This window comes from Phacochoerus africanus, chromosome 4, assembly GCF_016906955.1.
Source record: "Phacochoerus africanus isolate WHEZ1 chromosome 4, ROS_Pafr_v1, whole genome shotgun sequence".
In the NCBI taxonomy this organism is placed as follows: domain Eukaryota; kingdom Metazoa; phylum Chordata; class Mammalia; order Artiodactyla; family Suidae; genus Phacochoerus; species Phacochoerus africanus.
Genome location: NC_062547.1, coordinates 52,147,697 through 52,219,785, shown reverse-complemented (window position 1 = coordinate 52,219,785; position 72,089 = coordinate 52,147,697). Strand labels below are relative to the sequence as shown.

At 38.3% G+C, this 72,089-nt stretch overlaps 1 protein-coding gene across 1 annotated transcript; it reads right to left on the bottom strand.

The window, feature by feature from the left end:
- Positions 1-30,971: 30,971 nt before the first annotated feature.
- On the bottom strand, positions 30,972-71,713 carry PRSS38 (serine protease 38). Its single transcript, XM_047774614.1, has 5 exons — positions 71,551-71,713; positions 71,207-71,369; positions 70,344-70,615; positions 31,655-31,797; positions 30,972-31,226 (listed from the first exon to the last, which is right to left on the bottom strand). The coding sequence occupies exons 1-5, from the start codon at positions 71,711-71,713 to the stop codon at positions 30,972-30,974; spliced, it is 996 nt and encodes a 331-aa protein (XP_047630570.1).
- Between the last annotated feature and the right edge of the window lie 376 nt (positions 71,714-72,089).

The following is a 72,089-nucleotide window of genomic DNA, read 5'->3' as shown; positions in this document are numbered from 1 at the left end:
GCTGCCTGGAGAATTCATGGCCAGGAGCCAGTGGCAGGTGTAGCCCTATGGTGTCACTGTGCTCACATGAGGCACGATCAGGAGAAAACTGAGTTCCATGTGCCTGCCCTCCTCACAGTCTCATTTGTAAGAAAATGACATTGTCAGAACCTCAAATGGCCTCTACAACAACTGAAAATGGTCTGGCCTGGAACAAGCTCACAGGCAAGCTGACATGAGACCAGATGCTGGGATAGCCACCCACAGGAACCACAGAAGTTCAGGGCAGATGCAGGGAGGAAGATGCTGGTCTATGCCCCCTACCATGCTAGCCTCTGTCTGTTGATGGTTAGAGGTCAGCAGAGCTCCGGATGGACATGTTGGGCTTGAGTAACACTGAGACCTGAGAAGTCTCCACACAGAGCTGGTTCTCCTTGTCAGGACTCTCAGGACTGCAGCTGTGCAGGCGGCAGAGTTAGAGGACAGGCAGAGATGCTCTGCAGATAGAATAAATGTTTTCCACAGTCCTGTGGTGAGGGGGAAACAAAGTCCAGGCAGTGAAAGGGGCACTGGAGAGAGCCTTAGTGGGGTGAATTGAGGACTAGGAAGGCCTTTCCAAGGGCATTTGCCAGTTCTGGGCATCCTATCAGTCAGGTTGTGGATTAGCCTGGCTGTGAATGGCTGGAAAAGAGGGACCAGCAGAGTGCTAGCAGCTTGTTGGGCTGGGTGACAAGCTGGAGTTTCTGCAAAGACAAAGACTGTTTCCCTAAAAGGAGAAATTCTGAAACTTTAGACAGCAGATTAAGGTCCAAGACAAAAATCTCAAGAGGCAAACATTTTCCAGCTATCTTTGAAGTGGGGCCAACAAGTATGGTCTGTGGAGGCACTTGGGAAACATACAGAATTTTTCTGAAGTTCCTGGAGCTGTGATGAGATTGCACAGTCTTGGTCCTGAGTAGTCCCCTTATGACTAAGGTCATCCATCAGATCAGACCTGCTGCCTGTCTACAAAAAGACCTCCTACAGCTTCCACCATTTTTATGCAAAGCAACCAGGCATTCAAGCAAAACTTACTAGGCCTGTAAGACAAAGGATCAAGGACACCCACATCAGAGGAAAAAGAGACAGTGGATAGACTTGCCTTTGTAAAACACCCCAAGGGGTAAGGAGGAAGCATGCTAGCAGCCCCCATTCCTATTGTCCCCCAGACATGGGTATCTCTGGTCAGTGCCAGTAAATGTGCCCATTCATGGGGGGCTGTGCTTATAAGTCCAGTTGCCAAAGACTGATTTGGGGGCCTCACCAGCCATCTCCCTGACCATCAGAATGATGTCCCTTGCTTCATTCCTTTCCTCTTTGGGACCTCTGTCCTGCTTGGTGGCTACCTCTTCCCAGTTACTTGTCTATGCATTACTTTATGCTCATTTATTACCATACCAGTTCCCTTCCCCCCTTCACCTGATGCATTTTTATTGCAATGTGTTCTTGCAATGTATGTATTATTTTTCTGTGTGCCTGCCTTTTTTAAAGTTGGGTGAGATGCATATATGAATTTAACCATTATCCATTTAAAAGTGAAAAAAAGTGAACAGGGACATTAAGTATACTGGGACTATTGTGCAACCTTCATGTAATTCTAAACATTGTCATCATCCCAAAAGGAAAACCCATATGCATTAGTAGTCACACCCGACTCACTCCTCAACCTAATTCCTGGCAACCACTAATTTGCTTTTAGTCTCTTTGGATTTACCTCTTGTGGACATTTCATATAAATGAAGTCATACAATATGTATCCTTTTGTGACTGGCTTCTCTGACATTGCATGTTTTCAAGGTTCATCCTCATTGCAGTATGTATCAGAATTTTGTTCCTTTTCATGGCTGAATTCCACTGTGTGAAAGAACCGCATTTTGTTTATCCATCCATGAGTTAATGGACATTTGCACTGTTTCCACCTTTTGGTTATTACTCAATGCTGTTGTGAATATTTTTGTACAAACATTTGTTTGAATAGGTGTCTTAATTTCTCTTGAGTACATACCTAGGTGTGGAATTGTTGGGTCGCATGTTAAAACACATGCTTAACTTTTGGAGGAATGACCAGACTGTTCTCCCCAGCCACTGAGCCTATGCAATTGCATTTTTAGTTTACATGAACAGTATGTGTTTAGTTTTTATTCTGTTTTATTTTATTCTCCATATGTGAGATGTATAAGGTTACCTGTGTTGTTATGTGTGCCCTTAGATCCTGCCTTCACCTGCCTCTCAGCTCTTTACAGGGTGAACTCATCACACTAATGGTGGGCAGCCACCTAAATTGCCACCCTTACTTCCCTATCCCAGCTCTCAAGTCACAGTGTTGTGAATCCTGCCCTGTTTCTTTCATGATCTGTGGGGGAAAGAGATACAGGTCAGGCAGGAACTTGTTAGGTCCTAGTATGTGTGTATATATCCACCTCAAGTAGCAGCCCCTGCACGTCCTGGAAGGCCAGAGCCAGTAGACATTCCTAGCAGCAGTGGTTGGTTATAAGGCTGAGTATCCTTGTGGGTATAAGGCAACTTGTCAGATTTCTTCATACATAAATTGAGTTTTCATGCTTTAGTCCATTTTCTATTGGAGTTGTTGCCTTTTCTGATTGATTTGTAAGATCTCATTATGTATTAGACATTATTCACTTATTGGTTTTAGACATTTCGGACTTTTTGTATTCTTTCAGTTGTCCATTAACTTTGTCCATGTGGACATCTTCATTGAAAAGATGTTCTTTAACTTGTTGGAATTAAATGACTATTTTTTCCCTAGATGGTTAGTTCTTTGAAACACACAGGAGCTTTGTACAAGAAGCTCTCCACATTTGGTTGCAAAAATATTCTGCATTTTTGATTAAGGTTTATTTTTTAGATTTTTTGTTTAGGTCTTTAATTGACCTAGAGTCCACTGCCATAGGTGGAGCTGGTAAAACCCAGTTTTATTTCCCATCCTGTGGTAAGCCCCTCTTCCTGATGCAATCTACACTAAACAGCCTGGCCTCTCCTCATCCGGGTCTCTTTCAGCTCTCTGTTCTCTACCATTAGCCTATTTGTCTTTCACCAAAATCAAAATTTTATTATGAATAACACCACGGCTTCAAAGGAGGTATTCATTTATATTCTCACACTTCTATTTCAAGTTGACTTAGCTTTTTAAAAACCTTTATTCTACCATACACATTTTTAAAATTAAATTTATGGAGTTTCTTTTACAAACAGACATTTTGGGGTTTTGAATTTATAGATTTATTTGGGATAAAATGAACATTTATTAGTGTTACATTGTCTCAATCATGAGCATGTGATGTCTTTTTATCCTTCATTTCACCTTCTATGCATTTATTAGAGTTGGGAAGTTTATAGAAGCATTCTATGTTCTTAGTTTCATTTATGTTTTCTGGTTAGTTAACACTGTTGCAAGAAATGCTATTGATTTTTGCAGGTTGCTTGTCTGGCAAACTTGGTGAATTTTTAAACATTGTTTTCATAGTTTGTTGATTCTGTTAATTTTTCTTGAAGGAGAGGCTATCCTATCATCTGAAATAATATCAGTTTTACTTCACTTTCAGTCCTTCCTCTACTACAGCCTTGGCTAAGATGACAACATACTTTATGGCACTAAATGGAGTGCTGAACACTCTTTCAGGATTACCATTCTGGACAAGGCTGCACAGAGATGTTTTCCAACAGTGAATGTTCTCAGGTTTGCATGGAGCCTATGCCAAAGCAGGTTGTTTCCCTAGTGTATACCCAGTTTCCCCAGGTATATTTTAATAAAAAGTAGAGTTGAGTTGAAGCTTATGAAATATCTTCTGCATTGATTGGGATAAATATATGATTTTTCTGTTAATCAATTAATAGGTTTCCTGCTTTTGTAAATGGCTAAGTATCAGACCAAAATTCCTGCAAATAACAATGTGAATAAAATGTAAAAAACACAACCACTTGAAGAACTGACTTTTTTTTTTGGCTGTGCCCAGAGCATGTGGAAATTCCCAGGCTAGGGATCAAACCCGTGACACAGCAGTGACAATGCCAGATGTACTTAAAAGTTTGATGACCAGGGAAGTCCTCAGAGTACCACCTTTTGACATTATAGATCCTATTTTACCATATGTTTAGTTCCTATTGAATTAACAGAATACAATTTTTTTTTTTTACCAGCCTAACCACTCATGATTTTCACTGGAGTGTCTGGTACACTTACATTTAGTGTAATTGCTGGTTTGTTTGGTTTAAATCTACTACTTTGTTCCATGCTTCCTACCCTTTCCCTTTCTCTGGTTCATTTTCTCTTCTTTCTTGCCTCCTTTGGATTGACTGATAAAGTTCTGCACTTCCACATAAAAAATATTTAGAATTATAACTTTTAGTCTTGATTTAATCAAGGTCTAAAATTAACCAGTCTTTTACTCATCCTGGATAATACAAGGCCTTAGAATACCTTAACTCACCTCTTCCACCCCAATTATATATTGTTATGTAGTCCTTTAATCCTATCTTTTATAAAACACCATGAAATAGTACTACCTTTTTTTTTTTTTTTTTTTTTTTACCATCAGTGTTCTTCTGTATTTGCAAAGTTAACATTCTTAAGGGTACAACCGATTGGATCTTACATATGGATGTCTACTTGTAACAATCATTCAGAGTTACATACAGAACATTTTCAGTATTGAGAAGTCCCAGTTCACACCCCTCAGGTTAGCCACTCTTCTACTTTTACCACATGGATAGAAATCACAAAAAATGCAGTGATCCTAGGTTTTAGCACTGGACTGAAAGAAGGAATGGAGACCATTAAGGGAAGTATGTGGGGGAATAAGAAAGAATATCATGGATAAAAAATAAGAGAGGCATTCCCATCCTGGTTCAGTGGTAACAAAACTGACTAATATCCATGAGGACTCAGGTTCAATCCCTCGCCTTGATCAGTGGGTTAAGGATCCAGCATTGCTGTGAGCTGTGGTTTGGTTGCAGATGCAGCTCAGATCCCACATCGCTGTGGCTGTGGTATAGGCCAGTAGCTACAGCTCTGATTTGACCCCTATCCATTTAATCATTGCAATTTGCAACATTGAAAATCCTCTATACTTCAATGAAAAATAAAAAAATCATTTGACCCCTAGCCATATGCAGCAGATGCGGCCCTAAAAAGATAAAAAAAAGAAAGAAAGAAAAAAGAAGTGATAAATACGTACAATGGAATATTATTAATCCCTGAGAAAGAAGGATATCCTGGTATTTGTGACAACATGGATAGAACTTGAAGGCCTTATTCTAAGTCAGAAGGCAAACAAAGACAAATACGTGGAATATAAAAAGCCAAACTCATAGTAGCAGAAATTAGAGTAGTAGTAGCCAAGGGCTGAGGGGAGGGGAAAATGGGAGATGTGTGTCAAAGGGTATAAACTTGCAGTTAGAACATGAATAAATTCTGGAGGTGGAACAAGATGGCAGAGGAGTAAGATGTCTTGCTCACCTTCTCCCACGAATACATCAAAAAACCACAATTACATGTAAAATGACTCACACAGAACATCTACTGAATACTGGCAGAAGAACTTAAACTTCCAAAGAGGGCAAGAAACTCTTGACATAACTGGGTAGAGAGAGAGAGAGAGAGAGAAGGAATCAGGATGGGACTAGAATTCCTGAGAGGGAGCTGTGAAGGAGAAAAGGAGCCCACATCCTGGGAAGCCACTTAACCGAGGGAAGCATCAGCTGAGTCTGAGGGATCTCAAAGTCTCCAAGAAAAGTGCAGCAGCTGGACTGAGAACAGCAAAGCAGAGTGAGAGCCACACAGATTATTTGAATCTCCAGCCTGGACACCACAGCCTAAGAAGTTCTGGTAGGGGCTTGGTGCTGAGACTCAGGTTCCAGAGGTCAGTCTCAGGGAGAGGACTAGGGTTGTGTGGGGACAGCCTGAGATGCTAAGGAGCAGCATTCCACAGGTGAGGGAGTGGTATGCTATGGGTTGGGGACTGGAACTCTATGGCAGAAGGAATCTGGGAGAAGTTCTGGGCCCACAGGAGAAGCAAGTCACCATTGTTGAGAGGGCAAGGGGTGGATCACCACAGGAATCTTCCTGTTCATGGGTGCATAAGATCTCAGAGGGCGGGGTGGCTTTGGTGCAGGCTACCGGTGGTGAGAAGCCACTCGCTTGGGCTATGGGAGACTGGATGTTTCTTGTGCAGGCTGTGGGTGGCCAGGTACTTCTTGTGTGGGCTGGGAGCAATGGGAGGCTAAGTGTGATGTGGTGCCTCTTGTGTGATCTACAGGCAGAAGGCACAGACTGCAGCAGTCTTCTTGGGGGCTGGAGGGAGGCTCTGCCTGCCACTGGGGCCCTTTGAGTGGGCTCTGCCTGCAGCCCCAGTCATCTCAGGGGTTGGCAAAAAAAAAAAGAGGGCACTGCAACCAAGCACCACATGAGGTTTCTTTCTTGCCCCTGGGAACACACCTGCCCTGCAGCTGCCACTGCCAAACGCTCTGGGTGGTGCCCAGACTCTTGACCACTGTCCCTTCCCAAGACCCTAAAACTAGGAGTAGGTGGTGCAGCACCTCCTGCATGGGCTAAGTGGGATGGGGTGCTTCCTTCATGGTCTGCAGTTGGTGGAGGAGAACCACTGCAGTTATCACTGACTCCAGAGGTGGGCATGGCCTACTGTCACTGGGAATCCCTGGACAAGAACCACTTACAGCCCAAACCACCTCAGAGGGCACCACAGAGGAGGACACTGCAATGGAACACCATCTGTTGTTGCTCTCATTCCCTGGGAGCACACCTGCCCAGCTGTTGCCACTGCCAAATGCTCTGGGCAGTGCCCAGACGCTTAATCACTGTCCCTTCCCAGGAACCTACAGCTAGGAGCAGCTGGTGAAGTACCTCCTGTGGGGGCTAAGTGGGATGAGGTGTTTCTTGCATGGTCTGCAGTTGGTGGGAGAAAATCATCACAGTTATTACTAACTCCAGAGGTGGGCATGGCCCGCCACCACAAGGGGTCCAGAAACAGGCACCACCTGTGGCTGCCATTACTTCAGGGGCACCACAGAAGAGGGTATTATGACCAAACACGACCTGTTGTTGCTCTTGAACTCCTAGAAGTACACCAACCCAGTTGCTGCCACTGCTGAATGCTCCAAGCAATGTCCACATGCTTGATTTCTGTCACTTCCCAGGATCCTGTGACCAGGAGCAAACTGTGTAGCACCTCCTGTGTGGGCTAAGAGAGATGGGGTGCTTCTTGCACATGTGGTGGGGGCAAACCACCACAGTTATCACTGACTCCAGAGGTGGGTATGGCCTGCTACCACTGGGGTCCCTGAACAGGCACTACTTGCAGCTCCAATTACCTCAGAGGAGGGCATTGCAATCAAACACTCTCTGTGTTTGCTCTCACTCCCCTGGGAGTTCACACACCCTGCTGCCACTGCAAAATGCTCTGGGCACCTTGTCAATCTCCATAAGGCATATTACCACTTCCCAGGGCCCTTCAACTAGTAATAGACAGCAGCACCTTCCTGCAGGCCCTTGCTGCTGTTGAGAGCCCAGCAACCAGACACTGAATACTACTAGCCCTACCCATTGCCTCCTTCTCCCCAGAAACACACTCAGCACCCTGGGGATAACAGCCTGCTCCCACCAAAGAAAGAGACAGCAAATATCCAAATTTCCATGCCAAAAATAAATAGTAACCCCCCACAAAATACAAAGGGATGAACTTGCATAGAAGTAGCCCCTAAAACTACAGTTTGGCTTCCCTAAACTCACAGAAAAAAAAAAACATAAGTAAGTTGAAGATGCTCAGAAACCATTCCCAGTTAAAGGAACTGGAGAATTCACTTGAAATAGCAAACAATGAAACAGACCTCAGAAGTCTGATAGACATTGAGTTCAAAAGGGAGATAGTGAAAATACTGAAGGAATTAAGGCTGAATGAATATCAGTGAATTAAGAGCAGAGATAAAAAATAATGCACATTCCTTTGGAAAGGAACTAAAATATAAGGAGGAAAATAGAAAAATTAGAAAATTCATTTGCAGAGATGAAAACTGAACTAAAGTCAATAAAGACCAGAATGAATAATGCAGAGGAATGAATTAATGACTTGGAAGATGGAATAGTGGAAATCACCCAATCAGGACAGCAGAGAGAAAGCTAAATGAAAAAACATGAAAGCAATATAAGAGATCTATGGGATAATATATAGCAGATTAATCTATGCATCATAGGAATTCCAGAAGGTGAAGAAAAAGAAAAGGGGATTGAAAATATATTTGAAGGAATTATGGCTGAAAACTTTTCAAAACTAAAGGAAACTGATATCAAGATACAGGAAGAACAGAGGGCCCTAAACAAGTTGAATCCAAATGTGCCCACACCAAGACATATTATAATAAAAATGGCAAAAGTTAAAGAGTGGATTCTAAAGGCAGCAAGAGAAAAATTAGGCATTAATTATAAGGGAAACTCCATAAGGCTATTATCTGATTTCTCTACAGAAATACTACAGGCCATAAGGGAGTGGCAAGATATATTTAAAGTTCTGAAAGGAAAACAATCTTAAGCCTATAATACTCTATTCACAAGAATATCATTTAAAATAGAAGGGTAAATAAAGAATTTCTCCAACAAAAAAAGCTAAAAGACTATAGCAATACTAAACCCATTCTAAAAGTAGTGCTGGTAGGGGTTCTCTAAATAAAAAAGAAGTAAGAAGGAATAGGATGGAGGAAACCACAGTTGGAAAGCAATCACTTAAATAAGCCAGCATATAGATCTAAAAGAGGGGAAAAAAAGCAACTACTGTTAAGGCAATGATTAAACACATGAACAGCAAAAGGATATGCATGAAGATGTTAAAAAAGGACTACGCAATCGTAGAATGTGGGGAAGGAAAGTAAGAAAATGTAGATCCATTTTTTAAAAAAATGTGTTTGAGCCTATCTATCAGGCTAAAGCAAGCAGATACAGGAAGGGGTTCACATGCTTAAAAAACAGGGCAACCACAAATCAAAACCAAGCATTACATTCACAAAAACTAAAAAGAAAAGTACTCAAGCATAAAGTAAATGTAAATCATCCAACCAAAAAAAAAAAAAAGAAAGGAAGAAAGGAGAAGCATAGAATCAAATGGAAAACAAGGTTTAAAATGGCAATAAATGCATATCTATCAATATTCACCTTAAATGTCAATGGACCGAATGCTTGAATCAAAAGACACAGAGTGGCAGATTGGATAAAAAAGCCAAAACCTACAATCTGCTGTCTACAAGAGACTCACCTTAGGTCAAAGGACACGTATAGATTGAAAGTGGGGGGATGGGAAAAGATATTTCATGCCAATGGACAAGACAGGAAAGCAGACGTGGCAATACTCATCAGAAAAAAATAGACTTTAAAATGAAGGCCATGAAAAAAAGACAAAGAAGAACATTATTTAATAGTAAAAGGATCCATTCAAAAAGAGGATATTACAATCATCAATATATACATCCCAAATATAGGAGCACCCAGATACCTACAACAAATACTAACAGATGTAAAAGGAGAAATTGATGGGAATACAATAATAGTTTGATACTTCAACACTCCACTCACATCAATGCACAGCTCCTTTAGACAGAAAATAAATAAAGCAACAGAGATCCTAAAGGAAACAATAGGAAAGTTAGACTTAATCGATATTTTCAGGACATTACATCCAAAAAAAATCAGAATATACATTCTTCTCAAGTCCACATGGAACATTCTCAAGGATTGATCACATACTGGGGCACAAAGCTAACCTCAACAAATTTATGAGTATAGAAATTACTTCAAGTATCTTCACTGACCACAATGGCATGAAACTAGAAATCAACCACAGGAAAAGAAATGAGAAAAAACTAACTACATGGAGACTAAACAACATGCTACTAAAAATCAATGAGTCAATGAGGAAATTAATAAGGAAATTAAAAAATACATCAAGACATATGATATTTAAGATACAACCACTCAAAATCTATGGGATGCTGCAAAAGCAGTGCTCAGAGGGAAGTTCATAGCAATACAGGCCTTCCTCAGAAAAGAAGAAAAATCTCAAATTGACAACTTAACCCTCCACCTAAATGAATTAGAAAAAGAAGAACAAATGAAAGCTAAAGTCAGCAGAAGGCAGGAAATCATAAAGATTAAAGAGGAAATCAATAAAATAGAGATCCAAAAAACAATAGGCAAAATCAATCAAACCAAGAGCTGGTTCTTTGAAAAGGTAAACAAAGAACACACTTCTGGCTAGACTCACCAAGAAGAGGAGAGAAAAAACCCAAATAAACAAAATAAGAAATGACAAGGAGAAATCACTACGGTTACTGCAGAAATACAAAAAAAAAAAAAAAAAAAAGAAAGAAAAAAGAAAGAAAGAAACCATAAGAGAATACTATGAACAATTGTATACCAACAAATTTGACAATCTCGAAGAAATGGACAACTTTCTAGAGACTTGCAGCCTTCCAAAGCTGAATCAAGAAGGAATTGATCAACTGAACAGAAATTGAATATGTCATAAAAAAAACTCCCTACAAATAAAAGTCCAGGACCAGATGGCTTCACAGGAGAATTATACCAAACATTCAAAGAAGAATTTATACCCATCGTCCTTAAACTTTTCCAAAAGGCGGATGAAGATGAAACATACCCGAAGACACTCTATGATGCAACCATCACTCTAATTCTAAAACCGAAAAAAGATACCATGAAAAAAGAAAACTATAGGCTAATATCTCTGATGAATATAAATGCAAAAATTCTCAACAAAATTTTAGACAGCTGAATCCAACAACATATAAAAAGATCATACACCACAACCAAGTGGGATTCATCCCAGGTTCACAAGGATTGTTCAATATATGCAAATCAGTCAATGTCATATACCACATTAACAAAAGAAAAGTCAAAAACCACATGATCATCTCAATAGATACAGAAAAAGCATTTGACAAAGTCTGACATCCATTCATGACCAAAACTCTTACCAAAGTGGTTATAGAGGGAACACACCAAAACATAATCAAAGCCATTCATGACAAACCCACAGCAAATATAATACTCATTGGAGAAAAGCTGAAAACCTTCCCAATAAAAATTGGAACAAGACAAAGCCACTCTCACCACTTTTATCCAACATAGTATTGGAACGCCTAGCCACAGCAATTAGACAAACAAAAGAAATAAAAGGCATCCAAATAGGAAGAGAAGAGGTCAAACTGTCACTGTATGCAGATGACATGATACTATATACAGAAAACCCTAAGGATTCAACACTGAAACTACTCGAACTCATCAATAAATTCAGCAAAGTAGTAGGATATAAGATTAACATTCAGAAGTCAGTCGCATTTCTGAATGCTAACAATGAAATTTTAGAAAAGGAATACAAAAACACAATACCTTTTAAAATTGCACCCCAAAAAATCAAATACCTGACCAGGAAGGTGAAAGACTTATATGCTGAGAACTATAAAACATTAATCGAGGAAATTAAAGAGGATGAAAATAAAAGGAAGAATTAATATTGTAAAAATGACAAAATTACCCAAAGCAATCTACAGATTCAATGCAATCCCTATCAAATTACCCATGACATTTTTCACAGAACTAGAACAAACAATCAAAAATTTGCATGGAGCCATGAAAGACCCAGAATTGCCAAAGCAATCCTGAAGAACAAAACCCAAGCAGGAGGCATAATTCTCCCAGACTTCAGGCAATATTACAGAGCCACAGTCATCAAGACAGTGTGGTACTGGTACCAAAACAGACATACAGACCAATGGAACAGAACAGATAACCCAGAAGTAAACCCAGACAAGAATATAAAGTGGGAAAAAGACATTCTTATTTGTTTATTTATTTATTTTAGGTTTTTTGTATAATGATTTTTATTTTTTTCCATTATAGTTGGTTTACAGTATTCTGTGCATTTTCTACTATACATCATGGTGACCCAGTTACACATACATGCATACATTCTTTTTTCTCACATTTTCATGCTCCACCATAAGTGACTAGACATAGTCCCCAGTGCTACACAGCAGGGTCTCATTGCTAATTCATTCCAAAGGCAATAGTCTACATCCCAAGCTCCCAATCTACCCACTCCCTACCCCTCCATCTTGGCAACAAGTCTATTCTCCAGATCCATGATTTTCTTTTCTGTGGAAAGGTTCATTTGTGCCATATATTAGATTCCAGATATAAGTGATATATGGTATTTGTCTTTCTCTTTCTGACTTACTTCACTCAGTATGAGAGTCTCTAGTTCCATCCATGTTGTTGCAAATGGCATTATTTTGTTATTTTTTATGGCTGAGTAGTATTCAATGGTGCGTATATACCACATCTTCCTAATCCAATTATCTGTCGATGGACATTTTGGTTGTTTCCATGTCTTAGCTATTGTGAATAGTAACATTCTCTGGCATCAACCTTACAAATTTTTTCTCACATTAGTCTCCCAAAGCAACAGAAGTAAAAGCAAAAATAAACCAGTGGGACCTAACAAAACTGAAAAGATTTAGCACAACAAAGGAAACCATCAAAAAAGACAACTTATAGAATGGGAGAAAATAGTTTCAAACGATGAAACTGAAAAGGCCTTAATCTCTAAAATATACAAACAACTTATAGAACTCAACAGCAAAAGAGCCAATCACCCAATGGAAAAATGGGCAAAAGACCTGAATAGATATTTCTCCCGAGAAGATATACAGATGGCCAGCAAACACATGAAAAGATGCTCAACACCCCTGATTATTAGAGAAACACAAATCAAAACTACCATGAGATACCACCTCACACCAGTCAGAATGGCCATCATTAATAAGTCCACAAATAACAAATGCTGGAGGGGTTATGGAGAAAAGGGAACCCTCCTGCACTGTTGGTGGGAATGTAAGCTGGTACAACCACTTTGGAGAACAGTATGGAGATACTTTAGAAAACTATACATAGAACAATATAACCCAGAAATCCCACTCTTGGGCATATATCCAGACAAAATTTTCCTTAGAAAAAGAGCCTCTTCATCAAATGGTGGTGGTGGGAAAACTGGACAGCTGCATGTAAATCAATGAAGCTGGAATACACCCTTACACCATGCACAAAAATAAACTCAAAATGGCTTAAACACTTAAATATAAAACAAGACACCATCAATCTCCTGGAAGAGAACATAGGCAAAACATTCTCTGACATCAACCTTACAAATGTTTTCTCAGGTCAGTCTCCCAAAGCAACAGAAATAAAAGCAAAAGTAACCAATGGGACCTAATCAAACTGACAAGCTTTTGCACAGCAAAGGAAACCATAAAAAACCCCAAAAAGACAACTTACAGAATGGGAGAAAATAGTTTCAAATTATGCAACAGATAAGGGCCTAATCTCTAAGATATACTAACAACTTATAGAACTCAACAGCAAAAAAGCTAATGACCTAATTGAAAAATGGGCAAAAGACCTGAATAGACATTTCTCCAAAGAAGATATACAGATGGCCAACAACACATGAAAAAATACTCAACATCCCTGATTATTAGAGAAATGCACATCAAAACTACTATGAGGTGCCACCTCACACCAGTTAGAATGGCCATCATTAGTAAGTCCACAATAGCAAATGTTGGAGAGAGTGTGGAGAAAAGGGAACCCTCCTGCACTGTTGTTGGGAATATAAATTGGTACAACTCCTATGGAAAACAGTATGGAGGTACCTCAGAAAACTAAATATAGAACTACCATATGACCCAGAAATCCCACTCTTGGACACATATCTGCACAAAACTTTCCTCGAAAAATATACATGCACCCGCATGTTCATTGCAGCACTATTCACAATAGCCAAGACTTGGAAACAACACAAAGGTCCATTGACAGATGAATGGATTAAGAAGATGTGGTGTATATATACAAAATGGAATACTATTCGGCCATAAAAAGAAAAACTAATGCCATTTGCAGCAACATGGATGGAAGGAGAGACTCTCATACTAAGTGAAGTAAGTCAGGAAGAGAAAGACAAATACCATATGATATCACATATCAGGAATCTAATATATGGCACAAATAAACTTTTCCACAGAAATGAAATTCATGTACTTGGAGGACAGACTTGTGGTTGCCAAGGGGGAGGGGAAGGGAGTGGGATGGATTGGGAGCTTGGGGTTAATAGATTCAAACTATTGCATTTGGAATGGATTAACAATGAGATCCTGCTGTACAGCACTGGGAATTATATCTAGTCACTTATGATGGAGTATGACAATGTGAGAAAAAAGAATGTATACATGTATGTGTGTCTGGGTCACCCTGCTGTGCAGTAGAAAATTGACACAACAGTGTAAATCAGCTATAATGGAAAAAATAAAAATCATTGTAAAAAAAGAAGATAAATCCTGAAATCTAATGTGCAGCATAATGGTTGTAATTAACAATATTGTATGAATAATAGAAATTTGCTAAGAAATTAAGATTTAATTTATTCACACACACATATACACATAGTAACTAAGTGAGGTGATGGATGTGTTAATTAGCTTGATTATAGGAATCATTTCACAACCCATATATATGTATAAATTTCACAATATATCAATCAAATCATCATGTTTTACACCTTGAATATATAGGCATATCTCAAAATATTACGGTTCAGTTCCAGATAATATTGCAATAAAGCCACTCAAAGTTTTGATTTCTCAGTACATATAAAAGTTATGTTTATGCTATAACATAGTCTATTAAGTGTGAAATATTAAAAAGTGAAGAAATAAGCTTAATTACAGAACAGAAATGGATTCACAGACATTAAAAAGCAAATATATGGTTACCAAATGAAAAAGCTGGGGAGGCATAAATTAGGAGCTTGGGATTAGCAGATACATACTGTTATATGTAAAATAGATAAACATCAAAGACTTTCTGTATAGCACAACTGTATTAAATATCTTGTATTAATGTATAATGGAAAAGAATCTGAAAAATAATAATCTATATCTACATATCTGAATTAATTTACTGTACACCTGAAACTAACACAACATTGCAAATCCTCTATACTTCAATGAAAAATAAAAAAATCTGTTGTAACTAATAATAATTGTAGGACATAAGATCAGTAGGCAGTAATCAATTGAATTTCTGTATACCAGGAACAATAATCCAAAAATGAAATCAGTAAAATAAAAATTTACAGTAATATCAAAAAGAACAACATAATTAGAATAAACAGACTCATGGCTGTCAAATGAGATAGTGGGGGTGGGGATAAGTTGCAATAACCTACAATGGAAAAGAATCTGAAAAAGTATGCACATACACATAACTGAATCATTTTGCTATACACCTGAAACTAACACACCATTGTAAATAAAATACATTTCAATAAAAATTTGGGCTCTTATAAATTAATTCAAAATGATTAAAGTCCTAAAGTTAGGACCTTACACTATTAAAGTCCCAGGAGAAATCATAGGAGAAAAGCTTTGTGACATTGGATGTGGCAATGATTCTTAGGATATGACACTAAAAGCACAGGCAACAAAAGCAAAAATAGACAAATGGATCTACACCAACCTTAAAATGTGTGCACCAAGGGAAATAATCAACAGGGTTAGAAGGCATGCTATAGATTCCAGACAAGATAGTGGAGTAGAAGGACTTGAGCTCAGCTCCTCTCACAAAAACACCAAATCACAATTAATTGCTGAACAACCATTAACAAAATAGACTGTAAGCTACCAAAAAGATATCCTACACCCAAAGACAAAGAAGCTACATCATGAGGTCCTGCTGGGAACTATATCCAAACACTTGTGATAGAACATGGTAGAAGACAATATGAGAAAAAGACTATATATATATATATATATATATGTGTGTGTGTGTGTGTGTGTGTGTGTGTGTATATACGACTGTGTCACTTTGCTATACAGCAGAAATTGGCAGAATACTGTAAATCAACTACAATAAAAAATTTAAAAAAAGAAGCCACATAAAGAGGTCATGAGGGACACTTTCATGATGTAAGCAATCCCACACCCACCATGTGGGAAACCCACAAACTTGAAAATAACTATATCACAGAAGCTCTCTGACAGGAGTGAGAGTTCTGAACCCCATGTCAGGTTTCCCAGCCTGGGGGCCTGGCAGTGGTAAGAGGAACCCCCAGAGCATTTAGAATTAAAGGTGAGTAGGGCTTCAGCACAGGAGCTCCACAGGACTAGGGGGAAACAGACTCCACTCTTAGAGGATGCATTCAAGGTATCATGTGCTCTGGGTCCCAGGGAAAAGCAGGGTCAATAAGAATCTGGGCCAGACCTACCTGTTGGTCTTGGAGGGTCTCCTGGGAAAGCAAGGGGTTGGCTGTGGTTCATTGCGGGGTCAGGACACTGGAGTCATAGGTCTCAGGGAATAATCATAATCCCGTGGAAGCTGCCATTTTGGAAAACAGCCTATATACATGAGTGTTCAGAAGTCCCAGGCTAAAAAATAGGGTAGGAACATAGCCCCACTCATCATCAAACAGGCTGCCTAAAGTCCTCCCAAGCAAACAGTCACCTCTAATTATACCCAGAGACAAAGGCCCACCCACCAGAGGGACAAGACTCATTTTACCTCCATTGGGCAGTCACCAGTCCTTCCCTTTAGGAAGTCAGTCAGAAGCCTCTGTATCAACTTCACCCACCAGTGGACAGACACTAAAAGCCAGAAGGGCTATAATCTGCAGCCTGCAGAAAGGAGACCACAAACACGGAAAGCTAGACACGATGAAATGACAGAGAAATACAATCTAGAAAAAAGAATAATACAAAACCCCAGAAGAACAGCTAAGTGAAGTTGAGATAAGCAACCTACAGAAAAAAGACTTTAGAGTGATGATAGTAAGGATGATCTAAAATCTTGGAAAAACACTGGAGGCAGAGATTGAGAAATTATGGGAAGTGTTTAACAAAGAAATAGAAGATTTAAAGATTAAAACAAGCAGAACTGAACGACACAGAAACTGAAATGAAAAATTCACTAGAAGAAATCAATAGCAGAATAAAGGAAGCATAAGAACAAACAAGCAAATTGGAAGACAGATGGGTGTGAACAGAATAAAGAAAAAAGAATGAAAATAAATGAGGACAGTCTAAGATAACACTGGAATAACATCAAATGCACCAATGTTCACATTTATAGGGGTGCCAGAAGGAGAAGAGAGGAAGCCAAAGAAAATATTTGAAAAGACAATAGCCAAAAATTTCCAGGAAGCATGAGTCCCAATGAAGAACACTCCAAGACACATATTAATCAAACTGGCTAAAATTAAAGACAAAGAGAAAATGTTGAGGGCAGCTAGGGAAAATCAACTAATAACATAAAAGGTAACTACAGTAAGGTTATCAGCTGATTTATCAACAGAAACTCTGCAGGTGTGAAGGGAGTGACACAATATACTCTAAGTGATGAAAGAAAAAAACACAGCCAAAAATACTCTACCAAGCAAGGCCCTCATTCAGCCTTAAAGGAGAAATCAAAAGCTTTACAGACAAGCAAAAGCTAAAAGAGTGCAGTACCACCAAGCCAGCTTTGAATAAATGCCAAAAGAACTTCTTTGAGCAGAAAAGAAAGGGCCATAACTAGAAACAAGAAAATTACAAATGAGAAGGCTCACTGGTAAAGATAAACATATAGTAAATGTAGGAAATCACCCACACACAAATATATGACAACTAGCAACTGTGAGGAAAGTACAAAAGCAGGATATAGGAAATGCATTCGAAATTGAGACTATCAACTTAAAACAGTCTTGTGTATATATATAGACTCCTATATAAAAACTTTATGGTAACTGCAAACAAAAAATCTATGATATATATACACACAAAAAAGAAAAAGGAATCCCACACAACAGTAAAGATAGTCAATAAACCACAAAAGAGAACAAAAGAGGAAAGAAAGAAAAAAGACCAACAAAACAAATCCAAAACAATGAACAAAATGGCAGTAAGAACATATATATCAATAACTACCTTAGGAGTTCCTGTTGTGGTGCAGTGGTTAACGAATCCGACTAGGAACCATGAGGTTCTGGGTTCGATCCCTGGCCTTGCTCAGTGGGTTAAGGCCAGCGACTACAGCTCTGATTCGACCCCTAGCCTGGGAACCTCCATATGCTGCGGAAGTGGCCCTAGAAAAGGCAAAAAAAAAAAAAGATAAAAAAATAACTACCTTAAATGTAAATGCATTAAATGCTCTAACAAAAAGGTATAGACTTGCTAAATGGATACAAAACCAAAATATACATGCTGTCTACAAGAGACATACTTTGGTTCTAGGGATACCTACAGGCTGAAAGAGAGAGGATGGAAAAAGATATTCCATGCAAATTTAAGTCAAAACAAAGCTGGAGTAGCAATACTGATAACAGACAAAATAGACTTTAAAATAAAGAGACAAACAAGATACAAAGAAAGACATTACCTAATGATCAAATGATTAATCCAAGAAGAAGATGTAACAGCTGTAAATATATATGCACACAGCATAGGAGCACCTCAATATATAAGTCAAATGCTAACAGCCATAAAGGAAGATAATGACAATAAAACAATAATAGTGGAGGATTTTAACACCCAACTTTTGGCCATCATCCAGGCAAAAAAAAATCAATAAGGAAAACAGGGTATAAATGATGCATTACACAAAATGGACTTAATTGATATTTATGAACATTCCATCCAAAAACAGCAGAATATATATTCTTCTCAAGTGCACATGGACTTGGATTTTCTAGGATAGCTCATATCTTGGGCCACAAATCAATATTTGCTAAATGTAAGATAACTGAAATCATATCAAGCATCTTTTCCAACCACAAGATGATAAGACTAGGAATCAGCTGCAAGAAAAAAAGCAAAAAACACAAACATCTGGAGATTAAATTGTATGCTACTAAACAACCAGTCTATCACTGAACAAATCAAATGGGAAATAAAAATATAACCAGAGACAAATGAAAATAAAAGCACAATGATGTAATACCTATGAGGTACAGCCAAGCAGTTCTAAGAGGGAATTTTATAGCAAATAAAGTTTACCTCAGGAAACAAGAAAAATCTCAAACAACTTAACATTACTCCTAGAGCAACTGGAGAAAGAACAAATAAAACCCAAAGTTAGTAGAAGGAAAGATATCATAACGATTAGAGAAGAAATAAATGAAATAGAGACAAAGAAAACAATAAAAAAGATCAATGAAACTAAAAGATGATTCTTTGAAAATATCAACAAAATTGATAAATCTTTAGCCAGACTCATCAAGAAAAAAGGTAGATAATTCATATCAATAAAAATAGATATGAGAAGGGATGTTACAGCAGACATCACAGAAATACAAAGGATCATAAGAGACTACTACAAGCAATGATATGCCAGTAAAATGGACAAACTAGAAGAAATGGGTAAACTCTTAGAAAGGTACAATCTTCCAAGCCTAAACCAGGAAGATATAGAAAATATGAACAGACAAATTACAAGTACTGAAATTAAAACTGTGATTAGAAAATTTCCAACAAACAAAAGACCAGGACCAGGTAGCTTCATGGGTGATTTATATCAAGCGTTAACATCTATTTTGCTGAAGCTCTTCCAAAAAGTTTTAGAGAAAGGACACTCTCAAGCTCATTCTACAAGGCCACCATCGCTCTGATACCAAAACCAGACAAAGATAACAAAAAAAGAAAATTATAGGCCAATATCATTGATGAATGTAGATGCAAAAATCTTCAAAAAAATACTAGCAAACCAAGTCCAACAATACATTAGAAGGATCATACACCATGATCAAGTGGGATTTATTCCAGGGATGCAAGGATTCTTTAATATCTGTAAATCAATCAGTGTGATACACCCCATCAACAAACTGAAGAATAAAAACCATACAATCATCTCAATAGATGTTGAAAAAGCTTTTGGCAAAATCTAACACCAATTTACATAAAAAACCCTGCAGAAAGTGGGTACAGAGAGATCCTACGTCAAAAGAATAAAGGCCATATTTGACAAACCCACATCTAACATCATTCTCAACAGTGAAAAGTTGAAATAATTTCCAACAAGACAAGGATATTCAACTCATCATATTTACTCAACATGGTTTTGGAAGTCCTATCCAAGACAACCAGAAAAGAAAAAGAAATAAAAGGAATCCATATTGGAAAAGGAGAGGGTAGATGTATCTGTTTGCAGAGGCATGATACTATACATAGAAAATACTAAAGCTGCTATCAGAAAATTAATAGAGCTCATCAATGAATTTAGGATAAAATTAATACACAATATCGCTCACATTTTTCAGAAAGGGAAATTAAGGAAACAATTCCATTTACCATTGCATCAAAAAGAATAAGAATAAAGCTACCTAAGGTGGCAGAGGACTTATACTCTGAAAACTATAGGATGTTGGTGAAAGAAATCGAAGATGACAAGAACAGGTGCTAAGATATATCATGTTCTTGGATAGGAAGAATCAACATTGTTAAAATGATTATACTACCCAAGGCAATCTACAGATTCAATGCAATCCCTATGAAATTATCAATGGTATTTTTCCTATAAAAAGAACAAAGAATTTTAAAATTTGTATGGAAACACACAAAAAAATCTGAATAGCTAAAGTAATCTTAAGAAATAAAGACAGAGCTAAAGGAATCACTCTCTCTGACTTTAGACTATACTACAAACCTATATCAATCAAAACAGTATGGTACTGGCACAAACACAAATATATAGATCAATGGAATAGCATAGAAAGCCCAGAAATAAACCCACATATTTCTGGTCAATTAAGGCAAGAATATACAATGGATAAGACAGTCTCTTCAGTAGGTGGTGCTGGCAAAACTGGACAACTACTTGCATAAGAATGAAATTAGAATATTTTGTAACATCATACATATAGATAGATTCTAAATGAATTAAAGACCTAAGTATAAGATTGGATTCTATAAAACTCTTAGAGGAAAACACAGACAGAACACTCCCTGACATAAACTGCCAGAAATATCTTCCCAGATCCACCTCTAAGAGTACTGAAAATAAAACCAAAAATAAACAAATTGGACCTAATTAAAGTTAAAAGTTTTTGCACAGCAATGTAAGCCATAAACAAAACAAAGGCAGCCAGAGAAAGGGAGAAAATCCTTGCAAATGAAGCAAAAGACAACAATTAATTTCCAAAATATACAAACACCTGCTGTAGCTCAATATCAAAAAACCCCCAAACAACCCAATCAAAAATTCTGCAAAAGATAAAAATAGATATTTCCCCAAAGTAGACATACAGACGACAAAAAAAAAAAATGTGAAAAGATGTTCAACACCACTCATATTAGAGAAGTGGAAATCAAACAACAGTGAGGTACGCCCTTACACCAGTCAGAATGGCCATCATCAAAATGTCTACAAACAGGAGTTCCTGTCGTGGCTCAGTGGTTAATGAATCTGGCTAGGAACCATGAGGTTGCAGGCTTGATCACTGGCCTTGCTCAGTGGGTTAAGGATCTGGTGTTTCTGTGATCTGTGGTGTAGGCTACAGACGTGGCTCAGATCCCACATTGCTGTGGCTCTGGTGTAGGCCGGTGGCTGCATATCTGATTTGACCCCTAGCCTGGGAACCTGCCTTTGCTTCTGGAGCAGCCCAAGAAATGGCAAAAAGACAAAAAAAAAAGTCTACGAACAATAAATGCTAGAGAGGGTGCAGAGAAAAGGGAATGCTCCTACAGTGTGGGTGGGAATGTAAATTGGTACAACCACTATGGAGAACAGTATGGATGTTCTTCAAAAAACTAAAAATAGAACTGCAACATGATTGAACAATCTCACTCCAGGCATCTATCTGGAGGAAAATCATAATTTGTATAGATACATGCACCCACATGTTCTTTGCAGCACTATTTAAAATAGCCAAGACACGAAAGCAACCTAAATATCCATTGACAGAAGAATAGATAAAGAAATGTGGATTCATCTTACACACATAAACAATAGAATAAAACTCAGCCATAAAAAGAATGAAGTAATGCCATTTGCAGCAACATGGATGGACCTAGAGATTATCATATTAAGTGAAGTTAGTCGCACACTGAAAGACAGACCTCTCATGATACTGTATTTTAAAATATTTTTTATTACTCAATGAATTTAACACATCTGTAGTTGTATAATGATCATCACAATCTGATTTCACAGGATTTCCATCCCACACCCCCAGCTCATCCCTCCAAACCCTCCAAACTGTCTCCTCTGGAGACCATAAGTTTTTCAATGTCTGTGAGTCAGCATCTGTTCTGCAAAGAAGTTCAGTCTGTCCTTTTTTCAGATTCCACATGTCAGTGAGAGCATTTGATGTTGGCGACTCATTGTATGTCTGACTTCACTCAGCATGATAACTTCTAGGTCCATCCATGTTGCTAAAAATGCCGGTATTTCGTTCCTCTTAATGGCTGAGTCATATTCCATTGTGTATATGTACCACATCTTCTTGATCCACTCCTCTGTCGATGGACATTTAGGTTGTTTCCATGTCTTGGCTATTGCAAATAGTGCTGCCATGAACACTGGAGTACATGTGTCTTTGCGAGTCGTGGTTCTCCCTGGATAGATGCCCAGGAGTGGGATGGCTGGATCAAATGGTGGTTCTATGTTTGGGTTTCTGAGGACTCTCCAGACTGTGTTCCACAGTGGTTGCACCAATTTACAATCCCACCACCAGTGTACTAGGATTCCTTTTTCTCCACACCCTCTCCAGCACTTGTTGTTTGTAGACTTTTGGATGCTGGCCATTCTGGCTGGTGTAAGGTGGTACCTCACAGTGGTTTTGATTGGCATCTCGCTAATGATGAGTGATGTTGAACATCTTTTCATGTGTGTTTTGGCCATCCATATGTCTTCTTTGGAGAACTGTCAATTCTCCAGAAAAAGCCTTTGATAAAATCCAACACCCATTTCCGATAAAAACCCTTCAGAAACTGGGCATAGCAGGAATCTACCTCAACACAATAAGGGCCATATATGACAAACCCACAGCTAACATCATTCTCAATGATGAAAGCTGAAAGAATTCCCGCTGAGCTCAGGAACAAGACAAGGATGCCCACTCTCACCACTACTGTTCAACATAGTTTTGGAAGTCCTGGCCACAGCAATCAGAGAAGTTAAAGAAATAAAAGCAATCCAAATGGGAAAGGAAGAAGTAAAACTATCACTATTTGCAGGTGACATGATACTACATCTAGAAAATCCTAAAGACTCTACCAGAAAACTGTTAGAGCTCATCCATGAATTTGGCAAAGTCCCAGGACGCAAAATTAATACACAGAAATCAATGGCATTTCTATACACTAACAATGAAAGATCGGAAAGAGAAATTGGGGAAGCAATCCCGTTTACCATTGCATCCAAAAAAATAAAACACGCAGGAGTAAACCTACCTAAAGAGACAAAAGACCTGTACTCTGAAAACTATAAGACACTGAGGAAAGAAATCAAAGATGACACAAATAGATGGAAAGACACACCATGCTCTTGGATTGGAAGAGTCAATATTATCAAAATGACTGTACTACCTAAGGCAATCTACAGATTCAATGCAATCCCTATCAAATTACCAAGGACATTTTTCACAGAACTCGAACAAAATATTTTAAAGTTTGTTTGGAAGCACAAAAGACCCAGAATAGCCAGAGACATCCTGAAAAAGAAAAATGGAGCTGGAGGAATCAGGCTCCCGGACTTCAGACTATATACTACAAAGCAACAATCATCAAAACCGCATGGTACTGGCACAAATGCAGAAATATAGATCAGTGGAACAGGATAGGAAGCCCAGAATTAAACCCACACACCTACAGCCACCTCATCTATGACAAAGGGGGCAAGAATATACAATGGAGAAAAGACAGCCAGTTCAATACGTGGTGCTGGGAAAACTGGACAGCCACATGGAAAAGAATGAAATTAGAACACTGCCTAACACCATACACAAAAATAGACTCAGAATGGATTAAAGACCTAGATATGAGACCAGATGCCATAAAACTCTTAGAGCAAAACATAGGCCAAACCCGCTCTGACATAAACGACAGCAACATCTTCTCAGATCCACCTTAGAGTATTGACAATAAAAACAAAAATACACAAATGGGACCTAATCAAACTTAACAGTTTATGCACAGCAAAAGAAACCCTAAGCAAAATGAAAAGACAACCCACAGAATGGGAGAAAATCTTTGCAAATGAATCGACTGACAAGGGATTAATCTCCAAAATTTACAAACACCTTCTGCAGCTCCATAACCAAAAAAACAAACAACCCCATCAAAAAATGGGCCAAAGATCTAAACAGACAGTTCTCCAAAGAAGACATATGGATGGCCAAAACACACATGAAAAGATGTTCAACATCACTCATCATTAGCGAGATGCCAATCAAAACCACTGTGAGGTACCACCTTACACCAGCCAGAATGGCCAGCATCCAAAAGTCTACAAACAACAAGTGCTGGAGAGGGTGTGGAGAAAAAGGAATCCTAGTACACTGGTGGTGGGATTGTAAATTGGTGCAACCACTGTGGAACACAGTCTGGAGAGTCCTCAGAAACCCAAACATAGAACCACCATTTGATCCAGCCATCCCACTCCTGGGCATCTATCCAGGGAGAACCACGACTCGCAAAGACACATGTACTCCAGTGTTCATGGCAGCACTATTTGCAATAGCCAAGACATGGAAACAACCTAAATGTCCATCGACAGAGGAGTGGATCAAGAAGATGTGGTACATATACACAATGGAATATGACTCAGCCATTAAGAGGAACGAAATACCGGCATTTTTAGCAACATGGATGGACCTAGAAGTTATCATGCTGAGTGAAGTCAGACATACAATGAGTCGCCAACATCAAATGCTCTCACTGACATGTGGAATCTGAAAAAAGGACAGACTGAACTTCTTTGCAGAACAGATGCTGACTCACAGACATTGAAAAAACTTATGGTCTCCAGAGGAGACAGTTTGGAGGGTTTGGAGGGATGAGCTGGGGGTGTGGGATGGAAATCCTGTGAAATCAGATTGTGATGATTATTATACAACTACAGATGTGATAAATTCATTTCAGTAATAAAAAAATGAAAAAAAAAGGCTTTTTCTGTGTCTATCAAGGGGATCATATGATTTTTATTCTTCAGTTTGTTAATGTGGTACATCACACTGATGGATTTGCGGATATTGAAGAATCCTTGCATCCCTGGGATAAATCCCCCTTGATCATGATATGCAATCCTTTTAATGTATTGTTGGATGCGGTTTGCTAGTATTTTCTTGCGGATTTTTGCATCTATGTTCATCAGTGAAATGGGTCTGTAGTTTTCTTTTTTTGTGTGTGGTATCTTTGTCTGGTTTTGGTATCAGGGTGATGGTGGCCTCATAGAATGAGTTTGGGAGTTTCCCTTCCTCTGCAATTTTTGGAAATAGTTTCAGAAGGAGAAGTGTTAGCTCTTTTCTAAATGTTTGATAGAATTCACCTGTGAGGGGTTCCCATCGTGGCGCAGTGGTTAACCAATCCGACTAGGAACCATGAGGTTGCGGGTTCGATCCCTAGCCTTGCTCAGTGGGTTAAGGATCCGGCATTGCCATGAGCTGTGGTGTAGGTTGCAGAGGTGGCTCGGATCCCATGTTGCTATGGCTCTGGCGTAGGCCGGTGGCTACAGCTCTGATTACACCCCTAGCCTGGGACCCTCCATATGCCATGGGAGCGGCTCAAGAAGAGGCAAAAAAAAAAAAAAAAAAAAACAAGAATTCGCCTGTGAAGCCATCTGGTCCTGGACTTTTGTTTGTCGGAAGTTTTTTTTTTCCAGTGGGGTGTGCAAAGGAAATATATATTTTTTATTTTTTTATTTTTCCCACTGTACAGCAAGGGGATCAAGTTATCCTTACATGTATACATTTTTCCCCCACCCTTTGTTCTGTTGCAATATAAGTATCTCGACATAGTTCTCAATGCTACTCAGCAGAATCTCCTTTTAAATCCATTCTAAGTTGTGTCTGATAACCCCAAGCTCCCGATCCCTCCCGCTTCCTCCCTCTCCCCCCAGGTGGCTACAAGTCTATTCTCCAAGTCCATGATTTTCTTTTCTGAGGAAAGGTTCATTTGTGCTGGATATTAGATTCCAGTTATAAGTGATATCATATGGTATTTGTCTTTGTCTTTCTGGCTCATTTCACTCAGTGTGAGATTCTCTAGTTCCATCCATGTTGCTGCAAATGGCATGATGTCATTCTTTTTTATGGCTGAGTAGTATTCCATTGTGTATATATACCACTTCTTCCGAATCCAATCATCTGTCCATGGGCATTTGGGTTGTTTCCATGTCCTGGCCATTGTGAATAGTGCTGCAGTGAACATGCGGGTGCATGTGTCCCTTTTAAGTAGAGTTTTGTCCGGATAGATGCCCAAGAGTGGGATTGCGGGGTCATATGGAAGTTCTATGTATAGATTTCTAAGATATCTCCAAACCGTTCTCCATAGTGGCTGTACCAGTTTACATTCCCACCAGCAGTGCAGGAGGGTTCCCTTTTCTCCACACCCCCTCCAGCACTTGCTGTTTGTGGACTTATTAATGATGGCCATTCTGACTGGTGTGAGGTGGTATCTCATGGTAGTTTTGATTTGCATTTCTCATATAATCAGCGATGTTGAGCATCTTTTCATGTGTTTGCTGGCCATCTGTACATCTTCCTTGGAGAACAGTCTATTCAGGTCTTTTGCCCATTTTTCCATTGGGTGATTGGCTCTTTGGCTGTTGAGTTGTATAAGTTGCTTATATATTCTAGAGATTAAGCCTGTGTCTGTTGCATTGTTTGAAACTATTTTCTCCCATTATGTAAGTATAAGACAGGACACAATCAAACTGCTAGAAAAGTACATAGGCAAAACACTCTCTGACATCAACATCATGAATATTTTCTCAGGTCAGTCTCCCAAAGCAATAGAAATAAGAGAAAAAATAAACCAATGGGACCTCATCAAACTGAAAAGCTTTTGCACAGCAAAGGAAATCCAAACGAAAACAAAAAGACAACTTACAGAATGTTTTATTTAATTTTTTATACTGTTTCATTAAATCCAGATTTTATTTATTTCCTTCCTGATCTTTATTATTTCCTTCTTTCTTTTGATTTTTTTTTGCTTTTTGTTTGTTTGTTTTTGCTTTTTATGGCTGCACCTATGACATATGGACGTTCCCAGGCTAGGAGTCAAATGTGAGCTCTAGCCTCTGGCCTACGCCACAGCCACAGCAATACCAGATCTGAGCCACATCTGCAACCTACACCACAGCTCACAGAAATGCCAGATCTTTAACCCACTGAGTGAGGCCAGGGATTGAACCTGCATCATTATGGTTACTATTCAGGTCTGTTGCTGCTGAGCCAAATGGGAACTTTGTTTTATGTTTATTCCACTTTTTCTAATTACTTTTGGTGGTAGTTTGAGATTTTTCTTGTTTTTTGAGGAAGGTCTGTATTGCTATGAGCTTCCCTATAAGAACTGATTTTGCAGCATCTCATGGATTCTGTATAGTTGTGTTTTCATCGTCATTTGTCTCAAGGTATTTTTTAACTACTTTTTGATTTCCTTGTTGACCCAATGTTTTTTTTTTTAGTAGCATGTTGTTTCGTCTCCATATAAAAAAGTTTTCCTCATTTCTTTTCCTGTGGTTGATTTCTAGTTTAATGCCATTGTGGTCAGAGAAGATGCTTAGAATAACTTCTATACTCTTAACTTTTTTGAGGTTATTTTTGTGCCCCATAGTTTGTGGTAAATCCTAGAGAGTGCACTTGAAAAGAATGTACATTATCATTTTTTAGGGATGTAAATATCAATTAAGTCTAATTGTTCTAATGTATCATTTAAGATTTCTTTTGTGCTATTGATTTTCTTTCTAGAAGTCTGTCCATTGATGTGAGTGGGGGTGTTAAAGTCTTCTACTATTACTGCATTCTCATCAATTTCTCACTTTGTGTCTGTTAGTATTTTTTTATGCATTTGGGTGCTCCTATATTAGGTATATATATGTTGATGCGTATGATATCCTTTTCTTGAATTGATCCTTTTGTCATTAGTGTCCTTCTTAATGGCTTTTGTTATAAAGTATATTTTCTCTGATACGAGTTTTGTGACTTCCACTTTTTGGTCACTTCTGTCTTCGTAAAATATCTTTTTCCATCCCCTCACTTTCAATCTATGTGTGTTCTTTGCCCTAAAGTGGATCCTTTTATTGTAAGCAGCATATTGTAAGTTCTTTCTTTTCTTATCCAGTCTGCCACTCTGTCTTTTGATTGGAGCATTCAGTCTATTGACTTTTAAATATCATTAAATAAATATCTATTTATTGTCATTTTAAACCTTATTTTCCATTTCATTCTATGTTTTTTCTTTGTCCCCTTTTTTTCCTTTTTGTGGTTTGCTGATTTACTTTTACTTTACACTCATATCCTCTCCTTTTTGGTTTTTGTGAGTCTATTGCTTATTTTTGATTTATGGTTGCCCTGTTTTTCAAGTATATTAACCCCTTGCTTTATACTGATAGTCAGGCTCAAACATTCTTAAAAAGAGTCTAGATTTTCTAACTGTCCTTCCCCATATTTTATGATTTTTATGTCCTTCTTTAGATCTTTGTGTTTGTCCTGTTGTCGTTCCTTGTCTTTATCATCTCTTTCACAAATAGTATTTTTTTCTTTTTGATCTGCTTAAGTAATTTACTTTCCAATTATGATTTCTTCCACCTATGCCTTCTTACTTCCTTTCTATTTAGAGAACTTTCAATATTTCTTTTAAGATAGGTTTAGTATTGCTGTATCCTTTTATTTTTTTTACTTATCTGAGAAATTCTTTATTTCTCTTCTATTTTAAATGATAATTTTGATGGGCAAATTGTTCTAGGCTGCAGTTTTTTCCCTTTCAGAATTTTAAATATATGTTGCCACTCTCTTCTGGCCTGCAACATTTCCATAAAGAAATAAGCTGATAGCTTTATGGGGGGGGGGTTCCCTCATAATTAACTCTTTGTTTTTCTCTTGCTGCCTTTAAAATCCTCTTATCTTCAACTTTTGCTACCTTTATTATATGTCTTGGTATAGATTTGTTTGGGTTTATCTTATTAGGGACCTTTTCTGCTTCCTTTATCTTTCTTTAGACTGGGGAAGTTTTCATACATAATTTCTTCAAAAACATTTTCAATTCTCTTTCGTCTTTCTTTTCCTTCTGGGACCCCTATTAAGGGTAGAATGGCATGCTGTATTTTATTCCTTTGATCTCTTACACTGATTTCATTTTTTTAAAATTTGGCTTTATGTCTGCTCTCCTGATTGGGTGATTCCCATTATTCTATCTTCCAAGTCACTTATTCCTACTTCTGAATTATTCATTCTGCTATTCATCACCTTTAGCTCAGGTTTCATTTTGGCAAATGAATTTTATAGTTTTTCCTTGCTCCTTCTTATAGTTTATAGTTCCTTTTTTACAGCAATCTGCATTTATATTGATAGCATTTCTTAATTCCTTCAGTAATTCCTTTCATTACCTCTTTTTGAACTCAACGTCTGTTATACTGTATGTTTCTTCAAAGGAATTTTCCTGTTCTTTTAACTGGGAATTGTTCTTCTCCCTCTTCACTTTGCTTATATTTCCCTTATTCTGTGAGTTTAGGGGAAACAATTATTTACCATAATCTTAGAGGTCTGTTTATATGTGGGAGCATACCTGGGTAGCTTGAGTGGGTTTTCCTTTTTTTTTTTTTTTAGCATGAAGGCTGCATTTGTTTTTGATGCTTTCTCTCTCTTTCCTCAGAATGTGCAGGACATTATCCCCTTGATGGCATGCACAGGTGCACAGCCCACACATGTCACAAGGAGGCTGGTATGGTGGGAGATGCCCTCCCACAGGGCACTCTGCAGTGGTGTCAATCTCTGGGGTAGGGGGGTTGGTAGGCAATGGTGGGCTTCACCTACCTCTGAGATGGCTGTGACAGCTTGTACCAGCACCCATAGCTCACGAAGAATGTGCCATGCTGCCTGAGGGCCCACACATTCCTATGGCAGTCCCATATCCCCTCCCCTTGCACTCCCCAACAATGGAACATTGTTTTTCTTGTGCTCCCACACTTCCTCCCACATTACCTAGGCTTCTTATACCACACCCTAGTCTCTTCAGGCAGTTACCACACAGCCAACCCTAATCCTGTCCCTGGGACTGACTTCTGAGACCTGAGCCTCAGCACCCAGACCTCACCCAAGTGTCTCAGGCCTGGGTGTGCTGGGCAGTGGTATTGGTATTCTGTGTGGCTCTATTCCACTACTCTCTACTTTGCCCTCTTCAGATGAGCTGCTTCAGTTTTCTCCAAGGCTTTGAGGCTCTCCCTCTATCCAAGACACTAGTGTTTGTGTGGCTGACCTTTCTATAAATGCTGCAGTTTGCTTTGTCCTTTTTCTCTCATCCTTCTGCCTGTCATCCCAACTAGGCGTGTGATGAACACACTATCTGCATGAGGGAGCTTGCACTCTGGATAGAAAGATGGACATAGGACTTCTGGGACACTTTTTTGGGTAAATATTTAATATTTTACCAAATATTAGGTGTCCAGAGCACTCAGACAATGTGCTCTGCTCTCTCATGTACTTCCACCCTTCTGTGATGAGACTAGCTTCTGTGCCTTCCTGGGTGTGGCCTTTGTTAGCCTCTTCCTGGACTCTGCATAAGGGCCTAGCTGGTGGCCCTCACCTTGCTCAGGTACACAAAGACCTGAGGGGCTGGAGCTGGTAGGGACAGAGGCATGCAGCCATGAAGAAGCTGGGGGTGGGGAGCCTTGGCCCTTACAACATTGATGAGACAGCCAGCGAGGTAACAAGGACACTGATGGTGACCCCCAGAATAGAGGAGATGGTGGGGAGTGGCTGATGAGGTAAGGGTGTGTTTTCTATGTGATAATGAATCCATTTTGAGAAATAGGAGACTTGGGCATAAACTGCAGGATACATAGGGTATGTGCAACCACGTCCCCAGCTCACTACTCCAACTTGAATCCAGGTGTGGTTGAATTCACAGACAAGAGGGCCCCCAGAGTCACCCTGGAAAAAAAGAGGAATTTCTTATGAACTGGGAGTTTGAGGTCTTATACCCACCCTTATGGGACAAGGCCAGAATCCTTCCACTCATGTAGCCCAACCTTGCCAGAGGGAGGCCCTGCTTCAGGCAACAGTGTTCACTGCACTGTCTTGTAAGTAGAGGGTGGGTGCCTTGGGTCAACAGTTAGCAGGCAAGGCACCCAGGCAACATGGAGTCTTGGCCTGCTCTGGCCAGCACTGGGGTCCACAGAGTATGAATGAGGTCTATGGTCTCCCACACAACCTATGGCTGTATGGAGATGTACTTCCAAGCCCTTAAGGAGTGGCTCTCTGGGACCACCTACCCACCCAGGAGAAGTGCCCCTGTCTTAAAGAAGATGAAACATCTGAAATCCCTGGGCTTAGCCTCCTACACTCAGAGTGGATTGCACCTCACACACAGTCTTCATGTTTCTGAGGTCTCCAGCACAGAGCATGTCTGGCAGAATATATGATGTGTGTCCATAAAGCAGCTGGCACAGGGGCGATGGGATCAGAGGCATCTGTGCCTCCTGCAGCTTGTCTGAAGTGTCACCTGTCAGAAAGGAGTAGAGGCCCAGTAAAAGGTCTTCTCACAACTGTTCCCCAGGGTATACCCTGCCCCAAGGCCTAGTGGGCTCATGCTGGAACTCCTTCTCCTGCGCTGGCCTCCCAAATGGCTGTTTTCTGCACTAGACACTCAAGCTTTGTTCAATGAAGTTTAAATATAAGCCTCATGTGACACTTCCTAAGAGATGTAAGAGCCAGGACTTGATTCATCCTATTTCATTCCCACTGACATGGCTCAAGTACAAACAACTCCATAAGCTGAGTCTCTAGGTGACCATGAGTGGATGATACAGAGTGAGTATAAGAAAGGAACCTCCAAATTTTGTGGGTTCACCCTATATGTCCTTATATATGCCAATGGATATAGTAATTGGTTCCAGAAACCTTGTACTATCCTGACCAGTGTGCCAGTAGGCCTGCCTTGCCTGGAAAGGAGCTGTTCTCATAGGCTGAAGACTCATTTGTATCAAAGGAGGGGCATATTTGGATAAGGGTTGGCCTGTTACATGTGGGGAATCAGTTTTAGAGCTCAAAGGAAAACCATGGGAAGCAGAATATCAGCAGTACTGTGCTTATTGCTGACTGTGTTGGAAAGGTATTATCAGAAAAGAGCCACTGAAGAATTAGATGGTTGCAAACAGGAATGCAGAGCAATGGAAGGGAGGAAAAAACTCAGAAACAGTAATGCTGGAGAAGCAACCTAGTAAAACACAGTTAGGAAACACTTTGAACTACTGAGCCAACTAAAAATTTACCGAAAGCTTCTACTGTGCCCACAATAGGCTAACTGGAGTGAAATTCCCTCTGCCACAATCTAGCAGTGAACATGTCTACACACAAGGTAAATGTTTCTCATCAGCCATGAAGTAAACCAGGGTTATGGTCCCTGAGAAAAGAGAGCAGATGAGGCAAGGTCTAGAAGTAACCCATCATCCTGTCTGGGGCACATTCCAAGTTGTGATGTGAAGAGGAACATAGGCAGCTGAAATTTTCAAAGAAGGAGGTTGTTCCAGAGAGAAGGAGCCCCAGAGGGCCTCCATTCCCACAGTCTGCTATTGGACCCTGAAGCATGTGTTCAGAGTGTATAATTCCACAAGGAGGGCAGAGTGGCCAGGTTAGACTTTGAAGTTCCTAGAGCTCACATGTGGCTAGGAGGCTGAGTTCTAAGTCAAGAATGGAGAGTCTTGTGGAGCACCCAAGACATTGGGTGGAAAGTGCAGAGATAGGGTAAAATATTCCTGTCATGCTCACATAGATGTCAAGGCCCACATGGAATCAGGTGGATGGGGGTCAGAATGATGAGCTCCACACAAGTAGTTTCACCTTTAGCACAGCACAAAGGAAGGGAAGAGGGAAAGTCAGCTATAGTTTCAATGAGTTTTTCAAATGTGGGCTACAATGCCAGTTCAGAATGATGTATAATTAGATAAGATAAGGTTTGTACTCACTGGTAGGTCTTTTGCTTGGGTCATCAATAGCAGCTAATGAGATATACATGGGGCAGAACAGGGGTCCAGAGAGAGCACCTCAGTGCAGGTCTTCAGAAGATGACCATCTACTACTAGGTACTTGCAAGAACACAGCTTGTTTTCCTTCTCATACATGGAGCAGAAGCCTTCTACTGGCTATCAAGGGGGAGCATCAAATATTCCTTCCCTCAGAGCATGGCAAAGGTGCATTATTCTGCAGGGGCAGTAAAAACAAGCCTTACATCCAACTGTGCAAAGCTAACACCAGTAACATCTGAGGACTTCCTCCATGGGGGCAGGGCCTAGATCCTCTCAGGAGCTATCATAGATACAAAGTAGAGCTTAGCTACCCCAAAGGAAGAACAGTGGCACACAGAGATCCATTTACAACTCAGACCTATAGCTCTGCCTAAGACTGAGGTTGAATCAGGGGACTCAAGGTTTCTCATTCCCATTAATAGTCTAGTAATGAATGCCAAGAACAGAAGTTTTCTTCTGGAGGGCAGGCAAAAACTTGACACAGGTGTACAGAAATGCTGAAGTTAAGGGTGGAGCAGGAATAAAGAAACACCCCAGGCCTCACACAGAGCCTACCATGGAGGGATCTGAAGCCTCTGGTGCACTGAAGTCAGCAGGAACAACAAAAACTACAACCCAGCTCAAGTTCACACTAGCCTGAATCAGCTGTGCCTCATCATACCAGGGGTTTGTCAGAAGAGGAATGCATGTTTTTGGGTACAGAGACTTTAGTTTTAAATATTCTTCTATAGTGACTGGTATTCAACAAAACATGAAAATATACACACACACATATAAATACATGCACACACACATACACACACAGGAGGAGGGGATAAAACACTATATCCATTGTTAAGAAAAAAAGAATTAAACAGATTCTTATCCAGAAACGACTGAAATATTGAAAATACCTGAAAGGAACTTTGAAATAATGATTAGTATGTTAAAGAAGGAGTTCCCATCACAGCTCGGTGGTTAACGAATCTGACTAGTATGCATGAGGATGTGGGTTTGATTCTTGGCCCCACTCAGTGGGTTAAAGCTCTCACATTTCTGTGGCTGTGGCATAGGCCAGGAGCTACAGCTCCAATTCAACCCCTAGCCTGGGAGCCTCCATATGCCATGTGTGTGGCCCTAAAAAGACAAAAGAAAAAAAGAAAGCATGTTAAGAAGTAAACAACATGCATGAAAACATGAAGAATTTAAGCAGAGATATGGAAATATAAAAAATAATCAATTAGAAATGCCAGAAACACACACTATTGGAGATTTTAAAAATTCCTTCAGTAGATGTATCAGCAGACTGGATAAAAATGAGGAAAGAATCAGTGAATATGAAGACAGGTCAATTGCTATTATGCATACTGACACAAAAGAAAAAGAGTGACAAATAAAGCAGAATAGCTCTTAAGAGCTGTGGGGCAATAGCAAACAAATAACATATATGAAATTAGTTCCAGAATGAGAATTGACTACAGGGTAGAGATATAATGGCCAAGAATGGGTCTTATACTCTGGAATCCATGTATATACTATGATTGTCTATAAAAGATTTATGGGGAGGATCCTGGGAAATGGCCTAAAGGAAGGGCTAGGAATCTGTCTCTTACCAGGACAGCAAGCACACTGCCATAATTTGTCTGATATAACTATTTTGGAACCCCAGAGGCTTTTGAAGGCTGGGAGGGTAAACTGCAGTCAAATTCAGCTCTTAACACAGTAGCAGCTACCAACCTCACTCCTGGGACAGGGAGCTATACACATATTCCTGGAGAGCTTCACACAGCGTGTGGGAGCCAAGGTGAGAAAAGAAGACTCTATCTTCTACATATTGCTTATTTGTGCTTAGATTTTAGATTGCTGCTTTTGATTCACAAATGTACACACAAAGGGGGGAGGCTTTGTGTGGGGGCCATTGTTATTGTACCTCTCCATATTGTCACAAGTACCTGTGCTCCAGCTGAAGCAGCTTATAGGGAATTTATGAGGCCACAGCACTTTTCTCCCTTCATTTTTCACTCTTCCCTATTTGGTACCCAGACATTAAAGACTAGGACATTCAAAATGAACTGAATATATGGAGAAAATTAGAAAGTAACAATGCATGCTCAGGTCATAAAAGACAGAAGATCTCAAGATACAACCCAGGCTGGTCCTTAGCACAGAGACAGACTACAAAAATCAATAACACACACCTTTTTTTAAAACCCAGAAAACCCTGGGTAAGGGGGTCAATCTGATTTTCATAATTACCACATATTCTAATTAAAATATCCAGTGTTCAACAACAACAACAAAAAGCCCCACAAGACATACAGAGAAACAGGAAATGGCTCAATCAAAGGAAAAATATAATTAACAGAATCTGTCCCTGGAAGAGACACAGGGCAGATATATTAGATAAGCTGAACTAAAAGATGTGGAGAAAGTCAAGAAAATAATGTGTGAGCAAAATGGAATTTGCAACCAAGATAAAAAATCTAAAAGCAGACAAAAACAAAGGAAACACTCTGGAGCTGAAAAATGCAATAACTGAAATTAAAAGTTCACTGGATGGATTCAAGACAAGTGGAGCAGGCAGAAGAAATAAACAGTGAGCTTGAACTAGCACAATGGAAATTATGGAGGTTGAGAAACAGAAAGTAAAAAGTTTAAGAAAGGCAAACAGAGTCTAAGGGACCAGTGAGTGACACACTATCAAGTAGCTAAAGTACACATTATGGGTACTCTGGGAGAAGAGAAAGATAAATGGAAAGTGAAAGTATTTAGAGAAATTACAGCTAGAAATTTTGCAAATTTAATGAAAGACATAAATATAAACATTCAAGAGGATTAACAGACTCTGGAAAAGATAAAGTCAAAAAGGATTCACACTGAAATACACTATAATCAAAGTTTCAAAAGCCAAAGCCAAAGAGCAAATCCCAAAAGCAATAAAAGATAAGAGAATTATCACATACAAGGGATTCTCAATAAGATTATCAGTATATATCTCATCAGAAATGTTTGAGACCAGAAGACAGTGGGCAGATAAAAGCAAAGGCTAAAAGAGAAAAACTGTCAACTGAGAATTCTAATCTGGCAAAACTGTCTCTGCAAAAGGAGGGGAAAATCAGCCTATTCCTAGATGAACAAGGGCTGAGAGGGTTTATGACCACTACACTTGCCCTGCAAGAAATACTCAGGGGAGTACTGTAGGTGAAAAGAAAGGAAAATAGCAACTTCAAGACATGAAAAAAAATGAACATCTCAATAAGGATATAAATATATTGCCAGTTATGAGTCAGTGTTATTGTAACAATATTTTGTAACTGCACCTTTCTGTTTTATCCAAGATTAAAAATATTGATGCAATTAAAAGAATTGTTAGTTTCAGAATTCCTGTAGTGGCTCAGTGGAAATGAATCTGACTACTATGCATGAGGATGCAGGTTCAATCCCTGGCCTTGTTCAGTGGGTTAAGTATCCAGCATTGCCATGGGCTGTGGTGTAGGTTGCAGACATGGATTGGATATGGTGTTGCTGTGGCTGTGGTGTAGGCTGGTGGCAACAGCTCTGATTTGACACCTATCATTGGAACCTCCATGTGCCATGGGTGTGGCCCTGAAAAGACAAAAACCAAAAAAAATTTAAGTTTGTGTTTTGAGGGCACAATATGTATAAGGCACAATTTTGTGACATCAACAACTAAACTGGCTGCGGATCAACTGTAAAGGAGCAGAGCTCTTGTATGTTTAAAGTTAAGCTGTTGTACCAAAAGACATAGACTGGCTGAATGGATAAGAAAGCAATATCCATACATATGCTGTCTTCAAGAGACCCACTTCACTTCTAGGGACACATACAAATTGAAAATGAGAGGATGGAAGAAAATAGTCCATGCAAACAGGAATCAAAAGAAAGCTGGAGTAGCAATACTCATAACAGACAAAATAGACTTTAAAATGAAGAATATTTTAAGGGACAAAAAAGGTCATTACATAATGATCAAAGGACCAATCTAAGAAGAATATATAACAATTTTAAATATCTACACACCCAACACAGGTTCACCACAATATATAAGGCAACTGCTAACAACCTTAAAAGGACAAATTGACAATAACACAATCATAGTGGGGGACTTTAACACCCCACTCACAGCAATGGACAGATCAACCAGACAGAAAATCATTAAGGAAACACAGGCCCTGAATGAAGCATTGGACCAGATGGGATTAATATTTATAGGACATTCCATCCAAAAGCAACAGAATACACATTCTTCTCAAGTGCACACAGAACATTCTCTAAGATGGATCACATCCTGGGCTACAAATCCAACCTTGGTAACTTTAAGAAAATTGAAATCTTATCAAGCATCTTTTCCGACCACAATGCTGTATGACTGGAAATTAACAACAAGAAAAAAACCTGCAAAAAACACAAATACTTGGAGACTAAATAACATGCTACTAAACAACCAATGGATCATTGAAGAAATCCAAGAGGAAATTAAAAAATACCTAGAAGCAAATGACAACAAAGACAAAACACTCCAAAACCTATGGGATGCAGCAAAAGCCATTCTAAAAGGAAAATTTATACCAATACAAGCCCGCCTCAGGAAACAAGAAAAAGCTCAAATAAACAAGCTAACTTTACATCTAAAGCAGCTCAAGAGAGAGGAACAGACAAGATCTAAAGTTACTAGAAGGAAGGAAATCATAAAGATCAGAGCAGAAATCAATGAAATAGAAATGAAGAAAACCATAGGAAAGATCAATGAAACAAAAAGCTGGTTCTTTGAAAAGATCAACAAAATTGATAAACCCTTAGCCAGACTTATCAAGAAAAAGAGAGAGAGGACTCAAATCAATAAAATTAGAAATGAAAAAGGAGAAGTCACAATGGACATCACAGGAATACAAAGGATCATAAGAGACTACTATATGCAACTATAAGCCAATAAAATGGAAAACCTAGAAGAAATGGACAAATCCTTAAAAAGGTACAACCTTCCAAGACTAAACCAAGATAAAATAGAAAAGATGCACTGACCAATCACAAGAACTGAAATTGAAACTGTGATTAAAAAACTTCCAACAGGAGGAGGCAAGATGGTGGAAGAGTAGGGGACACGCTCGCCCTCTCCCACAAACACAGCAAAGAAAACACATCTCCAGGATAAACGACTCACACAGAACAGCAACCAATTGCTGGCAGAAGAACCTAAGCTCCACTAAGGGCAAGAATTTTGTGACATTACTAGGTAAAACAAGAGAAAAGAGGAGAGTGAGAGAAGGGGAATCCGAGCTGGATGGACACTCCTGAAAGGGAACTGCGGAGGAGAAAGGGATCCCGCACCCTGGAAAGTCACCTGCTCGAGGGAAAGATCAACTGAACCCGAGGAATCTCTAGATGCAGAGAAGAGTATAGCAGTAAGTTGGAGTTCTGAAAAGCAGATTGAGAACCGAACAGATCATCTGAACTATGGGCAGAGTCACCAAAAAATGAGACGCCTGGGTGGGAGCGGGGCACTGAGACCTCGGCTCTAGAGGTTAGTCCCCAGGAAAGGGCAGGGAGGGCAGGGTGGAGCAGAGACTGTTTGGGAGGTCTACAAACCAGTCTGTCAAGTTTGATGGGGCAGAGACTGCCTGGAAGACTAGAAAGCAGAGCATTGCAGGGGGAGGGAGCAACACTCTAGGGGCGGGGAAGTGGAAAGCCACATCATAGGGAACCTAGGAGAAGATCCGGGTCTGCGCCAGTGTTGGGGAGGGGAGAGAAGAAGGGGTGGGCCACCACAGAATACTCCACATCGAGCTTACTGGCCTGCTAGCTAGGAGAAAGCTGTGCTTCCCAGTGCATCCCTCCCCCGCTCCTGCCACCCCTTATGCACATGCTGGACCTGGGGCTGCCTGCCACCTGGGAGGGCTGGCCTCAACAATTACCAGAAGCCTACCACTGCAGGGGCTGACCCTGCCCTGGCCTGCTTGACCTTTGGAGGGGTTACACCCCCATGGAGCAGCACCAAACACCACCAGCCTCTGGGAAAAGGCCTGCAGCCCAGAAAAGCTAGAACAAGCTTGGCCGGGCCGTGAAAAGATCTGCCTAATTCTTAGAAAGTCCTTCTAAGTCAGGCTGCCCTGGGGAAGAGCCTCTTGGGTTCACAGTGGCCCAGCTAGCTGCTCCAGGCCGTGGGGGTGCTGCACTCCTGCAGAACAGCTGCCCAGCACCACCAGTCCCCTAGAAGAGCCCCGGCAGCCCAGAAAAGCTGCAACAAGCTTGGCCAGACTGTGAAAAGATCTGCCTACATTCTCAGACAGTCTTTCTGAGTCAGGCTGCCCTGGGGAAGAGCCTCTTGGGTTCTCAGTGGCCCAGATAGCTGCTCCCACACTTGGGGAGTGCTGCACTCCTGAGGAATAGCTGCCCAGTACCACCAGCCCCCTGCAAGAGCCCCACAGCCCCAAAACACCAGAGAAAGCTCTGCATGACCAAGTGAAATCTGCTACCATCGTGGTGTGGACATCCCAGTCCTGTCTGCCCTCAGCAAGTCCTCCTTTGCTTCAAAGAAACACTGTTAGCCCCATCAACACTCCAGAAAAGCCACACTGCCTCAAAAAAGACTGAACAACAACACCAGCCCTCAGGAAATATTCCACGGCAGTGACAAGGCAAACACTGCCCGATAACGGAGAGTACAACTCCACCAGGAGAAAGAAAGACAACAAGCAAGATGAAGAAGCTGAGAAACCACCCCCAGTCAAACCAACAGGAGAACTCACCTAAAACAGTCAACAATGAAACAGAGCTCTGCAGTCTGACAGACCTGGAGTTCAAAAGAAAAACAGTGAAAATACTGGAGGAATTAAGAGAAGATATGGACAGTAATGCAGACACCCTCAGAAAGGAACTAGAAAATAGAAGGAGGAGCCAAGAAAAACTAGAAAATTCATTTGCAGAGATGCAAACTGAACTACGGGCAGTAAAAACCAGAATGAATAATGCAGAAGAACGAATCAGTGATATGGAAGATAGAAAAATGGAAATCACCCAATCAGGTCAGCAGACAGAAAACCAAATCAAAAAACATGAAAGCTATATGAGAGACCTATGGGATAATATAAAGCAGGCCAATCTATGCATAATCGGAATTCCAGAAGGAGTAGAAAAAGATAAGGGAATGGAAAATATATTTGAAGAAATTATCGCTGGAAACTTCCCAAATCTAAAGGATACTGAGTTCAAGATACAGGAATCACAGAGGGCCCCAAACAAACTGAACCCAAATAGACCCACAGCAAGACACATCATAATAAAAATGACAAAAGTTAGTGATAAAGAGAGGATCCTAAAGGCAGCAAGAGAAAAAAAGAATGTTACCTACAAGGGAACCCCCATAAGAATATCAGCTGACTTCTCTACAGAAACACTACAGGCCAGGAGGGAATGGCAAGAGATATTTAAAGTGCTCAAAGGAAAAAATATGCAACCTAGAATACTCTATCCAGCAAGAATATCATTTAAAATAGAAGGAGAAATAAATTTTTTTCAAACAAACAAAAGCTAAAAGAATACAGCAATACAAAACCCAGGCTAAAAGAAATACTGAACGGGCTTCTATAAGCCAAAAAAAAAAAAAAAAAAAGGAAGGAAAGAAAGGGAGGAAAAAGAAAAAAAAAAGAGGAAGAACTAGGATTGAGGAAACCACAATCAGAGAGCAGTCGTTCAAATAAGCCAGCATACAGATTTAATCATGAACATGCTTCAAACAAAATAAAACTAAAGAGAAAAAAAATTCATCAAAATCATAAAATGTGGGCAAGGGATGTTAGGAAATAAATACATCCTTATTTTTGTTTGTTGGTTTCTCTTCTTAATTTTAATATAGTAATGAAGTGTTTGAACCTACAGGACCAAGAGGCTAAAACACACAATTATAGGAAGGGGTTAGCATACTTAAAAAACAGGGCAACCACAAGCCAAAACCAAACATTGTATTAGCAAAAAATGAAAAAAAAACAAACAAACACTCAAACAGATAATAACCAGAGACCATCCAACCAAAAAAAGAAAGGGAGAATGGAGAACTATAGAATCAACTGGAACACGAGGTTCAAAATGGCAATAAATAATCATCTATCAATTATCACCTTATATGTCAATGGACAGAATACTCCAATCAAAAGACACAGATTGGCTGAGTGGATAAAAATGCAAAAACCTTCAATATGCTGCCTACAAGAAACTCACCTTAGGACAAAGGATACATATAGATTGAAAGCGAAGGGGTGGGAAAAAATATTTCACGCCAATAGACATGACAGAAAAGCAGGAGTTGCAATACTCATATCAGACAAAATAGACTTTAAAACAAAAGACATAAAGAAAGACAAAGAAGGACACTATTTAATGATTAAGGGATCCATCCAAGGAGAGGATGTTACTATCATCAACATATATGCCCCAGATACAGGAGCACCCAGATACATACAACAAATATTAACAGACATAAAGGGAGAAATCGATGGGAATACAATCATAGTAGGAGAATTTAATACCCCACTCACTCCAATGGACAGATCCTCTAGACAGAAAACCAATAAAGCAACAGAGATCCTAAAGGAAACAACAGAAAAGTTAGATTTAATTGATATCTTCAGGACACTACATCCAAAAAAAATCAGAATACACATTCTTCTCAAGTGCGCGTGGAACATTCTCAAGAATCAAGCACATATTTGGACACAAAGCTAACCTCAACAAATTTAGGAGCATAGAAATTACCTCAAGTATCTTCTCTGACCACAATGCCATGAAATTAGAAATCAACCATGGGAAAAGAAATGAGAAAATACCTACCACATGGAGACTAAACAACATGCTACCTAAAAAAACCAAGTGGGTCAATGAGGAAATCAAGAAGGAAATTAAAAACTACCTTGAGGCAAATGATAATGAAGACACAACCACTCAAAATCTATGGGATGCTGCGAAAGCAGTGCTCAGAGGGAAATTCATAGCAATACAGGCCTTTCTCAAAAAAGAAGAAAGATCCCAAATTGACAACTTAACCCTCCACCTAAACGAATTAGAAAAAGAAGAACAAAAAAGTCCTAAAGTCAGCAGAAGGAAGGAAAATTATAAAGATCAAAGAAGAAATCAATAAAATAGAGACTCAAAAAACAATAGAGAAAATGAATAAAACCAAGAGCTGGTTCTTTGAAAAGGTCAGCAAAATTGACAAACCCCTGGCCAGACTCACTAAAAAGAGGAGAGAAAGAACCCAAATAACCAAAATTAGAAATGAAAAAGGAGAAATCACAATGGATACAGCAGAAATACAAAAACCATAAGAGAATACTATGAACAACTATGTGGCAACAAGTTTGACAATCTGGAAGAAATGGACAATTTTCTAGAATCTTACAGCCTGCCAAAACTGAATCAAGTAGAAACAGACCAACTGAACAGACTGATCACTAGAAATGAAATTGAAGATGTCATAAAAACACTCTCTACAAATAAAAGTCCAGGACCAGATGGCTTCACAGGCAAATTCTATCAAGCATATAAAGAGGAATTGGTGCCCATCCTCCTTAAACTTTTTCAAAAGATTGAAGAAGGAATACTCCCAAAGACATTCTATGATGCCACCATCACCCTCATTCCAAAACCAGTCAGAGATACCACCAAAAAAGAAAACTATCAGCCAATATCTTTGATGAGCATAGATGCAAAGATTCTCAACAAAATCTTAGCCAACCGAATCCCACAACATATCAAAAAAATCATACACCATGAGCAGGTAGGGTTCATCCCAGGTTCACAAGGATGGTTCAACATATGCAAATCAATCAACGCCATACACCACATTAACAAAAGAAAAGTCAAAAAGCATATGATCATCTCAATAGACGCAGAAAAAGCATTTGACAAACTCCAACATCCATTCATGATCAACACCCTCGCCAAAGTGGGTACAGAGGGAACATTCCTGAACATAATCAAAGCCATTTATGATAAACCCACAGCAAATATAATACTCAATGGGGAAAAACTGAGAGCCATCCTGATAAGATGTGGAACAAGACAAGGATGCCCACTCTCACCACTGCTCTTCAACATAGTTTTGGAAGTCCTAGCCACAGCAATTAGACAAACAAAAGAAATAAAAGGCATCCATATAGGAAGAGAAGAGATAAAACTGTCACTGTATGCAGATGACACGGTACTATACACAGAAAACCCTAAGGACTCAACCCAAAAACTACTTGGACTGATTAATAAATTCAGCAAAGTAGCAGGATATAAGATTAACATTCAGAAGTCAGTCGCATTTCTGTATACCAACAATGAAACATTAGAAAAGGAATACAAAAATACAATACCTTTTAAAATTGCACCTCCCAAAATCAAATACCTCGGAATACACCTGACCAAGGAGGTAAAGGACTGATATGCTGAGAACTATAAAACTTCAATCAAAGAAATTAAAGAAGATGTAGAGAAATGGAAAGATATTCCATGTTCATGGATTGGAAATTCAATATTGTAAAAATGGCCATACTACCCAAAGCAATCTACAGATTCAATGCAATCCCTATCAAATTACACATGACATTTTCCACAGAACTAGAACAAACAATCCAAAAATTTACATGGAACAACAAAGGACTCAGAATCACGAAAGCAATCCCGAGAAACAAAAACCAAGCAGGAGGCATAACTCTCCCAGACTTCAAGAAATACTACAAAGCCACAGTCATCAAAACAGTGTGGTACTGTTATCAAAACAGACAGACAGACCAATGGAACAGAATAGAGAGAACCCAGAAATAAATCCTGACACCTAGGGTCAATTAATCTTTGACACGGGAGGCAAGAACATCAAATGGGAAAAAGAAAGTCTATTCAGCAAGCATTGCTGGGAAACCTGGACAGCTGCATGCAAAGCAATGAAACTAGAACACACCCTCACACCATGCACAAAAATAAACTCAAAATGGCTGAAAGCCTTAAATATGAGACAAGACACCATCAAACGCCTAGAAGAAAACATAGGCAAAACACTCTCTGACATCAACATCATGAATAATTGCTCCCAAAGCAACAGAAATAAGAGCAAAAATAAACCCATGGGACCTAATCAAACTGAAAAGCTTTTGCACAGCAAAGGAAACCCAAAAGAAAACAAAAAGACAACTTACAGAATGGGAGAAAATAGTTTCAAACAATGCAACAGACACAGGCTTAATCTCTAGAATATATAAACAACTTATACAACTCAACAGCCAAAGAGCCAATCGCCCAATGGAAAAATGGGCAAAAGACCTGAATAGACTGTTCTCCAAGGAAGATGTACAGATGGCCAGCAAACACATGAAAAGATGCTCAACATCGCTGATTATATGAGAAATGCAAATCAAAACTACCATGAGATACCACCTCACACCAGTCAGAATGGCCATCATTAATAAGTCCACAAACAACAAGTGCTGGAGGGGGTGTGGAGAAAAGGGAACCCTCCTGCACTGCTGGTGGGAATGTAAACTGGTACAGCCACTATGGAGAACGGTTTGGAGATATCTTAGAAATCTATACATAGAACTTCCATATGACCCCTGCAATCCCACTCTTGGGCATCTATCCGGACAAAACTCTACTTAAAAGAGACACATGCACCCGCATGTTCACTGCAGCACTATTCACAATGGCCAGGACATGGAAACAACCCAAATGTCCATGGACAGATGACTGGATTCGGAAGAAGTGGTATATATACACAATGGAATACAACTCAGCCATAAAAAAAAATGACATAATGCCATTTGCAGCAACATGGATGGAACTAGAGAATCTCACACTGAGTGAAATGAGCCAGAAAGACAAAGACAAATACCATATGATATCACTTACAACTGGAATCTAATATCCAGCACAAATGAACCTTTCCTCAGAAAAGAAAATCATGGACTTGGAGAATAGACTTGTAGCCACCTGGGGGGAGATGGAGGAAGCGGGAGGGATCGGGAGCTTGGGGTTATCAGACACAACTTAGAATGGATTTAAAAGGAGATTCTGCTGAGTAGCATTGAGAACTATGTCGAGATACTTATATTGCAACAGAACAAAGGGTGGGGGAAAAATGTATACATGTAAGGATAACTTGATCCCCTTGCTGTACAGTGGGAAAAATAAAAAAATAAAAAATATATATTTCCTTTGCACACCCCACTGGAAAAAAAAAACTTCCGACAAACAAAAGTCCAGGACCAGATGGCTTCACAGGCGAATTCTTGTTTTTTTTTTTTTTTTTTTTTTTTGCCTCTTCTTGAGCCGCTCCCATGGCATATGGAGGGTCCCAGGCTAGGGGTGTAATCAGAGCTGTAGCCACCGGCCTACGCCAGAGCCATAGCAACATGGGATCCGAGCCACCTCTGCAACCTACACCACAGCTCATGGCAATGCCGGATCCTTAACCCACTGAGCAAGGCTAGGGATCGAACCCGCAACCTCATGGTTCCTAGTCGGATTGGTTAACCACTGCGCCACGATGGGAACCCCTCACAGGTGAATTCTATCAAACATTTAGAAAAGAGCTAACACTTCTCCTTCTGAAACTATTTCCAAAAATTGCAGAGGAAGGGAAACTCCCAAACTCATTCTATGAGGCCACCATCACCCTGATACCAAAACCAGACAAAGATACCACACACAAAAAAAGAAAACTACAGACCCATTTCACTGATGAACATAGATGCAAAAATCCGCAAGAAAATACTAGCAAACCGCATCCAACAATACATTAAAAGGATTGCATATCATGATCAAGGGGGATTTATCCCAGGGATGCAAGGATTCTTCAATATCCGCAAATCCATCAGTGTGATGTACCACATTAACAAACTGAAGAATAAAAATCATATGATCCCCTTGATAGACACAGAAAAAGCCTTTTTTTTTTCATTTTTTTATTACTGAAATGAATTTATCACATCTGTAGTTGTATAATAATCATCACAATCTGATTTCACAGGATTTCCATCCCACACCCCCAGCTCATCCCTCCAAACCCTCCAAACTGTCTCCTCTGGAGACCATAAGTTTTTCAATGTCTGTGAGTCAGCATCTGTTCTGCAAAGAAGTTCAGTCTGTCCTTTTTTCAGATTCCACATGTCAGTGAGAGCATTTGATGTTGGCGACTCATTGTATGTCTGACTTCACTCAGCATGATAACTTCTAGGTCCATCCATGTTGCTAAAAATGCCGGTATTTCGTTCCTCTTAATGGCTGAGTCATATTCCATTGTGTATATGTACCACATCTTCTTGATCCACTCCTCTGTCGATGGACATTTAGGTTGTTTCCATGTCTTGGCTATTGCAAATAGTGCTGCCATGAACACTGGAGTACATGTGTCTTTGCGAGTCGTGGTTCTCCCTGGATAGATGCCCAGGAGTGGGATGGCTGGATCAAATGGTGGTTCTATGTTTGGGTTTCTGAGGACTCTCCAGACTGTGTTCCACAGTGGTTGCACCAATTTACAATCCCACCACCAGTGTACTAGGATTCCTTTTTCTCCACACCCTCTCCAGCACTTGTTGTTTGTAGACTTTTGGATGCTGGCCATTCTGGCTGGTGTAAGGTGGTACCTCACAGTGGTTTTGATTGGCATCTCGCTAATGATGAGTGATGTTGAACATCTTTTCATGTGTGTTTTGGCCATCCATATGTCTTCTTTGGAGAACTGTCTGTTTAGATCTTTGGCCCATTTTTTGATGGGGTTGTTTGTTTTTTGGTTATGGAGCTGCAGAAGGTGTTTGTAAATTTTGGAGATTAATCCCTTGTCAGTCGATTCATTTGCAAAGATTTTCTCCCATTCTGTGGGTTGTCTTTTCATTTTGCTTAGGGTTTCTTTTGCTGTGCATAAACTGTTAAGTTTGATTAGGTCCCATTTGTGTATTTTTGTTTTTATTGTCAATACTCTAAGGTGGATCTGAGAAGATGTTGCTGTCGTTTATGTCAGAGCGGGTTTGGCCTATGTTTTGCTCTAAGAGTTTTATGGCATCTGGTCTCATATCTAGGTCTTTAATCCATTTTGAGTCTATTTTTGTGTATGGTGTTAGGCAGTGTTCTAATTTCATTCTTTTCCATGTGGCTGTCCAGTTTTCCCAGCACCACGTATTGAACTGGCTGTCTTTTCTCCATTGTATATTCTTGCCCCCTTTGTCATAGATGAGGTGGCTGTAGGTGTGTGGGTTTAATTCTGGGCTTCCTATCCTGTTCCACTGATCTATATTTCTGCATTTGTGCCAGTACCATGCGGTTTTGATGATTGTTGCTTTGTAGTATATAGTCTGAAGTCCGGGAGCCTGATTCCTCCAGCTCCATTTTTCTTTTTCAGGATGTCTCTGGCTATTCTGGGTCTTTTGTGCTTCCAAACAAACTTTAAAATATTTTGTTCGAGTTCTGTGAAAAATGTCCTTGGTAATTTGATAGGGATTGCATTGAATCTGTAGATTGCCTTAGGTAGTACAGTCATTTTGATAATATTGACTCTTCCAATCCAAGAGCATGGTGTGTCTTTCCATCTATTTGTGTCATCTTTGATTTCTTTCCTCAGTGTCTTATAGTTTTCAGAGTACAGGTCTTTTGTCTCTTTAGGTAGGTTTACTCCTGCGTGTTTTATTTTTTTTGGATGCAATGGTAAACGGGATTGCTTCCCCAATTTCTCTTTCCGATCTTTCATTGTTAGTGTATAGAAATGCCATTGATTTCTGTGTATTAATTTTGCGTCCTGGGACTTTGCCAAATTCATGGATGAGCTCTAACAGTTTTCTGGTAGAGTCTTTAGGATTTTCTAGATGTAGTATCATGTCACCTGCAAATAGTGATAGTTTTACTTCTTCCTTTCCCATTTGGATTGCTTTTATTTCTTTAACTTCTCTGATTGCTGTGGCCAGGACTTCCAAAACTATGTTGAACAGTAGTGGTGAGAGTGGGCATCCTTGTCTTGTTCCTGAGCTCAGCGGGAATTCTTTCAGCTTTCATCATTGAGAATGATGTTAGCTGTGGGTTTGTCATATATGGCCCTTATTGTGTTGAGGTAGATTCCTGCTATGCCCAGTTTCTGAAGGGTTTTTATCGGAAATGGGTGTTGGATTTTATCAAAGGCTTTTTCTGGAGAATTGACAGTTCTCCAAAGAAGACATATGGATGGCCAAAACACACATGAAAAGATGTTCAACATCACTCATCATTAGCGAGATGCCAATCAAAACCACTGTGAGGTACCACCTTACACCAGCCAGAATGGCCAGCATCCAAAAGTCTACAAACAACAAGTGCTGGAGAGGGTGTGGAGAAAAAGGAATCCTAGTACACTGGTGGTGGGATTGTAAATTGGTGCAACCACTGTGGAACACAGTCTGGAGAGTCCTCAGAAACCCAAACATAGAACCACCATTTGATCCAGCCATCCCACTCCTGGGCATCTATCCAGGGAGAACCACGACTCGCAAAGACACATGTACTCCAGTGTTCATGGCAGCACTATTTGCAATAGCCAAGACATGGAAACAACCTAAATGTCCATCGACAGAGGAGTGGATCAAGAAGATGTGGTACATATACACAATGGAATATGACTCAGCCATTAAGAGGAACGAAATACCGGCATTTTTAGCAACATGGATGGACCTAGAAGTTATCATGCTGAGTGAAGTCAGACATACAATGAGTCGCCAACATCAAATGCTCTCACTGACATGTGGAATCTGAAAAAAGGACAGACTGAACTTCTTTGCAGAACAGATGCTGACTCACAGACATTGAAAAACTTATGGTCTCCAGAGGAGACAGTTTGGAGGGTTTGGAGGGATGAGCTGGGGGTGTGGGATGGAAATCCTGTGAAATCAGATTGTGATGATCATTATACAACTACAGATGTGTTAAATTCTCTGAGTAATAAAAAATTATTAATATGAAATAAATTTAATCTACACATCTTAAAAAATAAATATGTTTTAAATTCAAATTGGAATGCTATAAATTTAGAACTTCAAATGTAATTCCCATGATAATCACAAAGAAACTAGGTATAGAATATACACAAAAGGAGAGATATGACATGTAAACATTTTACCATGAAAAATCAACTAAGTGCAAAAAAGGCAGGCAGGAAGGGAATGAGAATAAAGGAGCTGTGGGGCACTATAAAACTAAAAGCACATTGTCAGAAGTCCCTCTTTATCAATAATTTCTTTAAATGTAAATTAATTTAAACTATCCAATTAAAAGACAGATTTTAAGAATGGATAAAACACATGATCTAACTGTGCGATGTCTACATGACTCACCTGAAATCCAAAGACACAAACAGGTTGAAGGTGAAATGATGGGAAAAGATAGTTCATGCAACTAGTAACAAAGAGAGAGCAGGAACAGGTATACTAATATTAGAAAAAACAGACTTTAAATCAAAAAAGTTTCTGAGAGATAAGGGATATTATATAATAACAAAAAAATTCAATACAACAAGAAGATACAACAATTATAAACATTTACATACCTCATGACATGCCATCAAAATATTTGAAGCTAAAACTGACAGAATTTCATGCAGAAACAGAAAGTTCTCTATAACTGGGGACTTCTAACCTCTCTCACAACAATGGATAGAATAATCAGACAGCAGATAAACAAGGAAACCAAGGCCTCAAACAACGTTAAACCAACTATATATAATAGATGTTTACAGAACATTCTATGCAATAGCAGAGTAAACATTTTTCTCAAGTGTACATGGGGCATTTTCCAGAATAGGTCGTAATTTTAGGCCATGCACTAAATCTCAATATACTTTAAAATATTGATAGGACGAAAGCTCCATGACTTTGGATTTGGTAATTGTTTCTTGAATAGGACACCAAAGACACAGGTAACAAACAAAAAAATAGACAAATTGGACTTCATGAAGATTTTAAAATTTTGTATGTGAAGAGACACTATCCACAGATTAAAAAGGCAACCCACAGACAAGGAATAATTATTTGCAAATTGTATATCTTATAAGTTATTATTGAATAATATATGGAGAACTCCTAAAACTCAACAATCACAACAACAAAACAATTTAAAAAATGGACAAAGGACTCAAATAGACATTTCTCCAAAGAATAAATGCATGAAAATATGCTCAACAAGCAAATTAAAACTGAAATGGGATACCACCTCACATTCATTAGGGTGGCTATCAAAACAGAAAATCACAAGTTGGCAAGGATATGGAGAAATTGGACCCTTGTGAACTGTTGGTGCAAATGTAAAATTGTATAACAATAGAATACAGTATGGAGGTTGCTCAAAAAATAAAAAATAGAATTAGCATTTGTCTCAGCAATTCCATTTCTGGGCATATACCCAAAAGAATTGAAAACTGGGCCTTAAAGAGATATTTGTATACCATTTAGCTCATACTAGCATTATTCACAATAACTAAAACATGGAAGCAACCAAGTGTCCATTGCCTGGTATATGGATTACCAAAATGGGGTATATGCATATCAAGGAACATTATTCAGCCTTCAAAAGGAGGGAAATTTAATAGACTTAAGTTGACATTTCTCCAAAGAAGAAATACAGTTGGCCAACAAGCACATGAAAAGATACTCACCATCACTAATTATTAGATAAATAAAAAAAAACTACAATGATATATCACCTCACACCAGGCAGAATGGCCATCATTAAAAAGTCTACTATTATAAATGGTGGAGAGGGTATGGAGAAAAAAGAACCCTCTTACACTGTTGGTGGGAATGTAAACTTGTGTAGCTACGATGGGGAACAGTATGGAGGTTCCCTAAAAATTAAAAATGGAGTTAACCACATGATCTTGCAATCCTACTTATAAGCATATATCTGGATAAAACTCTTAATTTGAAAAAATACATGCACCCCAATATTCATAGAAGAACTGTTTACAATAGCCAAGACATGGAAGGAATGTAAATGTCCATTGACAGATGAGTGGACAAAGAAAATGTGATATATATATATATATATATATATATATATATATATATATTATATTATATATAAAATAAATAATATATTGTATATAATATAAAATGGTATATTACTCAGCCATTAAAAAAGAAAAAATAATGCCATTTGCAGCAATATGGATGGACCTAAAAATCACATTGAGTGAAGTAAGTCAGAGACAAATTTCATATGATATAACTTATAGGTGAAATATTAAAAAATAATAGAAATTCTCTTAATTACAAAACAGAAATAGATTCATAGACATAGAAAGTGAACTTAAGGTTACCAAAGAGAAAAGTGGGGGAGGCATAAATTAGGAGTTTGGGATTAACAAATACACTACTATATATAAAACAGATAACCAAAAAAGCTCTGCTTTATAGCACAGGAACTATATTCAATATCTTGTAATAATCTATAATGGAAAAGAAACTGAAATAGAATATGTATACACATACATATATACATTGTAAATCAACTATATTGCAATACAAAAAATGGTTAAAAAAGAAACTAAATAGGAGAAAAGGGAGGAAATTCTGCAATTCACTACAACAAGGATAAACATTGAGGACATCATGCTAGGTGAAATAAGCCAGTAGCAAAAGGACAATACTGAATGATTCCACTTATATGAGGTACTAGGTAGTCAAACTCATAGAGACATAAAGTGTAATGATGGTTTCCAGGGGCTAGAAGGAGGAATGGGAAGTTACTGTTTAATAAGTATAGAGTTTCAGATTTACACGATGAAAAGAATCCTGGGGATGGATGGCATGTGATGATTGCACAACAATGTAAATTATTTAAACTACTGAAGTGTACACTTAAAAATGAATAAGATGATAAACTTTATGTTTAGTATATTTTAACCCAGTTAAAAAAGAAGAAAAGATTTTTGCTAAGTTCACTCAAATGAGAAGACCAAGAGGGTCAGGATGGGGCAGGACCATGAAGTAGATACAATGTTCCACAGACACAAGTAGATACAATGGCCATGAAGCCAATACTTTCAATGTTCCAATTTCCCTATTTTAGAGATGTGTACATGAGTATGCATTATATTATTAGAAACAAACATAAATAAGACCATGTATGAATGAATGAATGTTTTTCGAACCAAGAATTAGGATGACTCCCATTGTCTGTCCCTGAGGTCCAAAGAAAGCAAGACAGACAGATACCTGACATATGAAATGACACTGTATGTCTGAGAAGGGAGAGAGGGCTGGGATGAATTTGGGTAAGGTATCCTAGAAAAAGAATACCTTGGAGAATAGATATCATCTGGGCCTAGACAGATCATGGTTGTACACTCCATCCACCCCACTCAACCTCAGAGTTTGGGGTGCACTACATGTGTAAGATAATATTAGGGGATGAGAAATGTTGCTGGAAGGTGAGTGGTCTTGGTTTCTGAGTAAACAGTATTTGATCATTGGGTCAATAATTTCCTAGATGATGTTAAAAATGAGACTATTGAAAAGTATTTTGGAGGATTACTGAAGGTTTTAAGCAACAATAATACCAGTATACTGTGCAGAAGTAAAACATAGAATCAACATCATATGCTATCACTTATATGTGGAATCTAAAAAAAGGACGAAATGAACTTCTTTACAGAGCAGATACTGACATGTAGACCTTGAAAAACTTATGTTTTCCAAATGAGACAGGTTGGGGGGGGGTCGATGTCCTGGGGATTTGGGATGGAAATGCTATAAAATTGGGTTGTGATGATCATTGTACAACTATAAATGTAACAAAATTCATTGAGTAATTAAAAAAGGAAGTAAAATATAGAACAATAGCGTAAAGAATTGAAGGGGGATAACACTATGTTAGTGTTTATCTGTTAAGCAGTAAACTACAAATTTAAATGAATTGCATTAATGAATCCAGTTCTCCATACTTTTCTACATATATTCCCTTTGCCATGTGTCTTTGCAGTCACTCCCATTGAGAGGTGTTATGTATTTTCTCAATTCTTGAATCTGAATTTTACCCCATGATATGTTTTGCCAATGGAATTTAAACAGACTTGTAAGCAGAGGCTTCAAAAAGTGTTGTGTTTCTCCACCACTGCCTTTGGACATTCCCTAGTCGGGATTCTGGACAATGAGAGATGCATGGATCAGATTCCAGCACTTCAGCTCATTCTGTCACAGGCCAGTACGTAGAGAGACAGCCATCAGACACACAGACAAGCTCAGCCACAACCAGCAGTGCCACACAGCTCAAGATCTGTAATTATAAAAATGTTGCCAGTCTAGACAAAAAGGTAGCATTATGTTCAATATCTCAAAAGGGCTCTGGGTCCCCAGTAGAGGCTGGGAAAGTTATTCAATGTGGTATTTTTTTAAGGCAATTTTATGAAGTATCCAAGGAGAAAGTTGTCTCACAGTGCCAAGAGCCATGGAAAATGATGAGTCATCCAAAATCTTGGGTTTACTGTAGATTGGGGTGCTAATTCTAAAATTCATATGGAAGTGCAAAAGACCTAGAATGCCCATGATGATCTTGAAAAAGAGAAACAGCCATGGATGATGTGTAGGACCCAATCCATCATAAAGCTATGGTAAATACAACACTGTTGTATTTGGTGAGATCTAAGTGGCAGAATAGTAAGCCTGGAAGTAGACCTACACATATATGGTCACATGATGTTTGAGAAAGATGCCAGTACATATCAGTAGGAAAAGGAGATATTCCTGACAAATGGTGCTAGAGCAAGTGAATATCAACACAGAAAAATGTGAACCTTGTTTTTTCCCTTCATATTATATGCAAAAAATTTTTTGTTGGATTTTATAACTAAATGTAAAAATTAAATTCATAATGCTTCTAGGATAAATGGATAAAATTATTCATAAGCTTATAGTAAGCAAATAAAAAAGAAAAAAGTGATAAATTGGATTTGGGCTAAATTTTAAAACTTTTCCAATCAGAAGACAATATTAAGAAATTTAGAAAACAAGCCACAGTCTAGCAGAGACTATTAGCATATTTATAAAAGTACACATATTTAGAATATATAAAAACTTCTATAAATTATAAAACTTCTACTTTTATTAAACCTCAAGAAGGTATCACTACATAATGATCAGTGTAGCTAAAGTGAAAAAGACTGATAATGTCAAGTGCTGGCAAGGATGTAGAGCAACTAGCATTCTCATACATTGGCTATGGAACTATAAAATGGCATGACCAGTTTGGAAAGCTGTTTGGCAGTTTCTAATAAAGTTAAATATACCCCACCCTATAGCTAACATATTCTACTACCAAGTATATCCTCAAGATTAACAAGGACATATGTTCACAAAAAGGCTTGTACAATATTTGTTGTATATTTATTTATAAGACTTAAAAACTGGGGACAACCCAGAGGTCATATCTAAAGGAACATGTATGTGAGAAAAAAGAATGTATACATGTATGTGTAACTGGGTCACCATGCTATACAGTAGAAAAAAATAATGTATTGGGGAAACAAAATAAATAAATAAATAAATAAATAAATAAATAAATAAATATTGACCCTAATAAAAAAATTAAAGGAACATGTATAAAAGAAATTTTCCTATGTTCATATAATGAAGACGGAATGATGGAAAAACAACATGAACTACTGATGAATCTCAAAAGCAGTAGTATGAGAAAGGAGAAAAAAAGAATCCACACTACATGACTTCAAAAACTTAAAGTTACATCAAAGAATCCACTGCCAAGCCCAAGATCATGAAGATTTACTCCTATGTTTTCATCTAAGATGTTTATGGTTTTAATTCCTAAAGTTAGGTTGTTCCCACTTAAAATTTTGTGTATGGTGTGAGGTAAGTGTCCAACTACATTCTTTTGCATGTGGACATCCAGTTAACCTGCCACTATTGGTTGAACAAACTATTCCTTCTCCATTGAGTGGAGTAGTACCGCTGTCAAAAATCAAAACAGAATATTCACAGACTTTGAAAACAATCTTATGTCTACCAAATGGGACAATGTGGGGGGGGATGAATTGGGGATTTGGGATTGGGATACACATACTATTTTATATGGAACAGTCAATGGGGACATTCTGTATAGGGCAGGGAACTCTACCCAATATTCTGTGATAACCTATATGGGAAAAGAATATGAAAGAGAATGGATGTGTTTATGTGTATAAGTTAATCATTTTGCTGTACATCAGAAATGATCACAACATTGTAAATCAACTATACTTCAATAAAACTTGAAAAAATCAATTGGCTATAGATGAATGCATTTATTTCTGGACTTTCAATTCTATTCCACTGACTATTCCTTCAGCTAGTACCATATTGTTTTGATTATTATAGCTTTGTAGTAAATTTTGAAATCAAGAAGGGTGAATTTTCCATTTTTTTTGCCTTTTTTTAGGGCCACACCCACCACACATGGAAGTTCCCAGGCTAGGGGTTGAGTCCAAGCTATAGCTGCTGGCCTACACCACAGCCTTAGCAATGCCAGAGCTGAGCTACATCTGTGTCCCACACCACAGCTCATGGCAATTCCAGATGAGTGAGGCCAGGTATCAAACCCGCATCTTCATGGATACTAGTTGAATTTATTTCTGCTATGCCCCTAAGGGAACTCCTAAGTTTTCCAATTTTGATCATCTTTTCTGAGGCTGTTTTGATTGTTTAGTGTCCCTTCCAATTTCATTTGATTTTTGCCTTTTTTTGTGCCACACCCATGGCATAAGGAGGTTCCCAGGCTAGGGGTCAAATTGAAGCTGTAGCTGCCAGCCTGTGCCACAGCCACAAAAATGCAGGATCTGAGCTGCATCTACAACCTACACAACAGCTCATGGCAATGCCAGATCCTTGAACCAATGAGCAAGGCCAGGGATTGAACCTACATCCTCGTGGGTACTTGTTGGGTTCATTAAACACTGAGCCTTGATGCGAACTCTGAATTTCATTTGATTTTGAGGACCAGTTTTTCCATATCTGCAAAATATTGACTTTTGATAGAGACTGCATTGCATATGTAGATCACTTTGGGGAGTGCTGATATTTTAACAATATTAAGTTTTCTAATCCAGGATCATGAACTGCTTTATATTTGCTTAGGTCTTTTAAAATTTCTTTCAGCAATGTTTTATAGCTTTTGGTATACAAGTCTTTCACCTCCTTGGATAAATTTATTTATAGATAATTTTCATTTTGGATGATATGAAAATTATCTTCTTAATTTCCTTTTTCAATTGTTCATTAAGGTGTATAGGAACATAATTGATTTTTGTGTGTGTTGATCTTGTGCCCTCAAAAACTTTTGAATTTGTTTATTGTCTGTAGTAGTTTTTTGGGTTTTTTTTGAGGATTCATTCAGATTTTCTTTATATAGGATCATGTCAACTATGAAGAGAGGTTATTTTACCTCATTTCCAATTTTAATGCATTTAATTTCTTTTTCTTGCCTAATGTATCTGTCTATAGCCTGGTAAAATATAGAATAACAGTGGTGAAAATAGGCACCTATCTTGTTCCTGACCCAGGGGTAAGTTCTCAGCTTTTCTTCATTGAGTAAAATGTTAACTGTGAGTTGTTCCTAAATGCCCTTAATCATTTTGAAGAAATACCTTCCTATTCATAGTTTTCTGAGTGTTTCTTTAAATTATGAAGGGATGTTAGATCCTGTCAAATACTTTTTATGCACCATTTAAGATTATCATACAGGTTTTTTCCTTCATTTCTTTAATGTGTTATATTACATTGATCAATTTTAGTGTGTCTACCCCCCCTTTGTATTTCTGGGATAAATCTCACTTTGTTGCAGTGTATAATCTTTTTAATGTACTTTTGGGTTCAGTTTGTTAGTATTTTGTTGATGATTTTTGTATATTTATTCATGAAGGATAGTGGTCTGCGATTTTTTTTTCTTGTGACTTGTCTGGCTTTGGTATTTGTGTAATGTTGACCCCTTAAAATGAATTATAATGTGCTCCCTCCTCTTCTATTTTTTGGAGAATTTGAAAAGGTGTTAATTCTTCTTTAAATGTTCAGTAGTATTCACCAGTGAAGAGATCTGGTTCTGGACTTCTTTTTGTTAAAAACTTTTTGAATACTGATTAAATCTTTTAATTTAACCTAAGTATTTTCTATAAATCTATTTTAATTTTCCCTGATTAAGTTTTGGTAATTTGAGTGTTTATAGTAATTTTTCCATTTCATATGTTATCTAATTATCTAATTTGTTGATACAGAATTTATTGATATTTATTCATTATCTTACAATCCTTTTTATTTCTGTAAGGTCAGTCATTGTGTTCCCTGTTTCATTTCTGGTCTTATCTATTTGTATTTTTTTCTTTCTTTCTTTTTATAGTCAGTCTAGTTAAGTTTTGCTAACTTTATCTTTTCAAATAACTAACTTGTGTTTCATTCACTCTAATCTTCTCTATTCTCTATTTCACTTTTCTGCTCTAATCTTCAGTATTTCCTTCTTCTTGCTAGCTTTGGGTTTAGTTTGTTGTTATAATTCCTTAAATCATAAAGTAAATGTATTGATTTGAGGTCTTCCTTCTTTTATAGCTATAAATTTCCCATCTAAGCATTGATTTCACTGCATTCCGTAAGTTTTGGTAATGTGTTTTTGTTTTTATTCATCTCAAAATATTTCTAAATTAATCTGTGATTTCTCCTTTGATCCACTGTTTAATGGTTGATTCATGTTTAAGAGTTGTAGCAAATTCTTTGGCAATAAGGAAAATAAACTAATTGAAAGAAGTATAATGCAGGAATAAAGAAATTAGATTCACATATGAATATAGCCAAAAAAGCATATGCTATATAAAACAAGAGTAAGGTTAGTAAACTTGAATGATTAAAAAGTTGAGGGGCTCTTCTCCCTCCTCCCAGCAACCCTGGGAGCTATCTGCTTTCCTTCAATAAAGACTGCTTGCTTGCTGCCTGTGTGTTTGCAGAGTTCATTCTTTGGCTGCCATGAACAAGAACCCAGATTCTGGTATCATCTTTCTGGTAACATCACTTTTAGGGGCTCATCCAGGATCTGATCCAATACATTTGTGCTCATAAGATTTAACAGAAGTCAAATGAGACACTAAGACATCAGTTTCTAAACAGAAACTAAAGATCTCCAGCAGCAGATTCATAAGATGTCTGATCCAGCTCCAGCTTTTGGAACTGTCCTCTGGAACTGGTTGACCTCCTCCTCCTGGAGAAAATATTTCCTCACCATAGCCATCATTGTGGTCTTAATCGTTTTATTCAAAACCTGTATAATTAATTGTATTTCTCATTTTATTACATCCCGCTGAGAAGCTATCAACCCTCAAATGGTGATGGAAGGGGTACCCAATGCAGTTTTTTGAAGCCCACTCGACCATCCCATGAGTGGAGACCTAACTGCTCTCCCCTAACAACACCCCTATTCAGCAGGAGGCAGTCAGAATGGTCATCGCCCCCCCACCCACAGTTAGAGTCGCCAACTCTAGAAGGGGGATTGAGCCAGAATATTTAATTCAGGTAGTCAGTGTAGGGGCATGGGCTTTGATGCATTCTTTGATATGGCCATTGATTAACATTTGTGGCTTAAGGGCTCCAGGGAGTAACATCCCCACAGGCCTTGTATACTATAGAGAGTGTACCTGTGCCCAGATGGACATTAATCCCTAATCCCCTACGACTCAGTTTATGGGAGGAAAAGGTCAAAGAAACTATGAGACTCTATTTGGACATTTCCACCCCTGAGACCCTATTGGACAAGGACTGATATAGGTAATTGAACAAGGCCAATGGGAGACAACCACATCTTTCTGGACCCCACATTGGTATCCCCCATCTTAAAGGAATAAAAACCCCTATAGGACAATAGAGAAAAGGAGGTCTTATCCCTCCTCCCAGCAACCCTGGGAGCTATCTGCTTTCCTTTAATAAAGACCTAGCTTGCAAAAAAAAAAGTTGTAATAGAAACAGTGGAATGAAAGTAACATAAAGTAGAAGTAACATATGAAATAAACATATTTTTATAAATATATAAACATACAAAAATAGAAGTAACAGGAAATAAAATATCTCCATGTATGTTTATAAATATATAAAATGGGGTCTTTTTTCCTCTGAGAAATGAGTATGTTCAGGTATGCATGTTAAAAATTTAAGAAGAGGAGTTCCCATTGTGGCACAGTAGAAACGAATCTGATTAGGAACCATGAGATTGCAGGTTTGATCCCTGGTCTTGCTCAGTGGGTAAGGATCCAGCGTTGCCATGAGTTGTGGTGTAGGTTGCAGATGAGGCTCGGATCTGGGATTGCTATGGCTGTGGTGTAGGCCGGCAGATGTAGCTCCAATTAAACCCCTAGCCTGGGAACCTCCATATGCTGCAGGTGCAGCCCTCAAAAGACAAAAAAAAAATTTAAGAAGAGTCACAAGAAGATTAAAAATTGGATATTTAACTTACAGAACGGTATATAGTAAAAAGTAATATAGTAAATCAATGTATTGCAAAAGGAGAAAAGTATGAAAAATATTTAAAAGAAAGCATCAGATGGTTTAAATAATTTTTTAGAAATAAGTCTACATATGGGATTTCTGGCTAGCGTAGAATGAAGAAGTCAGCAAACTCTTTCTCCAATAAACAAGTATAAACTGTACAAAATTATTTTTTAAAATTTCAGGGCTCCAATAAAAACTCAAAGGAAATGTGAGAGGTGTTTATTCATGAAAAACTGGTGGAACTTTAGGTAATAATGTCAAAAATATGACATTTTCCCGGGGCTTCACTGCCCTTGACACCCCTCCACCTCTGTTCTGTCAATGTGGTAGTTTTATCTTGGTGGGGCTAGCTAGGAAAAAAAATCAGTTTTTCTGCCAAAGGGCAAGAACTTGATTTGGAGAAGACAACTAAAAGGTAACACTTTGTACAGTCAGTTAAACTATCTAAATTTGTAGGAAATGAGTGAGGAAGATCTAAACAGTTTTTGTCTGAGATTATAGTTCTGGGTGTGGTGAACAGTGTCTGCCAGAAATTTATGGGGAGTCTAGAAATAAGAGAGCAATAGAAAGGCTAGAAAATCTCCACTGATTTCTAGGATTACTGGGTAACTATATGTATAAACATGGAGACAGACGTGGGCTCAGTGGAAAGCAAAAACTGAGGAATCACACAAACTCTAAATGTGCTCACAGATATAACCCAAAGGCAGAGGTGGAAGCCTAGCAGTTTGACATGCCCAAATCACTGGCTAACCAATGAGCTATTTAGACATGGTGGTGACCCTAAGGAAACCAGAATAAAAGTAATAAGTATAAGAATTAAGAAAAAAAAAAAACCTAGCACAGACTGCTACAAACTACAGGAGAGATTATGCAAACTAAGTCTGGACAAATTATTAAAAACAAATCAAATTCTTCAGGAAAAATCAGAGTCCTGTTTTTATAATGTATTATTTATGTCCAATTTAAACAATAAAATTATAATTTATGCAAACAACTCAGAAAGTATGACCCATGTTCAGGAAAAAAAATCAATATAAAGAAGTTCTGTGTGGCCCTAGGTGTTTATTTTAGCTGATAAAGATTTCAAAAGAGTTGTTACATGTTTTAAAATGATATTTAATGAGTTAAAAATGTCATGATAATAAGAAGAAAAGCAACTAATTACATGGTGATAACAGTATGGTTAACAGCCAACTTCTCACCAGAAACAATGAAAGCCAGAGGAAGCAGAACAACAAAGTGCTGAAAAGAAATGCTCTTCAAGGAAGAAGTCTGTATCCAACAAAACTATCCTTCAGGGATGACGGTGAAATAAGGATATTTTAAGATAAATAAAAGGTGAGAAAAAGTGTAACTACCTTCCTTGAAATAGTAAAGGAAGTCTTTTACACTGAAAAGAAAGGATAATAGATGCTAACTTTAATTCATGGATAAAAAATAAGAGCACCAGAAATCAATGTATTAACATTTTTTATCATCTATTAAATTCTTTAAAATAATTTTATAAAGCAATAATTATAACTGTTTTGGAATTTTTTTTAATTACCTGTGGAACTATACTGAAACAAAACTTCTATCTTTTACTAGGACTAAGTATTAATCTGAGTAGATTATGATAAACTAAGTAATCCCTAGAGTAACCACTCAAAAACATCTTTACAAATATAGTTTAAAAATCGAGAAGAATTGAGAGTTCCCTTATAGTGCAGTGGGTTAAGGATCTAGCATTATCACTGCAGTGTCTTGGGTTGCTGCTGTGGCACAGGTTTGATCCCTGGCCTGGGAACTTCCACATACCACAGGCATAGACAAAAAAAATCAAGAGAAGAATTAAAATAGTACACTAAAAAGCATTTGCTTATTACACAAAAGAAGGCAGAAGAAAATATAGAGGGATGAGAATATATATGTATATCCATAACATTTAGCAAAATGACATTTGTAAATCCAAACATTTTAGAAATTAGATCAAATGTGAGTATGCTAACACTTCATTCAAGAATCAGAGATTTCCAGACTGGAATTAAAAGGAAGACACAATTATTATATACTCTGCACAAGACACAGTTTAGATTTAGAGACACATATAGGTTGAATGCAAAGTGGTAGAAAAGTATATTATGCAAATAGTAACTGTAAGAGGCTAGACAAACATCAGACAAAATAGACTTTAAAACAAGCAATATTTATAGGGACAAAGATAAACAGTTCACAATTATAAAAAAGCCAACATATAATGAAGACATAATTATGAGCATATAGGTGCCCATCAGAGAAAATACGTGAGGCAAAACCTGAATGAACAGAAAGAAGAAATAGACGACTGAACATTCACAGTTAGATATTTCAATACTTGACTTTGTCTCACTGTTAGAAAATATAGGTAATCAGTAAGACTACAGAAGACTTGACATTACTACCAGAAAACTTGAATGTGATTTATAAAAAAATTTAGACTCTAGAAGACTTGAAAATACTATCAGCAAACTTGACATGTGATTTATTAAAAATTCAAAAAAATTCCACACCAATTACAGCATGACACATTCTTTTCAAACACTCATAAAATATTCTTCAGGATATGTCATATGATAGGCCATAAAACAAGTCTCAGTAAATAAGTGTGAAATCGTATGAAGTATGTTCTCTAAGCACAATGGAATTAAAGTTGAAATTAACAATAGAAAGAAATTTGGTAATTCCCTAAATATTTACAGTTAAATAATACACTTTAAAGAAGAAATTATGAAGGTAATTAAAACATGTTTTGAACGGAATGAAAACAAACACAACATATCTAAACTTGTGAGATAAATTTAAGGCAGTGCTTAAAGGGAAATTTACATCTTTAAATGTGTATATTGGAAGAAGAAAATTACAAAATTGCTTTAAGCTTCCACATTAGAAAACTAGAAAAAGAAGAGAAATTTAACTCAAAGCAATAAAAAAGACAAATAAATAAATATCTATGTGGTAAATAACGAAATATAAAACAGAAATTATAGAAAACCACTCATCAAAAGTTGGATCTTTGAAAAGATGACTAAAATTGATAAACCTTTGGTTGCAATGACCAAGATGAAAAGACAAAAGACACAAATCATCAAAATGAGAAGAGAAAGATGAGACATTACTGCCAATTTTTTAGAAATTAAAAGAGAATTTTATGAACAACTGAGTGTCACTAAATTAAACATTTTAGACTAACTCAAGAATAAATAAAAATCTGAATATATCTTAAAAAACAAAAAGAAATGATAAATAACAAATAAGCAAATAAATAGATAATCCTTTCACAAAGGAGGGCCCAATTCCAGATCATTTCTCTAGTGAATTATAGCAAATGTTTAAAGAAGAAACAATAGGGATACTATAAAACCAGGTATTAACATGATACCATAGACAGAAAAAAAATCACATAAAAATATAGCCAATATCTCTCTTAAATATAGAGGCAAGAATATTTAACAAATTATTGGCAAGCTGATTCCAGCAACCTATAAAAAGGATTATATACAATGACCAAAATCAAAGGAATGTAAGGTTCATTTCACATGCCCAAATTGATAAATGTACATACAAACTTCAACCAAGAATACTCTACCCAGCACAGCTCTTGTTCAGATTCAGAAATCAAAAGCTTTACAGACAAGAAGAAGCTAAGAGACTTCACCACCAACAAACCAACTTTACAACAAATGCTAAAGGAATTTCTCTAGATGGAAAGAAAAGGCCACAATTAGAAACAACGAAATTATAAATAAGTAAGCTCATTGGTAAAAGCAAACATAAAAAATGTAGGAAGGGAGTTCCTGCTGTGGCTCAGCAGTAACAAACCTGACTAGTATTGATAAAGATGGGGATTCAATCCCTGGCCTTGATCAGTGAGTTAAGGATCTGGCATTGCCATGAGATGTGGTGTAGGTCACAGACACAGCTTGGGTCCCATGTTGTTGTGGCTTACATTGGCAGCTGTAGCTCTGATTCGACCTTGGAACTTCCACATGCCACTGGTGTGGCCCTAAAAAGCAAAAAAAAAAGGTAGGAAATTACCCCACAAATATAATATCAAAACTAGCAAGCATTAGAAGAGGAGAGAACAGTGCAGAACATTAAAAATGCATTTGAAATTAAGAGACCAGCAACCAAAAAGAATTCTGTAAATATACAGACTGTTATATTGAAATCTAATGGGAATCACAAACAAAAACCTACAATAGACACACTCATAAAAAAAGAAAAAGCAATCCAAACACAACACTAAAGATAGATGACAAGTCACAAGAGAAGAAAACAAAGGAGGAAGGGAAGAAAAAAGACCTAAAGTAACAAATCTGAAATAATTAAGAAAATGGCAGTAAGTACATACATATACACAATAATATTGAATGTAAATGGATTAAATGTTCACACTAAAACTCACACACTAGCTGAATGGATACAAAAACAATACCCATATATATGCTGTTTACAAGAGACCCACTTGAGACTTAAGGATGCATAAAGACTGAAAGTGAGGGGATGGAAGGAAGTAATGCATGCAAATGGAAATCAAAAGAAAGCTAGAAGAGCAATACTCATATCAGACAAAATAGACTTTAAAATAAAAAAGGTCACAAGATACAAAGAAGGACACGACATTGATCAAAGGATCAATCCAAGAAAAAGATATCACAATTGTAAATATATATTCATACAACACAGGAGCATCACAATATATAAGGCAAATACTTACAGCCATAAATGGAGAAATTGACAACAACACATTAATAGTGGGGGACTTTAACACCCTGCTTACATCAATGGACAGGTCATCCAGACAGAAAATCAACAACAAAACACAAATCCTAAATGACACCCTAGACCAGATAGACTTGTTATTTATAGAATATTCCATCCCAAAGCAACAGAATATACATTCTACTCAAATGCACACGGAACATTTTCCAGGATAGATCACATCTTGGGGACCCAGATAAAGCACTGGGAAATTTTTAAAAATTGAAATTATATCAAGCATTTGCTCCTATCACAAGGCTATGAGACTAGGAATCAACTACAAGAAAAAAAAACCCATTAGAAAAAAACAAACCCCTGGAAGCTAAGCGATATAATACTAAACAACAAATGGATCACTGAAGAAATCATAAAGGAAATTAAAAAAAATTCTTATAGACAAATGACAATAAAGATACAATAATCCAAAACTTATGGGACACAGAAAAAGCAGTTCTGAGAGGGAAGTTTATAGCAAATTACAATCTTATCTCAGGAATCAAGAAGCAGCTCAAATAAACAACCTAACCTTACACCTAAAATGACAAAAGAAGAACAGATAAAGCTCAAAGTTAGTAGAAAGAAAGAAATCATAAAGATCAGAGCAGAAATAAATGAAACAGAAATGAAGAAAACAATGGAAAAGATCAATGAAACCAAAAGTTGGTTCTTTGACAACATAAAAAAATTGATAAATCCTTGGCCAGACTCATCAAGAAAAAAGGGAAAGGGCTCAAATCACAAAAAATTAAAGTTATAAATGAAAAAGAAATTACAACTGACAACACAGAAATACAAACGATCACAAGAGGCTACTATAATCTAGTATATGCCAATAAAATGGACAACCCAGAAGAAATGGACAGATTCTTACAAAGGTACTACTTCCAAAACTGAACCAGAAATAAATAGGAAATATGAATAGACCAATCACAAGTACTGAAGTTGAAAATTTTATTTAAAAGCTTCCAAAAAATAAAAGTTCAGGGCCAGATGGCTTCACAGACCAATTCTACCAAACATTCATAGAAAAGTATTGCTGAAATGCTTCCAAAAAATTGCAGAAGGAACATTCCCAAGATCATTCTATGAGGCCACCATCACCCTGATACTAAAACCAGAAAGAGATACCACAAAAAAAGAAAATTACAGGCCAATATTACTAATGAACAAAGATGCAAAAATACTCAATAAAATATTAGCAAGACAAATCCAAAATTACATTAAAAGGATGATATACCACCACAGTCAAGTGGGATTTATCCCAGGGATACAAAGATTCTTCAATATCCACAAGTGAATACACCACATGAATAAACTGAATAATAAAAACCATATGATCATCTCAATAGTTTCAGACAAAGCTTTTCACAAAAATCTAAGACCCATTTGTGATTTAAAAAAAAATCCTAGAGAAAGTGGGCATAGAGAGAATGTACTTCAATATATTAAAGCCATATATGGCCAAAATCCTTTGCTAAAATCATTCTCAACAATGAAAAGCTGAAAGAATTTCTGCTAAGATCAGAAACAAGACAAGCATGTCCACCTCGCCACCTTTATTCAACATAATTTTGAAAATTCTATCCATGGCAATCAGACAGAAAAAAAGCTTTTGCACAGCAAAGGAAACCATTAAAAAACCCCAAAAGACAACCTACAGAATGAGAGAAAATCTAGGCCAGTGATGCAACAGACAACAACCTAATCTACAAAATACATGAATAGCTTATGAAACTCAACAACAAAAAACCAAACAACCCAGTTGAAAAATGGGCAGCAGACCTAAATAAATTCTCCAAAGAAGACGTGCGGATGGCCAACAGGCACATGAAAAAATGCTCAACATCACTGATTATTAGAGAAATGTGAATTGAAATTACAATGAGGTACCACCTTACACCAGTCAGAATGGCAATCATTAACAAGTCAACAGATAACGAATGCGGGAGAGAGTATGGAGAAAAAGGTACCCTCCTTCACTGTTGGTGGGAATGTAGATTGGTACAACCACTACGGAAAACAGTTTTGAAGTTCCTCTTAAAACTAAATATAGAACTATCACATGATCCAGCAATTCCACTGCTGAGAATATATGTGGACAAAACTTTCATTAAAAAAGATACATGCACCCATAAGTTCATTGCAGCCCTATTCACAATAGTCAAGACATGGAAACAACCTAAATGTCCAATGACAGATGAATGGATTAAGAAGATGTGGTACATATATACAATGGAATATAACTCGGCCATAAAAAACAAACTAATGCCATCTGCAGCTACATGGATGGAACTAGAGATTCTCATACCAAGTAAAGTAAGTCCAAAAGAAAAAGACAAATACCATATGACATCACTTATCTGTATAATCTAAAACATGCAACAGATGATCCTATATAAAAAATAAACGGAATCAGATCATGAACAAGGAGAGCAGACCTGGGGTTCCCGGGGTGGGGGAAAGGGGAGGGAGTGGAATGGATGGACATTTTGAGGGTTTTTTGGATGCAAAATGTTATATTTGGTATAGATGGGCATTGGGGCCCTACTGTATAGCACAGGGAAATGTGTGTGATTGGGTCACTCTGCTGTACATCAGAACTTGAAGAAACACTGTAAACCAATGTAAACCAACTGTACTTCAATAATAATAATAAAAGAAAAAAAATGCACTGTTTTTTTAAACCAAAAAAAAAAGAAAAAGAAATAAAAGGATTATACATTGGAAAAGAAGAGGTCAAACTGTTGCCATTTGAAGATGACGTGTTACTATATATGCAAATCCTAAAGATGCTATCAGGAAACTGTTAGAGCTCATCAATGATTTTGGTAAAGTTGCGGGATACATAAAAATCTATTGCATTTCTATATGCTAACAATGAATGATTAGAAAGAGAAATGAGGGGAAAAATACCATTTACCATCACATCAAAAATATTAAAATACCTAGGAGTAAACCTACCTAAAGAGACAAAAGACTGAAAACTTTAAGAAACTGATGAAATAAACCAAAGATGACAGAAACAGGTAGAAAAATATACCATGCTTTTGGTATATATAAATAATCTTCCTTAGATTGGATGAATCAATGTCAAAATGACTACACTACCTAAGGCAATATACATATTCTTTGCAATCCTTATCAAGTTATCAATGACATTCTTCACAGAACTATTTTTTTGTGGATTAAGGGGGAGGTTGATTAGTTGATTAATTTAACTAATTATTTCATTCTTTTTTTATTGTTGAATAGTATTCCATTATACTTCTCAGTATATAAGTCTTTTACCTCCTTGGTCAGGTTTATTTCTAAGTATATTTTTTGGAGCGCTTTTTCTCTTTTTATGGCTGCATCTGTGGTATATAGGGGTTCCCAGGCTAGAAGTCATACAGTCAGACTACAGCTTCTGGCCTACACCAGAGCCATAGCAGTGCTGGACCTACACCATAGCTTGTGGCAATGACAGATCCTTCATCCACTGAGTGAGGCTAAGGATCAAAACTGCATCCTCACACAGACAATGTTGGGTCCTTAACCGCTGGGCCACCATGGGAACTCCTGGTGCAATTTTATAAGGTATTTTTTTTCACTCCCTTTTTGATATTTCACTCTAGTATACAGAAACACAATTGATTTCTGATGTTAATTTGTATCCTGCTACTAAGTTGAATTTGTTTATCCAATCTCCTGTTAGAGATCAGGATGGAAAACAATATAAAAAAAGAATCTATCTATCTATCTATCTATCTATCTATCTATCTATCTATCTATATATATATGTCACTTTGCTGTAAACAGAAATTGGTACAACATTGTAAATCAACTTATTTTAATTAAAAAAATAGTGCTTGTCAGCAACCGTGTCCATGTGATAGAATGAGCACCCTCAAGTGGTGCCACCAGTGTCTGTGTCCCCAATGTAAGTTCCAAGTGCCTCCTGCCTCTCTGGGAGAGTCTCCAAGATAAGTAGGTGAGTCTGAATCAGGATTCTTTCAAATTACTGCTTCTGGCCTGGGTCTTGGAGCATGTGAGATTTTGCATGTGCCTTTTAAGAGTGGAGTCTCTATTTCCCACAGCTTTTTAGGTCTCCCAAAACTAAGCTCTGTTGACCTCCAAAACCAAATATTCCTGGTGCAAGGATATGGGCCTCAGACCCTTTGTTCCTTGGAGAGAAGTTCCATGTTTTTAATTATTCTCCTGTTAGTGGGTCACCCATCCGAGGGTATAGGTCTTGACTATACTGTGACTGCCCCTCCTGCCCATCTCTACATGGTTCCTTCTTTATATCTTTAGTTGTAGAAAATCTTTTCTTGTGATTCTAATCTTTCTCATCAATAGTTGTTCCATCAATTGTTGTAATTTTGATGTTTCAATGAGAAGAGGTGAGCTCAGGGTCTTCCTACTCTGTCATCTTAGCTATATCTCCCTAACTCTGTTTACATTTAAATGTAATAATTTAAAGTAATTACTGATAAAGAGGTTCTTCTGTAATTTTACTATTTATTTTCTACATGGCCTATAGGTTTTTTGTCCCTCATTTTCTTGCATTTTTGCCTTCTCTGCATTTAGTAGATTTTTTTTTGTCTTTTTGTTGTTGTTGTTGTTATTGTTGTTGTTGTTGCTATTTCTTGGGCTGCTCCCACGGCATATGGAGGTTCCCAGGATAGGCGTTGAATCGGAGCTGCAGCCACCGGCCTACGCCAGAGCCACAGCAACGCAGGATCCGAGCCGAGTCTGCAACCTACACCACAGCTCACGGCAACGCCAGATCGTTAACCCACTGAGCAAGGGCAGGGACCGAACCCACAACCTCATGGTTCCTAGTTGGATTCGTTAACCACTGCGCCACGACGGGAACTCCATGCATTTAGTAGATTTTTTAAAGTGAATAATTTTTAATTTCTTTTTGTGGTTACAATGGGGGATTACATTTAATAGTCTAAAATTCTAACATTTTAAAATTTAACAGCTTAACTTCAATAATAATTTTTTAAATTAAGTAAACCAGACACTAAATTTTCTGAAATCTCCAAACAAAGCCACAGACTAGACTTTATAGTAAACTATTAGAAGCATGTCCACCAAAATTAAAAAAAAACAAGAAAAGGAGACCTAGCCACAGTTCTTCTAGTGGTTCATAAAACATAGGAAAGGAAGATAAAGAAAAATCTTTATTTGAAGAATATATGATGTTAAAAATCTAGAAAAATTAAATAATCAACGGAAAAGTCATTAAAAATGAGCCCTATATGGTAACTGGAAAAAAGATTAATGTGCAGAAATCAACAGCTGTGACTGATGAGCAGATACAATTCAAATAACCTTTTAAATAAACATAAAATTCTAAGGTATGCATATATAGACCTAGAAGGAAAGTACAAGGCCTTTGTGGAGACAACTAGAATATCTAATATGCCTTTTTTCATAGGTTAAAAAAGATTATTTCTAAGTTGAGTTTAAAATCTTAAGAACATCTATGCTTGGAAATTTGTGTTCTTGTTATACTAAAATTAATTCCACACTCGAAGTAGATGTAACTACCTCTCTGTATACAATGAAGCCAGTCATGATTAAAACAAAACTCTACATTGACAGAGAAACAGACAGTGATTTGATAAATGGAGACTCCAGTCCTCAGGTACTTGCAACCACTTAGTGGAAAGAACATGTTCACTCCTGTAATGTCATATAGTTGTCATCCCTTCCACAAGCTCCAATAAAGGAAATGACCCTGCACCTAGTTTTCTTACCTTGTTGAGAGATGGATCCCCATCCTGTAGCCCAGCAAGAAAGGTTCCAGAGATTCACATCTGGGGGTGCAATGCAGATTGGAAGCACAGAGTCGGAAAACACAATGCGGCTTTTCAACTGCACCAGAGCGATGTCACCTCCAACAGGGTGGTACACTTCGTATGCGGGGTGTATGATCACCTTATTCACCTCAAACCACTGGGTGTGATGGCCTGCAACCCCGAGATTCACAAGGCCCACATACATATCAAATGCCTCAGTATTCTTGTCCCTATGGGGACAGAGAACAAATACACAGTGATTAAGCAACTTGCATTTGGAAAGGGGAGCCACCTTGAGCTCATAGGCCTAGGGAGTCCTGAAGCATGGCAGTCTGGGTATCCAAGCTCTCAGCCAGGATGTGGAAAAGTGAGCCCTTCTAGCATAGTGGCACCTGTTTGTCTGGCAGAATTGCCCCCAAGGAAGTCCTGATCTGAGCCTATAGAGGATTCAGGGACCCACTAGGCCCTGTTGGACAGCCCAGGATGGTGAGCCTGCCATATGTGCAGATGTGTAGCTCAAGAAGATAAGTCTTTCATCAACTCTGATCCTGTGATTTGTCTCCTCTTCTCTCCTTTCAACCTATGGTGTGGCCACTGTCCTCAACTCTCATCCTATTATTTGGTTTCACACCTATCTGGAAGAGGAGATGACCCTAAAAGAGCCCTCATCCCTGTGCAAGAAGAAGCTGTAGTGGGTGGAGCTGTGTGCTAGGTCCCACTCTCTCCTCCACCTCCAAGAAGTTCCAGTCCTATGCAGCCTGTGTGTTCAGTCTTGCAGCCCTAGATCTCCAAGGAAATAGTATCCAGCACTGCCCACTCACCTCTCAAAGCAGTGTGCTGCAGACAGGACCCAGTACTCATCAATGATGGACCCACCACAGATGTGGAAGCCTGCATAGTGCACACTGACCTGCCATGGCCACTTTCCCTCGAGGGCATCCACACCTCCTATGATTTTCCCCTGCACATGACGCTGGCCACAGGCTTAGGGAGAAAGAGTGTGTGAGTAGCAGTGGTGCCAGGCCAGGCCTGGCCATAGGCAAAGTGGAGGGGGGTCAAGTGGGAGGAGGGGAAGGCCAGAGAAGACTAGGTTTCCACCCTTGAAGGGAGAAAGCCCTGGATTCACCACTGGGACTACCACCAATCTGGGCCTGGAGGGTCCTACCCACATCACGGCTAATGGCGACCCCCTCTCTGGCAGGGTGCCTGCGGGCCGTGGCTGCAACCTGGGTGGGAGGCAGGAAGGGCAGGAGCAGGAGGAGGAGGCTCAGGATCATGGGCCAGGACTCGCCAGTCCCAGTGGGAGGTCTCATCAGGGTGGCAGCCATGAAGCAAGCGCGCCTCGCGGGTGTGAAGGTCAGAGCACGTGACTTGTGACGGCACGAACATGCGACAGTGTCCAGGCATAGGTGGTACTAAAGCATGATAGCACAAATATTCCAGGGGTCCCGGGCATATGATGGCACCAAAACACAATGGTAACCCACATATGATAGAATTTTGAACGGCTGATTTTTCTTTTGCATCTCATACTCATGACCGTGTAACCCCTGCTCTCTATTTCCTCTATCCACATGGATACGTGAGAACGCCCCCTGGAGCTGCTGGGAGGTCATGGCTGTTTCATTCCTCAGCTCAGAAGCAGCCCTCAATGGTCTCCTTCCCTGCCACCTCTGCCCCATCCCCCCACCCCTGCCCCATCGT

What these genes read in the sequence shown, in the direction of transcription:
- PRSS38 (XM_047774614.1), bottom strand. Translation starts at nt 71,713, where the DNA reads ATGGCTGCCACCCTGATGAGACCTCCCACTGGGACTGGCGAGTCCTGG. An exon ending in GCAGCACACTGCTTTGAGAG is followed by an intron (nt 70,616 to 71,206) that starts GTGAGTGGGCAG and finishes CTGTCCCCATAG; the next exon opens with GGACAAGAATACTGAGGCAT. An exon ending in GGGATCCATCTCTCAACAAG is followed by an intron (nt 31,798 to 70,343) that starts GTAAGAAAACTA and finishes CCTTTCTGACAG; the next exon opens with GTGACACTTCAGACAAGCTG.